The sequence below is a fragment of the Myiozetetes cayanensis genome, unplaced genomic scaffold, assembly GCF_022539395.1.
Source record: "Myiozetetes cayanensis isolate MyiCay16 unplaced genomic scaffold, myiCay2020 scf1, whole genome shotgun sequence".
NCBI lineage: Eukaryota > Metazoa > Chordata > Aves > Passeriformes > Tyrannidae > Myiozetetes > Myiozetetes cayanensis.
In genome coordinates this window covers 104,242,530-104,314,618 of record NW_026086604.1, presented here as the reverse complement: position 1 = coordinate 104,314,618, position 72,089 = coordinate 104,242,530, and the positions used below count along the sequence as shown (strand labels likewise).

Here is a 72,089-nt window from a genome sequence, read left to right as displayed (position 1 = left end):
AAGAGTAAGAACCTCCAGGAAGTGTATCTTGCCAGAATTCAAGTTGGATGGACATGAAGCAGGAGTCTGAAGAGAAGAATTAGGCCTGCAACAGTCCTCCAGAAGGCCTGTGTAAGTATAAGAAGGGGCAAGAGGAAGTTACTATTAATTTTGGTAACACCAGCTAACACCCTCCAGGTTGCAAATGTTTCCCACTTACCTCAAACTGGAATTGCTCTGCATCCATATATGACCTAATCTGGGTTCCACAGCTCCAGACCTCTGCTTCAGTGCATGTGTCAGCCCCATGTTTCTTTTTTGACCCGAAGTGTGGGCCAATGCCTTGCCTCCCACGCAATTCCAAACCCTCTATGGAACTCAGCATTGCTCTTATTTGCTGTCATGAACACATCGGTACTTCCCTGGTGAAAAGGGAAAATGCTATTACTCCTTTTGGTTTGGTGAGGGACTTTCATGTAGGTTTTTTTGGGGGTGCGAAGGCGTAGTTTGTTTGGTTGGGGGTGTTTTTGGTTTTAGTTGGTTGGTTTTTTATCCAGGAAGGGAGTAAATTCAAAGAGATGTTGTCAAAATTGCCAAACAGTTTTGCTAACTGACAGTACCCTATTCCAGACAGCCATGACCCAAGCCATTAACGGATGGTAACATTGCACATTTCAGTGGTAATCCCATTTAACTGCAGCTGTCATCCCCCCTGCAAGGCTGGTTCCTGGTCTCTCACTGAAGAGTGATGCACTGGGGAACGCAAGTTTAGTGCTGCCCCCTTCACAGGTCTGAGGAGCCCACAGGTCAACAGGGCAGGAAAGTTTTCCTTGCTAGCACAAAAGCAATATTTTTTAAGCATCAAAAGGAACCACTGACCTGCCCTGGTATTTCTGAATACCTCAAACACCAACTATAGCTATTCATTACTACCAGCAGCAGGCACATGATTGGGAATCAGTACTCTGGCACACCGAGCTGTATCAGCAACAAACCCTCTGCAAGCAGAGACCACAGAAACATTAACTCTTTTGCTTGCTGGCTCTCTAGGATGGCAAGGGCCAAAAAAATCAGAATTTAAAACACAGTTATTTTCTAGCCAATCCCTAGTGTGACCCCCATTTAGGTCAGCCATATTCTTCAAGTTACTTACAAAATGGACTAGATAAACCTCTGTCTTCTAAAGTTTCATGTAATCTACTGACACACACAGAGTGTAACATCTCCATTCCTGCTCCTCCTCCCCCTGAAGTTTTGTCTTGTGGATCTGATCACCAAGGCTGCAGTAATGCTGCATGAGCCACAGTACAACCACAGATCTGGGACACAGACTAGGTTTCATGAGATCGAGAATACAGGACAGATTACTTAAGAAACAAGGATTGGGGCTGATGTGGTAAAACTAAAATCATCAACATAAATGCTAGTAGCATGCATGACAGTGTGTTTACAGCCAACATACAAATGCTTCACGGCTGGCATCAAACACTGGGTATCGTGGCACTCTGAAAAATAATACTTTCTCATCCAGCTTGAACTAAGAAAAGCTCTGGTTCAGCTGAAGCTCAGTTCACCTCCCAGTGGTGCTGGAGCTGTCTGCTCTGCATCAGATTTCCAGCTACAATCTCCTCAGAACTGCAGATTCTGAAGAATTTTGATTGGAAAATGTCAAAGCAAAACACTGGGGGGAAAAAAAAAGAAAATATAAGAAAGAAATATTTGACTTTCAAATGTTAATCTTCTCTCTGTTTTGAAATGGCAATCAAAAATGTCATATTTAAAGTTTCCCCTTTCAGAAGAAAACCTGAATAAATAGTCAAAGCTAACATTTTCTGACAAAGGAAAAATATTTCAGCTAGCCTGAGAAAGATGGGGTTTTGCAGGGCCAAAATATTTCAAAGCTCTTTCCTCTTTAGCTGGAAAATGAGACCTCCTTCCTCAGCTGTGGCCAGCCTGAAAGCACTTGGCAAACACAAATTGATTCATCCTCTTGCTAGTGGGGGAAGAGGGGCAAAAGCTCTCAAATGACACACCTACAATGAATTAGGATGTCTGTTGATAGAACTACAGAGTTAAGTTGTGGCTTCAATCCTATAATGTGCCTGCCTGGGCACACGTTCCCTTGTGCACGATGCCAGCCTGTGAACACTGGCTGTGCCCAGGAGCTGTACCCACCCCTTAGCATCCTCACCCTCTCCCTAGCACACTCCTCCAAGGCAGAGCAGAGCTGCAGCAGTGAGAGCAAAATATTCCAGAGGCCGCCTGCCATAAAACGTGCATTAAAATCTCATTCTGGCAAATCTGCTCATTTTGCGATTTGGTCATCCTGACTACACACCCCAATGGCTTTTCTTTAACCTCCTCTTCTAAAAGGGAAAGGAAAAAAAAGAACAATGCCCAAGAAAAATCTTTATTTTATGAAGCTATCCAAACTTTTCATTATCTTTCTTTTTCAGGGAAAACTAATAATGGCAAACCACAGAAAGATACACTACATGGTCTTGTCCTCTCCGATGTTACTGAGAGGAGAGGAACATGAAACTAAATAAAGATGTTTACTGACAGACTAATAAACAAATGGGCCCATTTTGATGTAACCTTGATGAATGGAGCATCCAGGTGTTTTCAATAATGGCAATAAGCACTACAACTCAAAGTATTTCTGATTCAAGTATAATGCATTATTAGGCCATTAGAGGCTGAGTATAGAGGGCCATTTGTGCTCAGCCCTATCAATAATGTTCCTTCCCAGCCTACATTTAGGCCAGGGGAATTAGTCATACGGATATTCTATTTAATAAAAACCTAAAGAAGACGCATCAAGAATCGCATTACATTTTAACAGGGTTACAGTAGTCCAGGAGGACCACAAGTTTAATTTTCATAAGAGCATTCATTCCTCAATTATGTCAAACATGAAAATGTAAATGGCAAATTTAATGCTAACAATATCCCTCAAAGCACATTGGCAGGTAGCAACCATTATGTTGAGTGAATGCTGGCTGCATAACAAGCAGCCCCAAACTAGACAGCAGGGGATTAAAATTGCCAAGCTGAGCTCCACTGATTACAGTTGCACGCTGCCGAAAACACCCTTTGTAATATGCATGTAGACTAAGGGCGGATTCTTTCCTCCCGAAGAATTTGCTGACTGTGCAAGGATCGCTACTAATATTGGCCGAAGGTGGGAACCACAAGATGTGATAGGACTACCGTTTGGGTCCTTCCAAGCAAGCGCAGTGAGCCAAATTCATCCCCAGATGCAATTCCACAGAAGTGGAGAGAGTTGTATGCATGGACACTCTTTGCTGGCTACCTCCTCGGACTGACAGGAATGGCTAAATGGGGAGGAGAAAGAGCAGCTGGGAGGTTGGATGCTCACATCTTGTTTCAGGGACACAATCTGCAGCTTCACCAAATGATGCAAAGTGAAAAAGCAATCAAAATATTCTGCCACCGAGCCATAGTATAATACTCCAAGGTACCTCTGTAATATCTGCAGGAGGCCTGTTGCTTTCACAGCTATCCACACCACGCAGAAATACAAATGAAGGGGATTACGTCATGAGTTACATTCAGCACCTTCTGAATACGGCTTGGCTTCATTGCTGTGCCCTGAGAAACCTGGGACTCCAGCCCCGTTTCCATGTAAAATAATAGCACTGGGAGTCAGACGTGTAGTGCACACAGCACAGATTCCCAGCCAGAGCCCGGAAAGGAAGATGTGTTTCTCAAAGCACTGCACTGTTAACTGGTACCACTGAATAGATGCGGCCAATGCACTTTGGTGACATTCACAGTTCAAAGGAGTGAGTTGCATCAGGCTCTGCAAAGAGAGCTGTGCCAGCTGAGCTCTCTCCAGTTTACATCTCCACTCACTGAGTTGAAAGTATAACTACCTCAATTCCCAAATAGTTTCTTCAGTACAAAGCAGATTCATCTCTCCTACTGAGGTCTCTAGAAGTATGTTTGTGCATTAATGTCACCCTCTACTTAAGTTTTTGTGTGTCCTCTTCCTTACATAAGGGCACATAGATAGGTGTGTGCGTGCAACAGGCATTTAATGAAAATACTGGTGGATACTTTCTCATACCCATTTAATGCTTCCTCATTGCATAGCAAGGAAGATTTTTTTTTGTTTGTTTGCTAAGCAAAACAATTCTATTAACATCTATTCCACTTTTTGAGATAGGAAATGTTACTTGCTCAGTTCCTCTACTTGAGATCTCCAAACCTACTCACAGAGCGAAGTTCCTAAGCCAAAATCTTGGCATTAGGTATTTTTGGAACATGAAGGGATGAAAACACTTTCCCTAGTCAGATTTTGCAAGTCCTCTGTTTTTTCCACAATTCCAAGCCTAGCACTTGGAAATATACACACTTTACCAACCAGGTTGTTGCACACAGGGACCAGCACTAACCCCTACTACACACAATAAGTTTCTAACACCAAGCTGTCTCACAAGAGAATTATTTCTAATGCTTATGCTGCAGCACAGGAGAGAAATTTGGAGTAAGCAAGCTACCAGAAGGATTTTACTGTTGGTAGATTTATCCTTTTCACAAGTCAGCAATAACAAGGAATGAGCCATAACAGCATAAGCAAGATTTCAGACATGTCAAAATACACACGCTCGTCTGATTTAACCTCCTTATCTCTTGGATGCCTTCCTGCTAAAACGAGGAATGATTCTGCATCTTGGCCAATAAAAATGGCAATGTTTTGCTTTGGATTATACCAGACAACTTCCAACACACTTGCTGAGCTAGCACAAACACCTTCAGCATTCAGAATATTCTGAATTGCAGAATGAGAGACCAGGGAGTAGACACAAAAGGGAAAAAAAAAAACCAAAACCAAACCATAGTTGAGGAAGTTACTTAGTGAATGGAAGAATTTTAGAAGCAGTTCTTGTTTGACAATCCAGTCATAAGAAGATAAATTGTTTTGTATGGATGTTTTGGAAGGAGCTAATATTAAGTTTTGGGAGGCTTCCTCAAATTTCTGGAGTCACAGAGAAATCCACTGTCTTTATTTTTTCTTGGCATAACTGAATATTTCAAGGGAGCTCAGTTTTCCAATGCCACAGAAGAGTTTGAGTTTTCTTTAACAGCAGCCACACTTTACAAAGCACACACACTCCAGACCCAGCAGATGTGTTTTCATGATGATTGGTTCTTGTTATTTCTCTGTGCCCCGGATCCTTTCCTCCAAGGATCACTGCAGGAACCAGTCCAGAACAAATGTTACAGCGTGAGACCCTCTCCAGCCAAAGGCTGTTGTGTCAGCACCAGAAAAGACTCAGCTTTCATCAGCCCAAAGTGGGGATCAATTCTCACTTCAGCTCTGAATTTCAGCAAAAAATCCCATGGTGGCTTCATGAAACCCCAAAGCAACCAAGTTCTCCAGTACTGGAAGGACCTGTTTGCAAACATCCTGAACCAGCACCACTAAACACAGGGATTCCTGGTAGGTTAACACACCTCAGCCTTGAGTCCCAAATGCAAGCACCCACCTCTGAGCTGTTTTCTCACAATAGAAATCCATTCGGAGGCAGACTTATGTTTTTCTCGGGTGGGTTATTTTAAGCCTATGTCAGATGCTGTCAGTCACCAGACTAAGAGAACTGCTCGGACTCCTGGCTTCACTCTCGCTGTCCCACGAGGAACTTCACAGGCAGCCCACAGTCGTATTGGCATATGGCTATCACCACTCCGCTCCCCAGACGTCTTAAAATAATAAACTGGTAATTGAACGGCGAGTTCAGTGCTGCTGTTTGCAGAGAGCCGTGACCGCTGAATGATTACGACAGTGGGCAGCGCTATGGAGGTGTTGAAAGAGTCTATTAGTCTGCTTAGTCTAAGGCAGTATGGAGTGTTGATGCAAGCTCTCTGCAAACAAATACCCAGCACAGGCAACACAAAAAGAGCAGCAACTGGGGGAAGGCTGTTTCCTCTGTGAGGGTTGTTGTCAGAGAAGTGTCATACTTGAATGTGTGAGATACGCGCAGAACAAGGTAACCAGGGCTGGAAATGCAGGCAGGGAAGGAGTTGTCCTTGCACTCTATTCGTAACTCTTGTGATTGGGGCAAGGCAAGGCAAGAGGAAGATGGTCATTGTTTACTGGTAAGGAGTCACCCCTATCCTGTAACATGATGTGCCTCTGAAACATTCCCTGGGACTTAAAATGAGGCCTTAGATACCCAAGGGCACTCGATGTGCTCAGGAAAAGACAATGGTCACCATATTCAAAAGATGACATTACAATGACACTCCCCCACTAACACCCCTTGGGGATGCCTGCTCAAGCCCCCTGCCTCAGCAGCCATGAGGCTCACAAAGCCATTCCTAGCCAGGGGAGCTGTAAATCCTAGCCCTGACAGCCATCCTTACTCCACCAGGGCTTGCAGCATTGAATGGTGTTTCCATGAACTGGTAGTTCATGGCCCACCCTCAGGACAACAGATGCCTTGAGCAGATTCTAGTGGGACCACAACACACAGTGGGAGGCAGAGGTACACAGTTCATAGCTCACCTTCTCAACAATCAACAGGGCTAAAAGAAGGTGTTATTCATTGATAGGATGTGTTAGATTTGGCCATGGATGTCTCCTGATTAATCATTACTTGGAAGGACCTTTGGGTTCCTTTGAACAGCCAGAACAGCTGCCTATTGTGTTGTAAACCTCCTGCCACAGAGAAACCCTTATAAATAACATTCATCCTTCCACAGATACCTAACTCTCAAGCAGTACTTTGTAAAAAACAGTGGAAACGTTGATAAAACTTTAAACTAACACTATGGGATGCTTTACCATATCTAACTTGGTGTCTTCAAGCACATTCTTTCACCTCTTAATTTTTCTCATCAGGAGGCTGATCTGACATCATTCAGAAGTTTGGAATTGACCTTGTTTGTGTTTATCAGCTCTTCTGTTACCGTGGCTCTAGAAAGGAGTTCAGGTCACCTTGCTCCCAGTTGTTTTGACATGAAAGCAACAAGACACCAAACATCACTTTGGAAAACAGAAGATTTAGAATAAAATGTTATAAATAAGAAAATTGCACACAAATGTCCCTGGGATCTAGAAGCAATGGATCCAATGGAATTACATCTGCCTCCTCAGGTTAAGATTTTAATTGGGAATCACAGGTAGTGAAAGAAAGGGGAAGTCTTGTGTTGTGAAACTTGGAGTCAAACTCTCTCTGTTTCAGTCAGGTGTCCCTCTATGCAGAGAAAGCTGTGTAACTCAAGTCCAGGCCAGATTTGACAAAATGACAGCGTATCACCCCTGGTTTTTCTCCTAGGCTTCTCAAGTGCCTTTCACAGCAGTCAGCAGAGAGGTGCCAATTTGCACCATATGAAAGCGTGGCCCTTGGCACAATGGAGAGCAAATAAAGGTCAGTGCTGCCCAGCGACTTTGGCAGGTAGGGAGCAATTGTAGCTTCCTCCTACTCCCAGAGTCAGCTGCACCATCAGGGAGAATGAACAATGAGCAGCCAGGGGGGTGACCTGGTGATTGTGGTGTCTGCCTGAGGCTGGAGCTGCCTGTAAGGATGTAGCATCACCTCTACACTTCTTTAGAGGACAAACCATCATGGGTGAAATCCAATTTCCCAGTGCAAGGTGCTTAGACATTGTTCCTGAGCACTGTATCCTCCTTTCCTTTTTTCCCCACCCTTGAGACTGGGGGAAAAGGATGTCTCAGCACAGCCTGATGCAGAAGCCCCTGCACAGTGGGTTCCAGGGACAGCAGGCATCTGTAATCCCTTTCTGCCCAAATGCAGCCAAGTCCCTGCCCTCAGGGGTCGTTTCTCCACAGCCAGCCGCCTCTACTGCCGTCAGCCTGTGTTATGGTCCGGCAGATCCGGCAGGCAGGATTAAATGCGTTGCCTTGTGATTAGGCCTGCTGAGGATGTCCAGTGGCATAAGCTCATCATATGACTGCATGCTGTGCACATTGGGGTAACCATGTGGAAGAGCTAATTACAAGGCAGGAAATTAGAGCACAAGCTTGGAGGAAGCAATCTTTCAGCACGCAGCAAAGCCAATCACAGACTTTAGCAACTGTACCTTAAGAAGGAGGACCCGGATCAAATATCTCTCTTCCCCTCTGTTTCCTCTAAGCTTCTGTTCTTGTTGTAGCACAGCTCAGTGGAAGTCTGAGCAACACTGGCCAAGAGAGATGGAGACCTGCCTTCATTAACGGTTCAGCAGGACACTTGCAGCACGTGGGCATATGGGCAATCTTACTGACTTCAACAGGATGGCTTGTATGCTTTTTATTAGGCGCATGAAGGAGAACCTTGATGAGTCAGATTCAGGAGGTTCATACTTTCTCCAAGATCAAAGGCAGCACAACAGCTCCTACAGCAGAACCCATATGGCTGCAGTTTATTTGCTTTACACTGACCACGTTTGAGTGGGATGGAGTACAGTCTGCAGGCCAAATTAAGCTCTCTTCTCCTTGTATTTCACTGTGATATTTTGCTTTTTGAGCATGTCAGCAGAACAAGTCGATTTTTGACAGTGCAGAGATTTGCAGATGAAGCTCTGGAATTGTTTGCAAGCTGCTGTTGCTCTAAAATACAGAAAAAGAAAACAACCTGCAGTACAGCTAAGTGAGATGTTAAGCAATAGAATAATGTTTTCACTGGCACCAAGACACCTCTGTGTCCTCCTTCCCCAAGATTTAGCAAGATAGAAGAACTAACTGCTAGACAGCTACTCCTTCTGACTTGAGAATCTGCATTTACTACTACTGTTTGCTTTGAAATCTCTACACCTGCAGGACAAAATAGTAAAATGTCTTCAAAATATTGCTCCCCCCCAACCCGGGCTCTTCCCCCCAATCCAAGTTATAACCAAAGCAAAGAGTGCAAGCCTCACCCTCCCTAGCTCATAGAGAAGCTCTAGAAATAACGTCACAGTCATGCTCTACTGTAGATGGCTGCAAATAATAAAATAATAAGAGCTTGCTTTTGGCCTGCTAATTTTGCTAACACTGCTCTAGGTCAAGGGGTGAAAACATGGTGAGCTGTCAGATCACATAGGGATCTTCATGGACCAGCTGTGACTTGAGGAGAGGATCAAAGAGCTCACAGCCTGCACCTACCGCTGAGCTGGGCAGCAAAAGACCTCTAGGAAAGGCTGAGTAGCAACTACAGCCAGTGCACAGGCAAGATCTGATATCCCAGGAGCCATACAAGACTTCTGAAAGCTGGGGGTGCCTCAAGGACAGAGTCAGTTCTTGGGAAATGATGCTTTGGTCTCCAGGTTCAGCCAGGTGGCTACCTTCAGACCGCTGGAGACTGAGGAGCTGGAGTCAGCAGAGGAGAGTAAAACAGCTAAAGACACAGATCCGCTCTATGGAGTGTGCCAGCAGCACTCACACAGAGAAGCACATGACTATGTACACACACATGTTTCAACCCTTAAATTCTTACACTTTTTGGTATAGGTTAAAAAAATAGACAGTATTTGTGTACAACTGACAACCCAGAACATTTATGAGACATAAATGATGGGTTTGCTCAGAAATGTGATTAATGAGGAAGAAATCCCATGTCGGCTTCTTGCCATCTCAGCAATTCCCAGTTTAAATTACCTTATTTAAGATCCAACAGCCTCTGCATCAAATTTTCTATAAAATGAAACTCAAATGCAGAAGCCAAACTGGTCTATTTCCAACGAATGTGCCATCTACTTGGCAACCAAAAAGGTTCAAATGCTTCAAACCAGACCCAAGATCACTGTCAGCTGAAGACAGCAGATGAATACTTTGAGAGCATGAACTGGAACAGAGTAAGGTCTTGTGTCAGTGCTTGCTTCCTCACTCCACCACCAGTGCCAGAAGCATTGTAGAATCCAGCTAATCCCTAAACATAACCAGAAATAAAAGCCACATGACATATTTTGGACAAAATATCAACAAGCATGAGGTTTGTCAAGTCAAGGGTGTTGCACCGGAATGACAGTTTTTCAGTGCTAATTCACTTTAACCTTTATCACCCTTGTTCACGCACAGATGAACCAAATAACCAGAACCAGGGAAAGTTTTCCACTAACACACCCATAAATGTATCTTTGCTCTGAAGCAATGGAAAACTTTTAAGTCACTTAGATGCCATGATGATGAGCACGGCATTAAAAAATGTAGATAGATAAGATAAGACAGGGGATTGTCTGGCAGGAGTCAGCAGCTGTAATTTGACATGATGATAATTTCCCTTGTGAATGCTGGGATAGGGCAAATGCGGCTCTCACATCTTCCATTAGCAGGGCAACAATTACAAAATATTCCTCTAAGAGAATCCTGTAAAAATTTAGCTGATGTCTAGAGCTACTGAGAGAGTCAAATTCTCCGCTTTTAAAGGGGAGACTAAAGAGTGAAAGGGACAGCGTTAAGTGTTGACAGCTCATCAGAGCTGAGACGCTAAGTGAAAGTGAGATCAGTGCTTGGATTAGGACACTGCGGTAAAAAAAACAGCGCTGAGGAAGAGACAAGATCATTAAGCACAAATTGTACAGAGAGGCAGAAGCAAAAATTAATTTTGCTTGTGTGTCAGCTCCCTTCTCTCTAGCTATGAGGACTCACAGGAAAGAAAAATCGTTGTAACTCATCACTTGAAACCAATTAACTGCCAGTCTCCTACATCAGAAGAACATTTTCCTGTAAGAAACTTGCAGCAAAACTAGTATATGGGAATAAAGCACAAGTGCAGGGAAAGTAAGGCAATGCTTTAAAACACATTTGAAAGAAACAACATTTTCCTGCTTGCATATCACATACATTCCTCAAAACATCCTTATACTGCCATGCAGAGTATGACTGCACTACCCCGAGATAAATTTCACCATTTAAAAATATACACATTTTTAAATGTTTGGAGTTTTTTAAATAATTCCAGAAGAGCCTGTTTTTCATGCCCAGGAGTCCCTTCAAGTTTAGTCAGCCATGAGCAATGGAGCAAATTTGTATAAAGTATAGAGACCTTATCAGGAATTGCTATCATTGTAATTAATGAACAATGCTATGAACATCACTGCAAATTTCTATGCCATCCTCCAGTTCGTGCATAAGCCTTTCTCCACATATTTCTGAAAACACAAACTTGGTTTTTTTCTACAATGTTTCTTTAATCACTGAAGGAACAGCACCTCTGCAGTGACTGCCAGGAACTGTGCAGGAATGCAATTCAGGCAAACAAAAAAGAGACACACTCATTCCTCAACATCAAAGGCTGAGTATAACGGAATAACTTTCCTAGAGCTCACACAGAACAAGAAATACATTTCCTTCTTGGCTTTTCTATGTAAATGCTGGGTAAGGCATTTTCTACAGAAAGTTTAAAAGAAGATACAGGATTGTAACAATATTTAAGTGCTATTGCTAGAGCTCAGGTGCACAGGGTTAACCAGGAGCTCTGTCCTCCGCATTTACATTACTGTAACACACGTGAACATGCACACATCACAAGCCCTGGCAGATTCTATAGCCATTAACCTTTTTTTCAGAGTTTTTCTCCTTTGCTTGGTTTTTGATTACAAGGAAGAGCCCTGGCTGCCTGCAGCAGAGAGCATTTGTGCTCAATTCTCTGGTGGCATCTTGACACAATGATGTTTTATAGGCTTCTACAGCCCCACCAAGCCACAGAAATGGAGAGTGGGGAAGTGCCTGTCATCCTGATGTTCTGGGAAGTGCCCGTGGGGCTTCAACCAAGCTTCACCCAGAATCTGCCCCCATCCCTCCATCTAAGGCAGCCACATGCATGGAGTTATATAGTAACAAGTGTGTTGAGCCAGAGGGTCTGTAAATAAAACTGCGACACAGAACTTGCCCTGGCTGGCATCCACATCCTAGTGCACAACGAGAGATGCTGTTTGAAGCTCCAAAATCATTTCTGCAAAATTAATAAAGGTATGAACCAGAAATCCTTCCATGACAAAACTGAGGCAGAGTTTACAGTGGAAGCAGAGCAGAATATGAGAAAGAGGCTAAACCCATTTTATTTATGTGTATGCATACATATATTTATATAAATATATATATGAGCATTTTACATTAGTAAGAGGTTTTACTACGGAGAAAAGAAATCCTATCTTAGTGGGGTAGAAAGGTCAAGGTATTTTAAATTAATTTTTCCACAATTTGTGTCTGACAAACTGATGCTGTCTAGGTAAGTACTGCTATCTTGGATGAGCTCAGGGCCAGCAAAACAAGGTGATAAGGAAGGGACATCATCTCAAAACCAATAAATCTTCTTCCCAGATGGCATTTTTATCTAAGAGTGCCAAAAGAAGCCAGACAGGAAATTTGTGGACCTATATCATGGTAAACTCATTAAGAGTAAGTGAGTTTCTGAAAGACTAAAAGCGAGTTAATCTGGTGCCTTTGATTAAAAAAGGACCTCAGCACTTCAGCTCCATCAGCCTAATGTTTACAATGTATAAAATAATTTAATCCACCAGAACATCAGTCCCATGAATATCTATGGAGAAGATAACACAACCAGCTTGCATTTCAAAAAGGTTCCCAAACGATGTGCTAAAACTGTTAAGTGCAGCAGCATATTGAGGCTTCCCTGGACAGACCCTCCTGACAGAGGAACCCTCCTCAGAGAATTTCCAAATAACTCCCGAGTTCAATTCTATGGCTAAACCACAAAATCATAGGGTGACAGGGGAGCATTAAAGCACAGGACCTTTTCTATAAAAGAGCCCAGTCCTTCTGCCATGTTTCAAGAGATGAGACCTGGACTGGAGGTTGCCTCACTTACAATACTGGACAATAACAACAGCAGGAATCCATGCAGGACAGAAGATCCCTGGAGCAGCCAGCTGTGTCCACAATGTCTGACTGTCAGAGGCTGGCAGGGAGGGAAAACATGCCCCCCTGTAACAAGGCACCTGCTTCTGCCTGGGGGCAGGTGTTAACAGTTTAGTCCTAGCTCTCTCTACCTGGGTTTTGCACCTGTGGAAACAGCATAATGAAATTCCCCTGCCTCCCAGGTGGGTCAACACAATAAGATACGCCAAGCACTCAACTGCTGTTGTAATAGAATCAACTAAACCCAGCTCTGAGCCTCCCTAGTCCCACAGACAGCTGCAGCCCAGGTCTGGCTGTAGAAAAGCAATGCTTTGGCTACATCACATCTATGCTCCAGATATCTGTTTGCAGCTAAGTCAGCTTTTGAAACAGCTTTAGCTTTGAAATTGATGACACTAGAGTACAGTCGTCACCCTGCTCTCATCCCACTGCTCAGCTGTGAGACTGTCCTCAGCTAAAACATCAGCTCTCTAGACAGGGCTAGTCAGACCACCGAGGATACAGAAGACCACACCACAGCCACAAGTGGTACCACTGAAACAGATCAGACACTAGGAACTCACTCTCTGATTCTCACAGAAAGATAACAAACAGTTCTTAAATTTACTGGTATTATCATTTGACAGGTTCAAACATTCATGGTAACCACCTTTCCAACTTGCAGTTCTGATTTTCCTTAGAAGTAGGAAAAGATAAGCAAATGTTTACTTTAAAATAAAAAATAAAAGCCTTTTCCTTATACTTTTGCAATTGTAGCCATGAAGTATTTGTACAAGAAGGAACATATTGTTGGCAGAGGAAGCATATTTTGTTCTTAAAACTAATATTTAACTAACGCTCAGAAATGCATTTATGTAATCTGTGCTCTCTTACACTGATGTATTAATAATGAAATTGTAGCTCTCCAAGAAAGTAATGAACATTAACAATGGAAGTGGAATCAGAATCCTATAATGCAAGAAATACTGCTTGGTCAGCTGGACACAGAAGGTGCATCAGTGATTTGAGTAAGAACATGAAAGGACCATAATGATAATGACCCACATTGCATTTGCATAGGTAATACCTTTCAGCCAGAGAGTGCTCTCTGGACTCTATAAACTGCTAGCCCAGGAGGTGCCAAGCTGTTGCAGGAGGATGATGAGCACCAGCAGCTTTTGAGAGACCTCTCTACTGAGTAATTGGGTAGGTTCTGTAAGGTTTGTCTTTCAGACATAGCAGCAAATCTTCCTCCCAAAAACCACTAGTCCTTTTGATTCCTGTGAAGCACCCTCATCATAAACAGGCTCATTCCTATTCCAGGTCCTAGCCATTGTCCTGGATGTTACTGCCTCTTAGATGCTGGCCCATTCAGGATGAACAGAGGTATTTTTTTTTACACAGAAGCTTGTTTTTGCATATTGCTCCCCCTGCACATTGATGGTGGGTACCAGAGGTCTCTCCACTGTCCCCCTGCTGCAGGGCAATCATAGGCTCAAGGGTTGCACTCCCACTGGAATATGCCATGGTATTTCTTCAGGCTCCTGGTCCCCTCCATTGCCCAGACTGAGAATTTTTCAGAGGATGCAGCAGCTCTGGCTTTTGGGATGTGCCTAGGTTTCCTTACCATAAAAAAAAAAGGGGAGGAGAAGGGATCTTTGCTGTACACAAGTCTGGCTGCAGCCACTATGTACTTCCAAGCATGGAAGTACTTGGTAGCCTAAAGATTGTAAGAGCAAAACATACGTTTTATAACAATTTAGACATAGATGCAGAAATCTGTATTTTTAAAAAACCCTATAAAGTCTTCTGCACCCAGCTGTAACGCTGCATGCTGTCTTATAGACAGGGGAGTGTCTGATAGAATAAGAAGCTGAAAGTGTTGTTAGCCAGCTAAAAGTAGGTTGGAATTTCATCCTTCCCTAGTTTGCCCAAAGGCAAGGTGGGCTCGTGAATAACCATAGTTTGAGAAACATCAATATTTCTATCAACTGCTACCAACCAAGAATTTGAACCACAAACCCCAAATATAGATATTCCTAATTTCCTGCTACAAGAGGTGAGTGGACTTCCTATGTCACAAATCAATAACCAGCAGAGGTACCTTTGAAATCAGTAGCGCTAAATGAATCTTCCCACGTTACACGTGGTGTCTTGACAACAGTTTTGTGGTAGTCTGGAGCTTACTGAAGGTTGGGTTATTCCCCTCCCCCTGCCCCAAACAGACTTCAATCTTCTTTGATTTTCTATGCATGAGTGGCTAGGCTGAATGAGCAGATCTGTTATCAGCTGCAAGGAGTCTGGGCTTACAGCTGTTGACTGATAAGTCCCTGCAAAACACCCACCCGGTGCACCAGGTCTTGCTTCCCTTTGCTTATCCCCCTCAGGGATCCCAGGCTGAGGTTTTGCTTGAAGGAGCCTCTACCCTGGAGCATGTTCCTCTCTGCCACTTTCCCTGCTCCTGTGTGACAGACCCAGGGTTCAAGCACTGGGCAGCAGTGCTGGATTTTGCCAGATGAAGACACAGAAGAGTTTTGTGTCCTACGGCAAAACCACCAAAATACAGTTTGCTGGCAGAAAATATCCATGATTTTGATTCTTGAGCCTTTTTTAGCAAGAACAGCGAATAAAGCAAACAAGAGCACAATTTACACTGCTAATATCTCTAGCAGAAGAGCGGTGTGTTTCAGACGTACAGCCCAGGACTTCTCTGAGACAACACGCCGCCGTGGTGGTTTGATTTCCAGGATTCGAAAGTCAGTATTTCCAAAACAAAGAGCAACAGAACAATTCTCTGGGAGAAAGTACAGTGGTAGGAAGCGTCTTGCTCACATGCACAAAACCAAACCATTTGTTTCGTGTCAGGGGAATAATTTTCAGCCGGGACCCTGGAGACGGCAAATTGAATTGTCTGTTCTGCATATACTAATGGGAACTCAATGTTAAGTCAAATAATGCCCCAAGACGAAGTGAGGCTGAAAAGCAAGTTGTTAGCACGGAGAGAAGCTGAGGGTGCTTTTCCATTTGAAACATGCTTTTGCATTTTCCCTCCAGACTTGAAGGATTAGGGTGATAAAGGGATAGGATTTCCTAGGAGTATTTTAGCTGACTAATGCATGGAAACGATGCAGATTGCTCGCATCCTGCTCGTGAATTAATCGCCAACACATCTTCTGTTTTTTTTATTTTATTTGCCTATGGATAGGAACTGTGCTGGTAAAGAAAATTACATCAATAATTTTCCCAGAACCGTATTTACCTATATAGCCTTTATACTCCATTTTTGACACAGAACAAAGAAGAATAAATCCTCAGATGGCTTTTGGCATACTTGAAAACTTGATATTTTAATGCAACCACTTTAACTACTTGTTAGTAGTCAAGGTGACAGTGAAAACTGAGGTTGCACACTATTTTTTTTTTATTGTACACTATACCTTATAGACAGATACCAAGTCTTAGAATGGCCATGTATATATTTCAAAGTATTTCTTTGTAAACAAGAAACAAAGGTGGTAAGCCTAAGGAATGATGATATTTTAGGCAAAGTTTAAATGACATATTAAAGAAAGAAAGTGTTCACCATACCAATAATTTTAACCTGGTCTTACTGAATCCAGTAAAACTTCCATAAGATTCAGGAAGAATGGAAGAACTCCCTTAGCTGTTTCCCTGCATAAATGTGATTGCCTTTGATCAGTGGATTAGAGCTGATGATTTGCACTTTGTTTCTTCTCCATTTCACATACCAGCTTGGAAGCACAAAAACACTGCTGCTGTACTGGAGACAGCAATTATTTTCTTCACAAGGAAAGAACCCACACTGACTGTCCAAAATGCAGAGGTGGTCAACCTTGTATAAACCTATCCTGCAACCAGCATAGGTGAAAATATTTTTTTTAAAATGCTGCCCCACAAGGAATCAGCTCTGTCATGTGCTGCCACAGAGATGAGGCAGGATGAGCAGGGACCCAGCATATGGTGGACATGAGCTTCCCAAGTTGCAGTCAGGTCTTCTCACCATCCAGTCTCTGTTGTGCTGCTCTGAAGAACACGCCTCGAGGAAAGCTTCCCATGCTAGTTTAGCAGCGTTTCTTGGACTGCTTTCACACCATAAATCCCCAACTTGCTTGCCAGGAGGAAGGCAACAGAAATCAGAGGAACAATGAAAGCCTCAGACCACCTACACTACAATCAGCAATGCCTGTATGATCCAGGGAAATGCACGCTTCCAAGACCCTGCGCAGGCATTGGTATCAGTGAGAAAGTTTTCTGATTTATAGTCTTCATTCCCATGCTGGAGCTTGGCCAATGGCCATTGTGTCCGAGACCTTTTCTTCTAGCCAGGTGTTCATTTCACAGCTCTCCTGCGCTCCAAGAGCTGTCTAGTGCAAAGCTGACTGTGCATTTTTTATTTCTTTATAGATAAGGCTTTCCACTCCGGCAATATTTACATCATAATCTTTTTGCTTTTCCATTTACGGCCCTGTGTTTTACTCTTCCATACCATCTGCAAGGCATTGACATCCAGAGCTTTGCACAGGAAAGGCTGCTCATGATCCATCTGTCTCTTGGGTGGCGTCCTGCTCCACTTGAGCTCAGTGGGGCCTTTGCGGGTAACATCAGCTAGAGACTAGCAGAGAGCCTCAGACTGCAAGTGTTTAACACACCATAGTCCAGAGTACAGCTTTTTTCAGTCCACTCTTCAGCCAGCGATGATTTTTTGTGAATAAAAAAAGCTTCTCTGCATAGCAGAGGCTGCTCCAGTTTCCACTATTGTATTCAGATTTGTGACAACTTTCTAGCTGCCCACCACCAATGCCAGAAGTAACATCCATTTTGGGGCGGTCACTGGACACCAGGTAACACGTACTTAAAGAGGGGGAAGAATATTTGATTTTTGTCTATCCTCTGACCATTGTCCCTCACTAAAACAACCACAGGTGGAAAATGCATACAATGGGCTACACACAAGCCAGAAGCAACATCACAGGTACCAGATGAGCACTGCTAGTGAATAAGATAATCGTTATATTCAACCTCATGATGTTATGGTTAGATACTATAAATAATGGACTTAAAAGCAGTTTCCCTTACCTTGCTCTAGTTCATACACCAAGCCTGTTTCCTTCTTGCCTTGACCATTGCTTAATCAATTCAATCTCTACAAAGTCATTTTTACATGTTTTGCACAGGCATACCACTGAGTATAAATGAAAACATATGGGTCTGGGAAGTCAAACCCCTCAGCTCTTAGGATATCTTTTCTTCATGCCTCAAATTCTCCAGCCCACTCTCCTAGTATCTCCTATCCATGAACCTTGCAGGTGCTGTGTAACAACAGCTGGACAGCCACCACAGGCATTTTTCACAACATCGGTCATCACTGTTCCTAAACTATTTCAAAGGGTATTGTTGATGAGGTTGCAAGTCCTTTTCAAGATGACCAAGAAATCCAATAGCCCCCTTTGTATCCTCCAGCCCTGAGGAACCTCTTTGGTAAGAGCCCAGCTACAGGGAGGTCTGCAGTCCTTGAGAGAGCCTTAAAAGGTTTAGTCTGAGAACGTTTTAGAAAGCAACAGCATTTCCAAAAGGAAGTGCAAGCACGTAGCTGGTTGGTCTTCTAGGGCCTTTGTGGCATCATTGCCCTAAAAAAAGAGAAGTCACAGATCACTCAGTATTTCTGTTCTGTGCAAACACTGACATTTTGAGTGGTTTTTTTCCTCCAGTGTGAAACCTTACTGCTTTGATTCACTATGTCAAAGGAAGAAATCACTTATTTTTTCATCAAATGAACATTTCAGTTTGATTTCTCCATAATGGAGTATCCTACCATGACTGCTGGAGCTCCCAGACCCCTTGGGAATCCTTGCAACTCCCCAGCTGTCCACACACAATCCCTTCAAATCAGAGGGAATGCATAGCAGTCCCCGCCCCAGGGTAGGCACACGACAAACAAGCCACCCCATCTCTTGGTGGGAACAGGGGTCTGAGGAGCATTTTTTCCATTCTAAAGAGTCCATCGTAGCTTTGATATAGCAAATAGTCCAGCCCAAAGGATAAAGGGGTGTGTGGCTTTCTGACCTCCCAGAGAGGTTTCAAGGGCAGAGAACAGAGGTGTTCATATCCTGCTGATTCAGAGCAACAGAAGGCAAGTTCTGGCACAGAATGTCTCTGCTTCACCTAAATAGAATCAATACTCAACGATTCATAATTTCAGAAAGTAATGCAAAATAGAATCTTAAAGCTGTTTGCCCAGGAGAACAAACTTTCTTCTTTGGGAGACACAGGCTGCATTTCTGGTTCAGTCCTCATCAAGGTGTAAAGGGACTCAGAAGGTATCTCTGCATTTCTCCCCTCGTTTCTCAAGGCTTTGCCTCAGCAACAGAAATTTGTTCCAGAGAGCTGCACCACAGCTACCACTTCTGAGGGGAGCCTTCAGCCAGGCTTGCGCCCCACTGGTCCTAACAAGGACACCCCACTGTTCTTTTCAGTAACAGATTGAATTGTGGGAAACTCTGGTGATACGCTGGGGCAAGGGGAATTTAGCCAAAGCCAAATTGCCCAGTAAACAGAGGCTGAAGTGAAACTGTCACCCACATATTATTCTAATCCTTGAGAAATTATGAGATTTTTCAGCAGGCCACTTCATGACACACTTAAGGCCAATTTGAAGTCTTATTTTTGACACCAGTGACAGGACAGAGAGATTAAGTACCAGTCTTCTGTTAGCAGAAGCAAAGACCATACATTCTATTTCCCAAACATAGCATTGAACTTTCCCCCTAAACCTCCATGGTTCAGTTAAATGGAATAAACAAACAAGGAACTTTTAGCTGACTAACTGGAAAATAGTTTTCCTGTTAATAAAAATATGCTGAGCAAGTACTGGGGAGATAGAGGGAGTCTTTCCAGAGCAAACTCTATGTATTTATTTCATCTTTTGTTTGACAGAGGCAGGCAATTTAGAAGAACCCCATGGCAGAGCAGCATACAACAGAGGAGCTTCGTCAGCCTGTCATTGATCTCAGATGTCTATCCTTGCACCTTTGTCATCAGTCACAATGACCACATCACAAGAGTAAACATCAGTAGACTTGGCTCAACCTTCATCCTGTCTTATGACCTGCTCCATGCTAACGTTTTTCTCCTGTGAATTCAATTACCTTGTTCTTTAGGCCAAGAAAGGTGCATTATTGCACGCTCAGAGTACCAAATTCACAGTGCCTACAAATCCAATGAAACTTTGCTAGAGGATGCCAACTGCTTTCAAGAGCCAAGAACTCATGCAGGAACACTTTCACTTCAAACAACAAAGAGATCAAGGTTATGCTAACCTAAATACAGGGGAATAAATGGTTTGGGACAGGGAGGAGGGGTTTTCTTGTACATGCCAGCAGGTCACATGCCCCCCAGCACACCGGCTGCAAGGCAGCGAAGACTGGTGCGGTCCAAGAAGGAGACCATGTTATCCTGACTCCTACGCTGAACACACACTTTGCAGACCCCAGAAAGTTTTGTATGTGCCTCGCACACGGAGGCATTTTGACACACTCTTTTCTATTGTTTTTACCATGTCCCACGAGTCTCACAAGCACTTGATATTTTACCGTGGATCCTGCTGAAATCAGCGTCTTCACACACATGCCATATGCAGGAAGGGACCCCTGCTACAACTCTGCCACGTAAAAAGCAAAGCTATTTAAAAGGCACAGGGGATAAAGCCTTGAGAACTTACTGGTCCTCATTCCAGCTTTAGAAAGAAGAAAGCTGCTTCAGATACCACTGAATTCTTGATGAACAAGCCTAACAGGCTGCAGGAAAACAACACTTCAGCAGGGCTTGATGCTTTAACTTAAATGCCTGGTACCTACTTGTAGGCATAAAACCAAAGAAGAATTTAGTACGTTCAAAAACAAAACCAGTTCTCTAGTTAAATCACAACAATATCAAAAACCTGGAAACAAACTTCAAAGGAAGGAAGGAAAATATGGCCCGGAAGTAAATACATTCTGTGAAAAGTACCACAAAATGCCAAGTTATATCTCACAAAGCACTAAACAGAAGTCTTTAAACCTTCAGACGCCAGCTTATCCAACACACTACCCTGCTCTTCTCAGATATGTGAGGATACTTAAGGAATGCAACCCAGATGTTTATGCTTTTTTCAAATTTAAGCCTTTCTGAAACAATAAACCAGAGAGATGGGTAGAGTTTTTCAGCCACCAGACACCAACCTGTTAATTACAAAGCACATAGGCTTGTCTGGCTGAGCTGGGAAAGGGGGAACAAGCATTTGTGCTAATGAATACTGAAATTAAAGGTTCAGAAGGTAGATTTGACAATATTTTTAGACAATGTTTAGACAAAATTTGACAAATTTTTAGACAATTTATAGACTTGACAATATTTTTAATTCTATGCTTGACTTTTAAATTGCATTGCAGTCCTCCACCTTCCCATCCAGAGAAGATCTTGTGCCCAAGTTAATTTTGAAAAGGTAACTTCTGGCAACTCCTGATTTGTGTGGTCCCCAGCAGAACCACAATATATACCAGCCATTGGGGCAAGCGTGTTGCCAGAGGGCTGCTGAGAAGGTGGTTAATCTGAAATTCATATTCCAACACATCGCCCGGATTTGACTTGTTTCCGGGCTCACAGATGTGGACATGCCAAAAAAAATAAAAAGCCAGTGAAAATAATTACTGTCATTATTTCTTGGCAACCACTTTTCAATGTATATAATTTTGGCACGTCTTTGTGTTTTACATGCCTGCAGATAGCTTTAAAGGTATTACTGGTGTTTGGACATGTGAAAGTAAACCAGATGCCTTGGTTTGGCACCAACTTCAGGGTTTTCTCCAAACTGCCCATTTCTAGTAAAGCTTGTTACCGAAAGGATGTTGGTGATCTAACTGTGACAAGCACAAGAGAAGTGGACTACACTCCAAAACATAGAAACCTCCTTAGGACAAGGTTCTCCAATGATTAAAGCCATCAGTTTACCTCAGCGATGCTTTTGATCCATTTCTGTCAGGACTGAACCATGGCCACAGGAACTGAGTACAGTCTCCCCCTTTTTCTTCATCTTTCAGAGGCTCCCAAGGGAAGCATGCTGGAGCCAACTCCCCTTGGAGTCCAGTCACTGCCTTCCCTCCCAGTGCACAGAGGAAGACACAGTATGCTTAAGTGTGTATGGACTGGGAGTCCATAACCCCCCTTTTTAGTCTTAAATTGACCTTACAGCTACTGAACACCACAGATACCCAAATTGCTGCTCTATCCCACAGTTTTCCTTCTCCCTTCCTGCCTTTCATCTGAGCCCTCTATTCCTTCAGAATTTTATTCCATTGCCTCTCTTGCTGGCCTTGGGAAGGGAAAGCCCTTATCCCACTAGACAGGTAATCCACAGCAAGGTAACTTATAATACAAAGTCCTAACACATGCAGTTACTGCATGGGTTTGAGGTTTTTTGTTGGGTTTCTAGTTTGTTTGTTTGTTTGTTTGCAAAGGCTAAAACCACACTATTATTTTCTTACTTGTAACAATCACAGTAATAAGAGCACAGCTTGGAAAATACTGAAGTACTGAACTGGTATTTCTAAAGCCTCTTGACTGTCCCATTTTGCACTAGAAAAGCTATCTTCTTGGCACTGTCCTAGACAGCCCAAAGACATAGTATGTGTTGCATCACATGCTAATAGCCAGAAGAGCAACATTTATACTACTTTATATGAATGAGACATGAAGAAAAATAAAGTGTCTTATGGATAAGTCAACAAGCTATTCATCTAACTGGGCCTTAATTTATTTGATCTATAATAACAAAATATTTCCTCCTTTATAATTTCATTCTTTAAATTCACCAGATGACAGGAGAATATTCTAAGCAGAAATTCTGTACTAGAAACCACATTCCAGTGGTATTGAGAAATCACTTTCTTGTGGTGGAACTAGAAGCCTGTTCTTGGAGATGCAAGGATTTCTTTCTCTCTGCAATAGTTTTCCGTGTGGTTGAGATGCAGTGTACGCTACAGAACAGACCTTATTTTGGATGCCGACGAACTTCATGGGTACTAAATCTTTTTTCTTAAGCAATTAAGTTTCTGGTTTTAATCTTTCATTCTCTTGATAGAAGTGGTTTCCTGGATCAGGCTGAAAGCCAGAAAATAATCTGCAAAACAAAGGTTCCCCCCAGCTCTAAACTACATTTAATATTTCTCTTTCACTGCAATCATCCCTGCTGATTTCTTTTCAAATCTTTTTTTCTTTCTTCATATAATGTAAGAGATGAACTCTCACAGCTGGGAAAGAGTTTCAAGACATGCTGTTTTAAGAGACCTGAAGTATCCATGCACACCAGATATTGCCTTTTCTATTATTCATTAAGGCAAAGTGCTAAAGCTGGAAGAGATATGCACAGCCCTCAGTGCCTTGCAGTTGACTTAAAAATCTCAATTACAGACACCACCAGTCTAGAAGTTCATGTCCATCACTACTTCCCCTGTCTAGCTGTTCTTTTCATATCCAGGGAGATAAACCCACTGAATGCTAGCAGATCAGTTTATCCCATCTGTCTGTAAATGAAAGATTTTAAAAACAAAGATTTTAAAAAAACACAACAACTCAAAAACCTCCAAAAACCAACCAACCAACCAACCAAACAAAAGGTAATAGTATCTTTATTAACTAAAGAGTCTTGAAACCTTTTATTTAAGCAGTTAAATGAACTGGAAAGTATTTCTTTAGTAAGACATCATTGCTTCCTATTAACCCTACACTCTATCTGTTGGCATGGCTTCCTGTAATGTGGCTACAGGGCAGAGACAAGCATTACCAGTGGTCTTGCCCTTTCCCTTTCCCTCTTCCATTAAGAGCTGTCTGACAGGACCGTATTTCAAAGTAACACAGAAGACTGGATTGGATTGAGACACTCATAAAACTGGGAACCTGAAACCTTCTGCCAGACAGTTTGCATGTCAAACAGTACCTTCTGCATCAGCACGGGCATCTCCACCTATCAACATGTAAAAGACTTGTGCTTTCTGATTACGGGTATTGACTCTTAGCTGGATAACTTCAGAGACAGTAATGAGACTTAATGCAGGTCTTCAGAGCACTCAAGCTCTCTACTGAAAGCTGAAAAGGAATATTACACATACACACCAACATAAAATGCATTATATATTCCAATGATGTCTTGCACAAAACAAATGCTTCTTTCTTAATTAAAAGAGTTCTCTCTTCACTACTGTTCCAGAAATGTCTAGGACATTATTGGAGTTGGCATTTGGAAACAAGTTATCATTGAAAACACCACTTGTGAGATACAACTGCTCTCAGGAAGCATGGCAGATCTCTCTTTTCAAGACTTCAGTCTGTAGCTTCTACCCCTTAATGCAGTTACAGATTGGGGTTTTTTTCAGGTCTGATCAAGTGAGCTGCCAAGCTGTATTTTTTCCTTCTGCCTCCATTGTACAAAAAAACCTAGCATGATTTGTGGGTATTCAGAACTGAAGTTTGATCCTGCAGACCTTCAAGGTCTTGTTTGAGCCTTTAACCCTGGGGATGATGAAGTAAAATGTCCAGGATTGTTCAGTCCATATAAACTACCTACAATTCCACTTTATGGCCCCCTATGTAACTACACAAAACACGAGTCCATATTCCAATCAGTATAATACAAGAACAAGATCAACTGTCCTGCACCCTTTGTGGACTAACAAAAATCCTATAAGACATTTCAAAACAGTTGTAGGCAAAAGTCTACCTCTCTTGGTGCCCTTTCTAGACTCTCCAGAACCAGGTGCTGTGTCAATGTCTTTCTCTTCCGAGCATCAGTTTATGCAAAACATTTTCTTGAATGAAAACAACCAGGAAGATGCTGGAGTTATTTCCTAAATCAGAGCCAGGGAATATCCCACTGTACTCATTTAAAGTCTGTGAAGGTGTCTATTAGCAGGATTGACTGGATAGACTATTGAAGGTGGTAGCAGAATTAGTTCATTAGGCTTAATTTATTAGGAGAACAGCCTACTGACTTCAAAAAACTCAGCCACTGACAGAAGACAACTGTCATATTGGTTTAATGATTTCAGGAAAATAAATAGCCATCTTGAGTTCTCTAGAATCTGAAAAACTGAGCAAGCACTTGTAGGCATCGAGCAGCCAAACCCTTCATCCAAGACACACAACACCTTTCACATTGCTGTGCTCTTACAAACAGGCGCCAGAGGCACGATGTAATACCAGAGTTATCAATTTGCTTGACACAAAAGGCACTGAGAGGACAGTGAGAACTGCAGACTGTGAGTGTTTTAAGGGAAGCATGGCTCCAAAGAGGTCAAAAAAGTAATTGGGGCATAATACAATTGTGTGAGATGATATTAAAGCCTACAGTTATTCATTTTATTACATTTTGCTGTAAGCCACTGAACCAGCGATCTATCTAGGTTGAAGTTTATTTGGTTAAGTTTAGAAATACACAGAAAATGAACATTTCAGAGCTACCTTTGCCTTTCTTACCTAGGGCAGAGTTCAAGACACTATAGGCTAGATTTCAAAGCTATTGAGCCTGCAGGAAGCAGAAGACACCCTGAAAACCCAAGGCAGAGCTACTCCAGTGTTAAATGCTGGCTTAAACATAGGCTCTTCCTACAGGTCCCTAAAAGGATTGCTGTGCTTTTACAAAAACAGATGCTCTCTCAGGGAACTGCTGTAGTGTGCCCCTGCAAGGTTCAAGCCTGAAATGTGCCCACACTACACTTGGCAGGGGTCTGCATTAACTCCTGTAGAGGACATTCATGAAATTCAGACAGTCCCAATCTAGGTTTCTAACACCTCCAACTGCTGACACTGACACGTTTAATGGCTAGCACATGTGATCCATTTCACTACTAACTACTAGTACAGCCTCTCCTTGCAGCAAAATAAAGAGGAAAGTGATGGAAAGAGCCAGGGTTAACTAAATTAGCTAGAACAAGTTAGAAGGCATTTTATTTAAGGGTTGGTGCTCCTGGTGCTTGGCCACACTAAATATTCAATATACTTGTGGAAGCCAAAGCAAGACATGCAATTTGACTCCAACTCACTGATCTTTCCAAAAGCTTAACTTCTGCTTAACCCAAGCTTCTATTTTCAAACAGGTGTCCACCAGGTATTCATTTACTGTTGCACATCAGAACCATCTGCACCTCCTGGATTCATATGTTCAGAAGGAAGAGTTGGATTAGGTGTGGGTTGTTTCAACTGAATGTGCCTTTGAGCATTGCATTCAGTACAGGTTGTTTGAAGCTAATACAGTGCCTTGACTTTATGGATTGGTTATGGCTTGAACTTCAAAGCAAAAGAGGAGCTAACAATAACTTACTTCCCCATGGGTTAAACACACAGCTATTGCTTCATATGGCAGGAAATTCATCTTGGCAAGTATCTGCCCACATCATGAGAAAGGGCATCAGCTAGACACTGCCCAGAACAGCTTATGGTCTACCACGATACCTGTCTTCACCTCAGCTTTCAGGAGAGCAGAACCACAACCATCCTGCCTGCATAAACTTGGCAGTGGGACAGTTTCTGCTCTAATTTATCCAAGTCTCATTTCCTGCTGTACAGAAGGTGAAAGACAGAGTTAATGCCAGAATTAGACCATCCTTACTCTGTTCTGAAGCAACACACTTCCCATCTCACAGTGAGTGCCAGCTGTAGGTGGCACAAAACAAGTGACAATTCCCAAGCACCTCAACAGCCTGTTCTGCTTTAACTGCAAGGGCCTGATAACCAGTAACTCTAACTCTGCAAACAGACACTGCTTGGGGCAATCAACACACCGGTACATTTACTTCCACCAAGACAGTGAGAAGTTACTCTCCAGCTGAGGCAGTCAACACTCCAGCATACTTGCAATGGTTGCCTAATTTGTTCTGCTAATTTGTTGTTCTGTATGAGAGCATTACTACTTGTTATGGCAAAGCCCTAACAAAATACTTTGCTTTTAGTTCAGTGCTTTCCCCAGATAAATTTGCAAGTGTTATTTCATTTATGGCTGTCTTGATTGTAGTTGCACTTGTGTATCTTGTCACTCCACAAGGATTTGGCTTCAAGAAGGGACAATTCTCCAAAATACTAAACAAGATATCTGGTTAGACTGATAAACCTTCTAGAAGCCCTAATGACACCGAACCCACAAGTTCTGATGGAGAGCATCTCACATCGACCACAAAACTCAGTGGGGCACAGACAAACTCACGGGTGGTGTTCAGCCACCTATGTGGACAAAGAGCCAGCCCTATGCCAGTATAACACTGGGCTCTGCTGCACTCTGCCTACCATTGACATTACACTGATTTGCTCAGGAAATGCTTGTTTCAGGTGATGTCATTGCAAGGAAAGAAACTAGTGGACAAAGTAGGCCAAGACAGTGATTAAAGAGCAAAAGTTTTTCCATGATCATTTTTTTCCTCTCCTCAGCCAGAACATAAAGCTAAATCTTATTTCCATAGAGGTCTACATTTTATTCCCCTCACAATCCCTCTTATCCTCTAAAACCCACATACATGCCATTAGGCAATAAGCTTAAGGATATCAAACAGCAGGCAATTAATGTTAACAACTGACTCAGTTTTCCTTTTCTTTCAGCAGTAGTTTGTGGTCTTCTTGAGCCGACTTTAGAAGAGAAATAGAAGAAATCGAATACATACCAACCAGCAAAAAATAATACACCCCTAAAAGGGAAAAACAAACAGAGCTGGATGTGACTGTGGAACCTATACTCAACACGTCCCCAGTGCTTTGCCATTCACAGGCACTTTCACTCACTGCCAACAAATAGGATGGTAGTAGTCATTTGCAGCTTTCACATGTTTCTTCTGTTTACTCTTGACTACGTACATTTTTCTTACAAGTCATTATGATGTCGAATGCCAGGACTTTGGCACTGAGTGGTGGTTCAGTATTCCAGACCTCAAGAACCATGTTCAAGTCAGAGCAGCTTTTATAAGGCAGCGCAAGATTATTTTCTTCTTTAAGGGTACCATCTAGAGTTTGGAAGCGGTTATGCTGTCCACTGGTTAACAAGATAGTCTAAAATTGTTACCAAAGAGTGGAAAGTAGTGATTAGAAGTTATTTGCCATGATTAGACCCAGCAAATCGTCAGTGATCTACATTCTAATAAGACAGTGATAATTCTGACATAGTCTGAACAATTAAAAATCTCTACTGACTATACAGCTCTGTCTTCTAACACAATGGACAAGATGTAATAGCAACGTGTTCAACAAAACCAGTGAAAATCACTGCTGGAATTTCAGGAAGGCATTATGCATTGTAATGAAAATATTTTGTCACATTTACCAATCATCCTATTGCTTTTATTGACACAGAGCCAGTTATTGGGAAGTATCCTGTTCATCTGAGGAAGATACATTTCCACCCCCAAAGGCTTTGCCTGTAACACAAGTAATCATAAATTGTTGGTGCTTCAAATAAAGGGTATAAAGATGCAGAAATTAGTACTTTGTAGCTGGCACAGATGCGACAGTGAATAGAAAATAAGTGCTAAAGAACATGCTTAGCAAACCTGCAGGCATAGAGATCCCCATACACACAGAGGTAAACCCAGCGTCTCTAATGTCCTCTCTCATCACTCAAGAGGGAGATGAGAAAACTTCACTCAAAATATTTGCTACAACAACAAGAAGGGCGGTCACCTTCTGCTCCTGATGGGTGGTGATTTACAAGCCCAGAGTGGCGGTTCTGTTACCACACACAGAGACAGGCTCCGTGTTTAGACTTGTGCCAGGCTGAGCTCCAGAACCCCAAGAGGACTCTCAGTTCCCTGCACAATGGGAGGTCAAAACCCAAATCAAATAGAGGCTGTTCCTGGCAAGATAGCACTGAACTGCATGGGGGAAATCGATTAAAAAGAATAATCATCAAGTGGGTGCACAGTGTTTTCAAACCAGCAATTTAAACATGTTGTTCTTTGAACTTGGAAGTCAACCTGAAACAAAAGTACGTGCCAGGCAACACTCTGCAAACAAGCTAGGATTCATAAGTTACGCAGACCCTGTCACCAGGACCATCAAAACTGATGTTCTGGGAATAAGAGCTAGGCAAACCCCACTCTACTTGTGCAAGGGTTTGAAGACAACAAGCAACAAATATATAGGCAACTCACCTGAACCCTGCACAGAAGTGCACCACCAGCAAAGCATTTATGCTTGTGTTTCAGGGAAGGAAGTACTGTATACACACAACTATTGAAATAAAACACCAAGTCTCTGGAAAAGACTATTTCTAAGGCAAAACCTTTTCTCTCAGAGATTAGTCCTTGATTCTCCTTTCTCCCCAGGAGAGAAGTCAGCCAACTGTTTGGTGTGAAAACAAATTCTCCCAGTGTGGCCACAAGCTGAGCTAACACAAGAAACATTTCCTCTTGCCCAGCTTCTGCAGATGATGGGACTTGGTCCCAGGGCATTGTATTTAGTTTCAGTCTAGAGCTGCATATCAGCCTGAGGCTGGGAATCCCACCCTCGCCCTGGTATGAAGGAAACAGTGTTGAGAGGAAAGCATTTGCCTCCAAGAGGGAGGATTATTTTTAAGGACTAAACATTTAGCTGTCCAGGGTACAAACCATGCAAAGGAATTTAGGCAGAAGTATGTACTCAACTAGGAGAGTAACACACAGCTTCTCTCAGTATATTGTAATGGTTTTGTTAACTACGTTAGAAGAGGAGCAGCAATCTGGGGGTGTTCCAAAAAGCAGCAGCTCATATTTTAACAGAGTAATTCAGATCTGATGAAGTGTATATGCATTTATTTACCTTTGTCTTGATACATAACTCAAATTCATCTAGGCAATTATCCTTCTGGGCAGCAGTTCTGTAGTGGAACAACAAAGAAGAGTGCAGGCATGCACACACACACAAATTCATGCTAAATTTATAAATCAGTCACCAAATTATGGCTAGATATGAGCCATATTCAAAGAGGTCTGGTTTAATTCTATTGATTCAAAACCAAAGCTAGGATGCCATACTTCAGTGTCCAGATAAGACTGCTCACATGGAACATGTGGTACCTCCATGGCACTGCTATGCAAAAACACATTCATCCTTGGGACTGTACAGGTGTGGACAGCCAGACCCTCTCACTCACTGCATGATCACCCTCACAAAGAGCATCCTATTGACTATTTTTGCATGTGCCCCAATTACTAGGGAAGGAGAGAAAAAAACCCAGAACAAACCAAAACAAATAAAACCCACTCCCAAACACCCAATTCTCCTTTACACAGCTTTTTCACTTTAGAAGCAAAGTACACAATCAGTTTGATGATTTACACTAAGCTTGCAAGACTTTCTGGGAACTTAAAATCACCACGGCCCAGATGATATAAATCCAAGGCTTGGACAGTGCTGGGTGCCAAATGGGATACTCAGGAATGCCTGACTGTGTTATGTGCACACCACAGTCACCACCGTGACCGCAGTTTGGTGCAGAGGTATTCCAACACAAAATTCAGCTGAGTAACAGGATTTCAGCATTTGGTCTTTGCTGAGCTCTGACCTAAAACTCTGCTGGTTCCTGGATAGGCAGCTTACAGTTCAAGTACAGCTGCCATGTACTTCAAATACAGCAGCTGTTACAGTCTAAGAATAATACAGATGGGTCTCAACTTCAAATTTCTATGAAGCTTTGAAGTTCACTTTTGAGATCCAACTGCGAAAAGAATTGGCTCCAAGAAGGAGGATTATTTCTGAGGACGAAACCTTTAGTTGCTAAGAGTATAAAATGTATAGTAAGCTAGACAGATCTACGTGCTGAACTAGGAGAACAACATCAGGAAGCAACATAGGTACCCATCTGTACAGTAAAGCATTAGAACCTCTACTGAGGAAGTCTACAGTCAAATTATTTGAGAGTTGGGCAACAAACCAGCCCTTCCCATGTGTTAATTGAGCTAAACAAGCAGAAAAAAATAATTAAGGGCTGGAAAAAAAGTAATGAGAGCTTGTACTTTCATTAAATCTAGCCACTTAATTTTTTTGTGCACACTCTCCTACAATTAGCTAAGATTTCCGCTCCCAGTATCCTGGGACATGCGGTGGGAAAAATGGGACAAATCAATTCACACCTCTAAAATTATGCTACTGTACTCAGCACCCACAAACAGAGACTCACTGGACCAAATCATGGGGCCCTGTTAGCGCTGTGATTTGCAGGCAAAAATCTTCATTGCTCATTCTCCTGGCACCAGGTAGGAGCCTAGAGCTTTCAGAAGTTTATTATTCCTGTTCCACAGTACACAGTGTTTCATTGATGTATTTAAACAACCTCCAGTTTAAAAAAAAAATCCAGACACATGCTTATCACTGCCAGGGTATGATGTCAAAATAACACCAGCCAGCTCTGGGGGAAGGAAGGAGGGAACCACTCAACCAGTCCAGCACAGGCAATGAAACTCACAGGAGAGGAGGGCAGCCAAAGCAGAGCTCACTAAAGACATTTTTTAGCAGTCTACTGAACCAGAATGAATGACCTCCAGGCCAGCTTTGTAAGCTCTCCTTTTCCAAGTCTGAACACCTGAAATATTTGCTAGCTACTCAAGGCATTAAGATGGAATGGGAGATAGACATCCAGATGCCTTCAAGAAGTCACAGCAAGTGACTTCAGGTTTAGGATTGCTGACATTTCTTTTTTCCTTTAGCTTTGCATTTCCTTTCTCAACGTCAAAGTTGTTTAGTTGCACATTATTCTTCTCTCTTTCTCTTCACTGAAACTTTTGCTCCCCTCTCTCCTTTCAGTCTCCATGAAGGCCAATAAGTTTTTCACTTACCTTTTAGCAACAGATCACTTGCCTTGTAGTCGTACCAGTCCACCCAGAACAAAGGAACAACATCCACTGAAAGATGCATCTAGCTCTCTCCACTTATCCTTTCCTACACAGCACTCCTGCATCTTACTGCCCATTCAGGAAGCTTCAATACTCTCAAAACTTGTATTTACCAACACAGTTCTCAAGGAAAGGATCTTCCTAGCCACTCACCACTTACACTAATTCAGATCAAACTGACCCAACAACCCGTTGCAGACATAACAATGCTAACCCTTCTCCTGCCAGCCACACTAGGCTCACAGCCTTTTTCTGGGCTCCTGCTGGGCCTGTGCTAATTCACAGCAGCTGTAGCTTGGAACCAGCTTTCTCCCAGCCAATGCTGTTTCAAGTCAGCTCATCCTGAGATAACAGAGCTTAGTAGATTATATTAGTTTTTCTGACTAATGTTTCTTCTTCTGAGAAAAAACACGGGGTGTCATCCTTATAAGGGCTTTTCCCTGATTACTAGGGAAAAAAGACCAAAAGTCCTGCAGCATGGGGACCCTTAAGGGAATCCAAGCAAGCACTAATTTCTGCCCTAGGATTATGTGTTTTTCCTCCTTACGGCCCTGTGGAAAGAACTACTGTTTCTCCTTCCAAAGAACTGAGATAAAAGACCCCAAGCCCTCTCATCTTCCTAAAAGAAAGGGTTGATTTCTTAAACAAATACTCAAAGGTAAGGACATATCGAAGTCCAACTCCAAATCAGAAAAATGTTAGGTAAAAAGGAGAAAAAGGAGGTATTCATTCTCACTGAAGCTGACAGGATCTAGGTGTGCAAGTTTCTCTGAAGTGGACTAATAGGCTGACTGAGCCCCAGACACACAAACCCTTGCATGCCTGGTGATAGAGTTTGGATCTGTGCTTGTAAAGCAACACATTCTTGTACTGCCCTGATACATCAAGGCTGTTGTGCAGCTGACAACACAGTGCGCTAATGAACTGAAGAGGGGCTTTGAAATTTGCTTGGGTACAAACCGGGCCAGAGCTAAAGGACATCATCAGAAGTTTTGCTTAGCAAGGATCAGGATGACTAAGATTTAATAATGGATGATTAGAAAAGCATTGCTGCATTTCAACAGTTTGAATAGTGCCACTACAGTCCCAGGGAGAGCAACTCAAGTTTGTGTGACCCAGCACCGAAGGAAAACTATTTTCATGAGTTAAGGATTAACCAGTCAACTTTTATGCACAATATTAAGCTTTCCATTTACCATGGTGGATAATAAATGTTAGATGAAATTCTCTTTGCTAGGATTACTCTATTGAGAAGTTACTTTTCACCTTTATTTTTAAAACGATTGTGTTTATTCAAAGTCACTCATGGGAAAAATGAATGGTTCGTCAAACGCATATTACTTAGCTGCAAAAATAATAAGGAACTTTTTAAAAAGAGAGAAATGAGAGTACCAAATTGACTTGAATTTATTTGACTTGAATTTTCTCCTCATATGGGAAGGCAAATTAATATTTACATACTGTAAAGTCAAGTGTCTAGCCACCAAAATAATGTCATCAAAAAGTCATCAGCAGAAAAAGTCTTATTATTTGAATAGATTTTTTTTCCTTCTGTGGTTCTTTCTTCTTGAAGTCTAAATAAACACTTGAGCTGCAGCCACATTTCATCTATTGGAAGTTTGGGGAGGTTGTGAGCTCCAGTGTTAAAAGAGAAAAAGTTTTCCTCTTGGTAAGCAGTAAGAGCAGGGCCCTGAGGAATAGAGGGAGAGGCTTCACAGCCCAAAACAATCACCCATTCAGATTGTGGGAAGACATTTCCACTTCTCCCCAGCTGCAGCCAGAGGAAAGTAAGTCATCTTAAGCACACTGCCAGAGATGTCCACTCTTCCTTACGTGATATATACACTGTAAAACACAAGATACCAGTGTCCAAGGGAACACCACTGGAAGTCCTAGAGCTGAGACATCTCAAACTCTTCACTGGAAATCAATTAACCACTAGTAAAATATGTTTGCCTACACAGGCTTTAGGCAGCCATGTTGTTCTGGAAAAGGTGTACAGCATTCTCCATCTCTTTACAGTGCAGCAGCAATTAGAGGCACTCCAAAATTCAGACAGATAGGCCTCTAGCCCTTCTTGGAAGCAACTGCACACCTGGCTTCAAAGGAGCAGTGAGCACCAACAGAAAGATACAGGGGAACCAGGAGGAGTGCAGGGCTGTGACTTCCCAGCCTGGCTGGGCTGCAGCTCCAATAGGATGCCCAAGACATCACCTGGAAGATGCTGCTGGCAAGCCACAGCTTCGCTGAAACAACAAAAATTGACACTTTTTCTTCTGATTCAAGACCAACCTAAGTGGTACCACCCATGCCAGCCAAAACCTTGCTGTGACCCAGCTTAGGTTTCAGGTGAATCAGAACTTGGGAGATTGAATCTGTTGTGGATTTTTATGTAAGATGACATTTGGGGATTGTAGAACAAATGGCATTTTTCTTACTGAAACGTCTTAATTAGTAAATTTCAATAGGAGTTTTCCCTCCTAGTGTCAGCTAGATATAAATGTTGTGAAACAAACCCTTCCAGACATCAAAGCAAGAGTGATTGTCTCTGGGTTTCAGGCCGAGCCTGAAACTGGATCCAGACCACTACTTGCAGACATACTTCTTAATTTTTAAGAGCCATTGCCCAATGTGTTTTCCCAAGGCCTCAAGCCTTGGTCCATATGAGCTTCATCCCCCACATTCCTCCCAGTGGCCAGTCCATTGTTTGTGAGCATCCCAGTAAAGCTGCTGTAAATAATTTACACAACCCTCAGTCAACCAAGGCTGAGATGGTACCACCAGGGCCACATGAACATCTCAAGTTATAGCTGGGTTACTTCGCACATGATGTGAAATGAAAAATAAAGCCCTGAGCATTCCAGTCATACCAAGTGTGCTCCCGACAGCACTTTTAAACAAATCTCCACTGTTCAAGGGACAGAGCAGAACTGGAGTCTGTCTGCTTCGATTTAAATCTGTCCCTGAATGATGTCCATGAGTTAACAGGGAGAATTACAAGGGAAGGAACAAATAAACATTACAAAAAGAAAAAGAAAACCAGACTTTTTAAACACTCAGACGCCTGCATAGTTCCCAGGCTAAGCATCCATGTGTCAAAGAAAAAAAGCCCAATCTCCTCAACAGTGTACAAGCTCTAGCAGCTCTGAGGCTGCTTAACCTATCTGTGAATCAGGTATGGATTTACAGGGGTTGGGGGAGGGGGAGAGGAGAATAATCCCTGCCTCATTCCCATGACCTGTGCCTTGCTGAGCATGTGGTCTGGGGCCATGTGACAGGGCTGTCTGTGGGCACACCACCCACCCCACACAGGCTGCTGTGCAGGTTGTCCTCTCCAGAGAGGTGAGAAACCATCCAGGAAAGTGCTTCTGTCTGTCAGCAGGGGCAATATACCTGGTGGTATGGTCAAGTGCAAAGAGCTTTAGCTACTGAACATGAAGAGGTCTGGCTGCTACTGATTTTCAGGACCATTTTTTTGCCTTTGCTTTCTACTGCAGCAAGGGAAAGACTTACTAAACTTTATCTTGTGTGTACCTCAGCCAAAGCCATTCTTGTTTTAGGGTCATGGTCCCATGAACCTCCATTTGTGTCACCACTCATGCTGCTGCAGGACAAACAGAAAGTCCGTGTAGCCCCTCTGTCCACCAGGTGAGATGTTAGGAGCCCAGGTTTGGAGCCACCAGTCACAGGCTGGTGTTAATGTACAGTGCTGAAACACAGCAAGTCCCCTACAACTGACAGTAGGTCACTTAAATGGTATCTAACTCATCCCACAGAAAGCCATCTAGAGTCCCATTTGGCCCAGATCTTGTATTTATGTGGTTCAAATTTATGCCCACATTTAACGTAGGAATGTTAGAGACTGAGTGTAATTTGTGTTTGTACTTCTAATAGCTATCTAGAAAATATTAGACAAAACCAATAAAAGGAAAAGCTTTCCCCTGTCTCTCTCCTGAAACTCCGCTTCAGCTTAACCCAATTTTCCAAGTCACTTAGAGGCCTTTAAATAAAATGAAATCCTAACGATGTCGCTGCCATGAATAATTAATTGTACCAGTACAATCTCTCAAACAAAATCCATTCTCATTAGATTAGAGGTCTTCTCAAGACACACGAGTTCATTATGGCATTTTTACATCCTTCTTGTCTCTTACGTTTCTTTATCTTTCCTATCTATGTCTTTTCTCATTTGTGTCTGAGACCCAGGACTCCCATCACCTCGGTAGCCTCCAAAACAACATGCCAATGCCCAAGGAAGAGAGCTCCTATACCACCAGGCAGGAGTGGTGGTGGCTCGAGTGCAAGAGCCCTGCCTGTAGCTTATGGGCAGCCAGATGGGGTGGGTAGTTCCCTAGTGACTCCTGTTTCCAGAGCCAAGGGCTCCTTTTGAAAGGAGTCTGCTAAAAGCTCTAAACCTTGAACAATTTAAGTGTTTAAGTTTTGCGTAAAACCTTTGTTAAAGCCATTCTTGGTGCTCTAAGTTATAGGAGGCAAAAGAGTATTACCATTCTGATATTAATAAGCAGGCATCCATTTTTTCTACCCAGCTTTATTGTCAAATTTATTAAGTATAACAGATGAGTGAAGGATAGAAGGTCATAACCACTGCACGTAGGCATTGATTTGGCTATCAACGTTTTGGTAGGCAAAACTTCCAGGACACTCAGAGCTGCATTTATCCAAAGAAACTAATTTAAATTATAATAGGAATCATTAACAGTATCCTTCATAACAGCCTCTGTCACAAGGAATAAAACTTCTGATACTACATGACTCAATTTAAACTGCTGGCATCCAAGATGTTTTTTCTTACACTTCTTGACAGTCCAGGCTCATCCAGTGGAATTTTCTGCTTTTGACAGTGGCAATAGTATAAGGAATGAGAGCTCCCTGAAGTCTCTAAAGCAATTATTATTATTATTCTTTTGGAAGAGGCATAAAAGTCAAGTTTATAATACTGAGTGTCTTCAGGAAATTAATTTTTCACACAGGCAAGCATTATTTCCAGTGCTGAGGACAGATTACAAGTCTGATACCTACACTTCATCTCTTACATGTGCCCTATGACTTCCATGGGACATAGAATCATAGAATGGTTTTGGATGGAAGGGACCTCAAAGACCATCTAGTTCCAACCTCCCTGCCATGGACTGGGACACTTCCACTAGGCCAGGTTAATCATCTACATATCTACATTATTGCCCTGCCACTTTGGATGCTTCCTCACAAACTTCTAACCCTGAAGAAATATGCTGGTAAGAGGGTGCTGGATCAGAGAAAGGGGAACTCTGCCCTGTCATCAGATTCCTCAAGCACCGCCTTACCTGTGGTCTTCATCCCTACCACTCTTCTTGGAGATTATATCCATCCCTCCCTAGGCCAGTTTTGCCCTTTACACTAAAGAGCTACTCTTCCCAACAGAGTTTATCTCCTTGATGTGTTCACAAGGCAACATTCATCATTTCTCATTTTTCACCTTCATAGATGATTTAAATTCTCCTGGTCATCCAAGTGTCTCTTCCCTTCATACCACTCCACTTCGGAAATTATCTGTGGTGAACATGGAACTGTACTGTGTGGGGTCTCACTTTGGTGAGAGTGGAACTGTACACAGCATTTTACACTAACACCCTGAACAGTGCAGTTAATAATTCCTTCCCTTCTGCCAATTCCTCACTCAAGGTACATTAAGACATCAGGATTGTAGATATTTTTTTCCTGGTTACTTTGCACCTATGACTCCTTGTGAACATCTGATCATGCAACACACCCTACTGTACTCTTCCTTTGCTGTTTCCAAGGGTTCGCTCTCAGTTTGTAAGAGTAGTTCCTGTTAATAATCACTAATTTCTTCACCTAGCTCTTTGCATTGCTGTATTTCATCCCATTTTCATCAGTCCAGTCCTCACTGAAGCACATCACCATCCTCTGCATATTGCTGATGCCTCGTAACTTCATGTCAATATCGAGTTTCATGGGCACTCCAGAGCCTGGCCACAGACGTGCTCTGGCTAGGAAGGCTGTAACCACAACATACAACCTACCACTGGAAGAGCCCAAGGGGAAGGGGTGTTACCCCATTGCCATCTGACTGCCCATGTTAATCCATCCTTTAAAACACTGCTAGTTTTCTATGCAAGATCATTACTTGAGCTTTTCAATATGAATTCTTCTCCTCAGGGCTATGTTTAAAACATGTCTCCAGCCTTGTAATCCCCCTGTCAGCAAAGCTTCCCATTATCTCTTCTTTATCTAGCTTTTGTGTTCGTCCCTATCTTAACCATCTAAACTAATAAATTGTCACACAGGACCATAAAATCTGCTCTGCCAGACACAATGTTTCATGTTCCAGTTGTCTCTCCAGCACTTCCCTATAAAGCTTTTGTCCTCATGCAAAGTCGAGGGAACTTCTGTACTTTTTGATGTCAGCAGCTCCAAATCCCCTCTAACCCTGAGTCCTTGAGGTCATTAGTGCCCCTTGCTCCACTCGTTACTATTCGCAACGTTTGCTTTCCTGATACAAAACATCTTACTTTTCTTTAGCAATCCTTTGATTTAGAAGAACTATATGGGCATTCAGTCAATCCAAGAAGTTTGGTTTGATTTTGATAATCAGGTAAAAATGCTTGCTGCTGATCATGAATGAGCTTGCAGTACTGATGACTCGTATTAGACCAATGACTAGTGAAGAAATCTGCCAGTTACTGGACACAAGACTGTCTGGATCCTACTAATCCCAGCTACTGTTCTCCCTACCTGGATTTTCCAGATGAAATTTAATTACAGAAAGCCACCCATTTTCAAATCTAAGCCTGAATATCTGCTAGGAAGAATCACAATATTATACCAGTAGATTTACCTTTTACCATTCTTCCCATAAATATTTAATCCAAAGTGGGTCTGTTTGACTAGTGTTATCCCTTTTTTGCTGCTTTGTCATCCTGTGAAAAAAGAATTATCAACACCATTAACTTTATTAGTCTGTCCTGAATAGCACACCTCTTTGAATATCTGATTTTCTTTTATGATCTCTGTTCCCAAAGTGTATTTGCAATCCCACTGAGGTCCTTCGCCAGTAGCTCATATGACTCTACTGCAACATTAATTACATGTTTGTGATAACACCCTGCTGGCCTTGACACTACAAGGACTCCTCCCACAGGTTTGGCATGTAGCCACCCTCCTTCTTCAGACCACCTCCACCGTTATCTCAGGAGCCATCTTCTGTTCTGTTAATTTGCTTCTGGGGAAAAAAAAATTGAAGTACAGCATCTTCACACCATCTTTGTGGCTCTGGCTGCTGAGCTCCCCTGCTCTCTACTGGTTTGTCTTTTGAGGTCAGCTCCGTCACTGAAACACAGCAACCGACGGTTCACTTACTGCAATTTAAGGTGAAAAAAAAATCTCTCGTGGTCTAGGATCCGTAATTCCTCTTCTACACATAAAAAAATCCCACCTTTTTGCAGCAGATTCTGCTGGAGTATGTCCGTAGGCTCTACCGAACTGAGCTCCTTAGGTATACACGTAATTGCAGGTGAGTGCTTGCATGTCTATGTGAATATACAGAGTGAGTCAGTCTGTTATCCCTACAAGGAAGATCACTATAGCTATTAAATTACAAAGGTAAAAACATTAGTGCAGCCAATAAAATTAAAATCAAATTGATTTGAGATGATCATTATCCATGTTTGCAATTTTAATTTTTCCTCTTAAAAATGGAAAATTCTACACAGAAAGCACTGCAATAAACTCTAGAGTTTCCTATTAAACTTGGAAAATCAGAATAATTCACCCTTGATGTTCTTTGACCTAATTTTTTTATCTTTCAGCACTACAAGGGCTAGAGAATATGAAATGGTATTATCTGCACTGTGGATATCAAGGCAACAGGCTCTCCCTCAGCTTAAGGACAAAGCAAAACCTCCTTGTATCAACAAAGCTCTCTGAAACCTGTTTCAATGATGCTACTTGTGCTCTTAAATATTTGATTTGAAAACTTATTTGTATTTGCAATCCTACTATTGTTTGTGCTGTTGGGACACTGCAGACCCACAGTGATGGGCAATTATATTGCTTGAAGACCCTCCCCAAGAAACACAGAAATGGAGTTTAACATGATATCTTACGGGACATGCTTTCACAACTTCCATCTCAACTAGTGGCATTTCATACTGACAAATTCTTCACAACAGCCCCAGTACAATTTAAAACCATTGGCAAGCCCAGTTTTTGAGCTGACATGGAACTGACAGGAAAAGAGAGAATGGCAGAGGGAAAAGCAAATATTTTCCCAAGTACTTGTTCAGTGTTTTCATACATCATAAAAGCCAACTTCTGAACAGCAGCTCTTAATGCACAAAAGTCCAGAATCTTTGTCCACATTAAGAGAGAGGCTCCAAAAGGAGTATGAAGTACTGTGCTAGCCAAAGAGAAGTTGCCCTGGATACGTACAATGAATGCAAATAAAAGACAGCCATTGAATAATTCTTATTAAAAACATTAAATTCCTATTGTCTAATAACCTACGATTTCCTGTACAAGCTCTTTAGCTTGGTTGACAAAAAAAAATCCGGTATTATTTCCCTTCAACAAATACTAAACTTTTACCTCCTTCTTTAACAGACATCAGGCATCTCAGAATGTTTACAAACACATAGCAAAGAGCAAGAGACCTTCCCAACAGTTTTTCCTCACAACACATTCCCTGAGCTTCACCATCTGTTTTTCACCACTGCCCACTATGCTACACCAGTCTCACAGAAACAAAGCAATGCCAAAACAAGAAAAACTTTTAACTATATAGTTATCACACTAATCTGTCTCTCATTTTACACATGGAAGGTCCTTAAACTGCAATCACAGAAAGGGGAGCACAGTACAGAGAAAAATGTAAGGAAATTGGGATCACTGTAGACACACAATCCCAGGTAGAGAGAAACTGAAGGATATATAGTATTGTATATTTCATATACAAGTTAAATTATGTATGTCTGTAATAGCTCAGATAACTTTGGGGCCAGATCTTTGTACAGTGTAAACAGGCCCAGATCTACTCAGCTTATTTACTGGCTTCATATGATGCACAAACACCAGATGAAGAAGAGCGCCAGCAGCTTTAGGATTCTGCCTACGTTTTACTCTTATGTGTTTCCCTCAAAAGTCAAACCCAAGATGCTGTCTAAGTCAGTTTAGTGCCTTAAAAATATGGATTCCTAGTTCCTGAAAATGACTTTGGAACAATAGTTATGGTCTCATGAGACGGAATTTTTGACAGCAACATCCCCTTAAGATATTGCTGCTACTGAGTGGTGCTCTCATGCTCTGTCCCGCTGTCCCCCTCCATTGCACCAGCAGATCTGCTCCTGTGCCTGAGTGTGAATCAGATCAGAGAACTGATCCAGCCTTCACAAAGCCCACAAGAATGACAGCCTCTACATGCTACAACCCCTGCCTGGTGCCATGTAACACACTGGGTAATGTCACCCGTATTATGGTACTGGATCCTTGCAGATACTGTCCCCTCACTTAGTAAAGGGCCTCAAAAGCCCTCTGTCAGAGGCCATAGGAATTCCAGCCCTCGCCAGAGAAATGTAATCAGCAAAGCAGCATTAAGAAGGTATCAACTGTGCTCCACCAGCAGTGCCTGGGAAAAGTTCAGATGACTTAAGACAAATGTTGGCCCCAAGAATTAAAAAAAAAATACTTGCCCTGAAGTGGAAATGGATCCATACAACACAGCTATTTGCTAGGGAGACTCGTGATATCTTTTGCATTACAATTACTATGTAGGAAGATTAATTTAAGATGTATCAAGAACAAGTCAGGCAAAATCATCTTAATTAACAATGTTCGTGCTGTAACTTGCGTTACACCCCATACTTCTGGCCACAGGACAAAAAAAAAAAAAAAAAAAATTCTTCTAAATCAACAGCATTGGAAAACTAGCATACAACCCAATAAACTGATGATTTCACATTTCCCAGAGCCCACTCTGTGTCACATAATCTGGAGGCTGGTTTTTTTCAGCCAGATGAAGACAGCAGGGTGCCTGGCTTGTTACAGCACTGCTTCACCAAGCAGCAGCCTTACCACAAGCATCCGAATGTGAGAATCTAGTGGCTCGGGAACAGGCGAGCTACAGACACGGCTGTTTGGAGACAGCCTGGAACACGAAGCCCTCGAGCTAGAGAAGAGCTACAACAATAGGAGCAATTTAGCAGCTCGCTCACGAATACTTCATCCACTTAACTCAAGCGGGGCTCAGGGAACGAGCGAGCCTTCCAGCCAGGCGCAGCAACTCGCCCCTGCCGAGGGTACCGCGGGCGGCACTGGGTCAGGGCTGCTCTACCCACCCTTCCCTGGCAGCACCGGCCCTCTCCCGAAGGTGAACGCCACGCTTGCCGCTTGCAAGGAGACCTGGCAAAAGCGCAAATTGCACATCTTTCGAAACACAGAACGCCCCCTCGGCACGTTCGCTAACCGCAGCGACCTGCTGCTGCCGCCGCGGGAAGAAGCCCACAGCAGGCTTTCCCCTATATTCGCGGCGACCCCGGGGGCAGGCCGGCAGTGCCCGTGCCCCCCGCGGCCCCCACAGCGCTCACACGCTGGGCCGCAGCCGCCACACCGGCACTCCCGGCCCCAGTAGCGGCGGCGCTGTGCGGCGGCGCCACCTAGCGGCGCGCTGGGGCAGCGCCGCCGCCCGGCCCGGCCCTGCCCTCAGCACCCCGGGACAGGGGGAGGGGAGGGGAGGGGTGGCTCCTCCCGAATTACCCCCGTCACACGTGACGCGTTCTCTCTTCTTTGGCCTGTTACTCATTTCCTTAATTATGTCCCGTCGACAAATTAGAGCGTCAAGCGCTCACCCGGCTAGGCAAGCGGCTCGTTTGTTTTGACAGCAGCGCATTTTCACGTTGCTGCGGTTGTTTCATGACTACCTTGCAACCAAGCTAATAAACCGAACACTCGAAGAAAGCCCCCCCGAAACACAGATAACTAACACAAAGACCATAACTTGGCTTTCCTTTCCAACCAGCAGTTAAGGTCAGCACAGTCTTTCTAAACGTATAAAGAAAATATGTGGGCACACAAACACACACACAAGCCCCAGACTTTAAAACTGAACATGATTCACAACTCAATTTATGTCCATCTCATACTCTCCTCACATCTTGCTTCTCCCTCGCTGGATTTTTGCAAAGCTAGGGGAAAAAAAAAGTCAACAATCTTTGTGTTTTCTCCTGCTTACACACACCTTACTACCGCAAGAGTAAGCTGCACTTGCAGCTGCCCCGGTATAAGCTCCCTACTCCAAAAATGACCAGTAATTTTGCAGCTGCTAAAACTATGTGAGAATCCTAAAATCCTGTAAGCTCCCTTTTTAGGTAATGGAAAGCTCCTGCCAAAGGTATCCAGTGAAGACCTTCACTGAAGAACTTCATCCTCATGACGATGAATAAAACCAGTTAACATCACTTGGTATTTCATGAATAGTCTCAATTAAAATTTAAGAATGTAATCCTTCTTTCTCTTCTACTCCTCCCACAACTTTGAAAAATTTTAGGTCCAGCTTTATCACAAAAAACAGCACATAACAGCTATGTCATAAGGCCCACAGAGCAAAGCATTAAATAAAACTTTAAACAAATAATTTGACAGAATAACTGTACGTCTTCAACTTTACCATCCTAGGCCCTGATAACAATTCAAGCAGTGAAATCACATCAGTATCACTGATACAGATAAAGGAAAAAGAAAAAAAAAAAAGGATATTGTTACAGAGCAACATTTCCTCATATTGTTTAAACAAAGTATAAAGCTCTAGAGCAAGCACAAATTAATCTTGGTGAAGATAAAAACTGTCTTGGTAAAGAAGTGGAAATACTTCCTGTGTGCCTTGGGCATTCTCCCATTGGACACTGTGCTCACCTCTGCAAATTCTAAGGTCAGCCAGCCCTAGTCTTTTTATGGATAGTTCCTTCAGTCCTAGTATGTGCTGCTCTCCTCTCCAACCAGAGCTACTGGATACACTGTCCTGCAAATAAGTCTAAACTGCTAAGCATTTACAATAGTCACCCCGGCTTCTTTCAAAAGCAAGAGCTTGCATAGACAGCAGCAAGTGAATAAATCCAGCCAAGAGCAAGAAGCTGCCTCCCACGTGGCAGTAGCTGAACAGGTACTCCAGACTTGGCACTCATGCAGAGCCACTCCCATGCAGAATGGACAAATCTTTTTTTTTGTTTGGAGTGGGAATCATGATGAAACCTACATATTACCTTGTTAGTTGAACAAGCAGCAGCTTTGAAGCAAACAAAGACTGATGAAATAATAAGCCATTCCCAGTTTGCATAATCCCATCTATACTAACATTGCAATCTGAAAGAAGAGTACCTCACCCACAGGCAAAGTCATGCTGGTATTAACCCCCTTCACTTGAATGCCAGTAGCATCAAAGCTTTGGCACCAGAGTTTATGCAGGCCTCCAACCTTATTAACAAGGGCTGCAGTTGGGTCTCAAACTGCCCACTGAAACATACACAAAAATAGGTCAGAGTTCACAATCACTAGGGTAAATTCTGAACTGCTTCCATGCAATAGAAAGGCTGCTAAAAAGTTAATTACATTAGAAAACGTTTAGGATGCAAGCAGCATCTTAGGAACAAGCAGCAGAAACATGACTAATCATACCATGTGACAGAAGTATCAGTGGTTTTGCATGAGCAGTTATTATTACAAACCTCACGCACAGTGGTGGGGACTTTTTCCTTCAGCTGCAGCAATAGTAAGAAGGTAGTGGTATCTTAGAAACAAACTTTTCATGCAGTATCATGTAATAATTTCTCTGAGTCACTGGAATTAATGGGCAACAGGGAGCAACTGCAAAACCAATTGTGCCTGTCAAGGTCTCCAAAACAAACAGTAGCATGAAGAACAGACTGCAAGCTCACAACAGGAGAATACGGATCCCTTTGTCCACTGTTTTGTACCCAAGAATTCCCCAGTTTATGTTACACTTGTGTCCTAGTTTTGTCTGGGATAGAGTTCACTTTCTTTTTATTAGCTGGTACTAGGAAGTGCTGTGTTTTGGATTCAGTATGGGAACAACAGTGATGTCTTATGTGTTGCAGTGCAGTGCAGTGCAATTGCAAATAAAGGTGTCCTCAGTTTCCCATGAGCTGTCAGTCAGCAGGTGCACAAGAGGCTGGGAGGCAGTATGGCCAGGACAGCTGACCCAAACTGGCCAAAGGGACATTCCACAGCATAGAATGTCACACCCAGTACATAAAGGGGCGGGGGAGTTATCTGGAATTGTGCCAATTGCAGCTCAGGGACAGAGAGGGCATTCCTGAGCGAGTGGTGAGCAACTGCATTGTGCAACGCTTGTTTATCTTGGGTTTTCTCTCTCCCCTTTTCACTACAATTATTAGTATTATCATCTTATTTCACTTATTTCAATTACTAGACTTTTCTTATCTCAGCCCGTGAGTTTCAGGAGATTTTTTCCTGATTCTCCTCTCTATTACATGAGGGAAGGAAGAAAGGGGAAAGTCAACAAGCAGCTGCGTTGTACATGGTTGCCAGCTAGGGTTAAACCATGACAACCTGTTAAGCCAACAGTGGCCTTGCTAAACTCGATGTAAACTGCAGTTGAGAAGTCAAGGCTCGTGTATATGTGGATACACAGTGGCTGCAAAGTGTTTTTCAAAGCACAATATTAAGAAATCATGCAAAAGAGTCCCTGTGTCTTGCTCTTTTCATACACCTGCTCCATCAGCACTGCTGATTTCATCTGTCTCTTCGCAGTAAGAAGTATTATGGATGGAATATGCTTCACTTTTGGGTCTGTTTCTGTGAGTGTTTCTTGGTTAACACATCATGAAGCCACTGCACATGCTGGCATAGTCTTGCTACTAGATACATGGACTCCTCTAAATGTAGGTTATCTGTCATATCACGTCTTCCTGCAAGGTAAGGCAAAGAATTAATTTTAATCACTTTTTCTGTATTCAAAGTTGTAGAAGTGGGTGATGTACAGATACATGACAAAGTCAGTACTGGGGCACATCCTACAATGCCTTCCTCCTCATACCTTTTGTTCATGATACAGATTTGCTACAGTTCAGAATGTAGCTCTGCCTAGAACAATGTGCTACCTAATTGTGTTTTATACTATGGAACAGTTTCTACAAGGATACACTAAGAAAAAGCAACTGTTTTCTTAGGGTTTTTGTTTCTCTCCCATCAATTCTATATACAAATTGCTCAGAAACACATACAACAAAGACTTGATCTGACTAATTTTCATCAAGTTCTTTCCTTTTCTGAAAAGTGCACCTCTCTTACCTCAGTCTGTTTTTCAACGCTTGCTTTGTATTTATACATCATCACACCTTCTCTTATTTTTGCTCCTGCCAGTAGTTTTCCTCCACCTCCAATCCTTTGGTAATGCTTCATATCTCACTGTTACTTCTCACTCATCTCACATTGTTATTTCTCACTCATTTTCCTCAGTAACCATATTTTTGCTTTTCCTTGCTCATATCTCGATAAGCTGCGGAAACTGGGATGTTCGATGACCTTAAGATGGTCTCATCGAAGTCTAGCCTCTTCATCTCATTGCTCAAGCTCCGTGTTCCAGTTAAAACTCTTGGAACATCTCCCTCAACACCTAACCAACTGCCAGGATCTCCCATTTCACTATTTCAACCTTGTGAAACCTGTCAACACATTTATCCTTGTCTGAATAGGAACAAGCAGTGACACTTCTACACTTTTTAACCAAAATAGGGCTAACAGCATAAGAGCAGCTGTCTTAACCTAGTCTGCTAACAACACTGAGCTGCCACCAATTGCTTCCTGTAGCATGGAAAACAAACAGAAACCTAAACAATGACAATAAGAAGCAACAAATGGCTGTCAATAGCTAGATACTGGTAGGTCATAACAGCACAGCTTACAGATACACTAACACCAAGACGAAAAGTGTACTTTCAGTAAAAGTGGGAGAGAGAACACACAGGTCAAACAGACGGAACTTTTTCAAAGCATTCCAGAAATATGACATCCAAGACTGCCACCTGTGACATTCCTTTAAAAATCTAAGTTTTTGTAACAGCTCTTCAATATGAGTCCAGTTAGATCCATCTGCCAAACTAAAAAGGTAAGATTTCATGGACAAGGTCTACGCATTTTATGTTTATGTAGCAAAGAACATAAACTGAGAGTGGCTTTCGAAAAATAGGAGGAAAACATGATAATTAAACATGACTTACTCATCATTGCTGCCTATACAGCAAATGAAATAATTGATGCTTGTAAGACTTACATTTATATTTCTCGTCCTCTCACAGACTTGTAAATAAGACTTTTTTTACTCAAAAACATTCTCTTTAACTTAAACAGTTTAAAACCATTGTTCAAATTTGTTTATTTCCAACCGAGTCAACTTTCAGTAAGGCCTAAAAATCCTGACAGATGTTTCAGAGACCAAAATTTAAAATGTTTTCTTTAGGTTTAAAACTTTGCTGCATAGGTTCAGCAGTTTGACTGCAAAAAAATTAACCTCTATTTCTCTTCCAGAACTTTGCCCTGAAATTGGAAAGTTGGATAGGCTTTCCTTTGGCTGTAGTATAACAGAATCTTTGCAGCCATTTTTAGGTTAGATAGTACATGATAACTTCAGAGTTAGGAACAAACCCAAATAAACTGTTTTGACTACGATTAAAGTCTAAAGAAAGCAACCGAAAATCTGACATTGCTCTGTGCTACTATCTCGTGTACCATTCTCCTTTTCTCAGTTTTAACTGGGTTAATTAAGTTTAACAATACAGATAGTCTGTTGTTGAGATTATACCTGAAACTGTGTGGACCATGCTACAAACACATCACTTTAGTCAATGTTGGTAATGCCACCATGATGACTTTATTCCACTCTCAAATTTATCGTATCCTCATCCTTAATGATGCACTGCTTAGCCGTTTGCATTCAAAGATGCATATAAACATCCAAACGAGTTACCATAACAGTTTTTATTAAAAAAACTAATGTACATGTTTTACCCCAGAGCAGCTATATTGTCCTTAAAAAGTACTGTATGTATCAAACATTTAAGGTTTATCCCATCACTGTCAGTTGTCTTTGAAGAGCTGTCAAACACCTCCAGCTTTAATGAACTTCAGTATAGTCTCAAGAAAAAGCTTTTAGCATTTTAAATGAAGAGGTTTAGTAGTTTGTGGCATGAAGACAACATGCCATTAACAACTAATCCTTGTGTTTACAGCATTCTCTCAGGAATGGTGTAATTTTCAAATCCCATGTAAGAATTCACACCCTGCATAAAACTAGCACAAGATACATTATTCAGATAAACAGATAACACTTAGAAAGGTCTGTCAACATTCGTATTTTTAACAGCTCTTTAAAGAGGTAATGGTGCAGATTAAGTACAAGCTCTCTGCCTCAGTATAACATATATTTGAAATTAAAATAAAACATGGAAGACCAATATCTTTACATTTTATTCTTCAGAAAAAGAAGAATCTTAAAGAAAGCATTTAGTAGTCCACTTGTGCTTAAAATATTCAATGCATGAGAAAGCCAAAAGAAAAAAAATACACATTTTTGTACACCATGATCAAAAAGATAACATATAAATTTTCAGAAATTGCACTGTATTTAGAACACTCTCTAGAATCTGTTCCACTTCTGTGTATGGCTACTGAGGCTGCCTGACACAGTTCCTTTTCGACTTTAATTGCCAACCTGTGGAGGCCCTTCAGGGATGAGTGATGTGAAGAAGGTTGTGACAAAGGACCAAGCAGAAGCCATGAATCCAGGCTGCTGCTCTGTATTGCCATCTTCACCTGCATCTTCTCCACTGTCTTCATCAATCCCATCATCCATAAGTCGCTCCTTTAAAAACAGAAATTGAAGCAATTCAACTGCTTCTTTCCAGAATTCTGACACAAGGTAACCAGCAGTATCTTTCTACATTAAGTGACTTCTCTCAGAACAACCTCCTGAAGTAACCAGCAAGAAGAAAGTTTGTGATTGGAGTAGAGACAATCAGGAATTGTCAGAATTGAAAAATACAGAATTTAGGCAGCAGGCACAACCTGAGGTCAATGCTGAAAGCTTTCTGATTAATCAACTCTGTTTCATAAAAGTTGACTTTCTGTCCAGGCATTATATACTTTACAATATAATACATAGCAGTCTCAAAAGACATGTCTGCCCTTACTCACCATCTCTTCAAGATCAGGATTATTTGCATGTTGCCCATCACGGTTCACTTCTGCATTATTGGCTGCCTGTTGTTGGCCTCCCTCTTGCCTAAAGGGAAACCATCCAGCTTGGTGTCTATGTAAGAAAGCGGAACAGTTGAAAACCTCTCTTTTGAAAGTAACAAAAAGATCTTTCTGCTACAGCTAACTACTGCAGTAAATTCTTTAAGTACTCTCAAATGAATGAAGTTACATCTATTTTTCTGTAATTCTTACTTTTAGATCGAATAGCTATTCTTCAATGTCTAAATTAAGAAGGGTCTTGGGGTTCACAGCTTTAAGTTCCAGAAGAGGAGTAATATACCATGATTAGGTGATTAAATATGTATAATATTTTTTTGGGGCATCCTCCCCATCTTTAAGTACTTAAAGTTATATAAATTTTCAAAGGCAGCCTTAATTTTTCATAGCTTAAGTTTGATTTTCTGTGGAAAAAAGAATTTAAACTTCAGCTAAGCCTTGAACCACGTTGCCACTGTAAACTAAATAAGCCTTTACCATGTTTTCAAGTGTCTACATTCTGATTTTAACTATCTTATCTGTAAGAAAAACAGAACAGCCCTTGTGAGGATTGAGACTACAGCATAAGCAAAACTCTCAGTCAATGACATCAGTCCAAAATATCAAGCATTATTGTGGATTTCCACTTCTATTTACATCACTAAGGTACTTTCATATGCAAAAGGAAGTGATGATAACAGTACTGATATTTGTTAATAAAACAGAGCGTGCACTTAGGTCTTTATGACGTTGTAAAAATTTTTTTAAGTCCCCGCAATACTACCAAATCTAGTAACCACCATTATAGTATCACTGTTTTAACTCTGCCTAACAAAATTTACTGCATAGATCACATAAGTTATTTTTTGAAATTTACAAGAGCTTAGCTCTGCAGTTTCATATCCAAGAAGTTTATGCAAGTATATGCTTGACATATATGAACTTCTGTCCCCTCAGACCCACTTTCTAAATTTTCATCCCAAAATTCTACAACACTGACCTATTAATATCACCAACATTTAAGAGCACTGTGTCTCAGGTATAAGTGGCATCCAACTCACTGTAAAAGTGTTTTGAGAATTCTTTCTTTCTTCATATCAGTTTCTTAACTTGTTTGATTTTTTTTTCAACAGACACACCTTGTCACAAAGGAGCAGTGTCTAAACTTTTGCATTTGGGTAATTTTTAATGGATTATACCTTAGCACTGTACTCCACATTTCAGATCTGCAGCTATACTCAACTGTGGTACTCACAAATAAACCAGCAGCATGGCTCCCATTACCATGACAAATCGACTGAAAGAAGAATAGAAGTATACAATGCTCAGAAGAATTGCTGCTCTAGAGAAAGTGTACATCCAGTCCAGCCAGTCCCGATTGAAGTCCTCTTCATTCACTACTGGGCCACCCTGTGCATTCATCTGAATGTTTGGGTTTACAGGCCTGTTCTCCTGAACGGCTACGTTTGGCACTGCTGCGGGCTCATTTGCAGGAGCACGTTCCGAATTGACAGCCTGGGCAACTGCAGATCTTGCTGGCTCCGTGCTGGAAGTCACTTGGGCTGAAACAGCAGCTTGGCTAAAAATTTAAACATAAAACTGGTTTGTCAAAAAACACGCAACATAACTGTAAAGCCTATTCTTGTCTTCTTTTCTACACTAGTAAAAACAAAGTTTCACATCTAATACATGTCAAAACAAACTGCATTTTCCGTTAGATCTTTACTTAATAATACACTGATTCCAATCCATGGCTGGATTTCATACTTTGCTGGACAAAACTAAGTGTAAAACAACAGAGCCAGACACAATAAATGGACATTCTGATCCTGCAAACAACATTTAACACATTCTCTTCATTCATGTAACTCAGTGCTAAGATAATACAGACTTACTATTGCATGTAGTACTGACGTACATACATCTGTTGCCACCATATCATCTGTAAGGGACTGAATGAAGGATACATAGAAAATCCAGCAGGAACACCTTGGCCTGGAACCTGGTTGCCTATATTGCTAGAAAAGGATTCAAAGAAAAATATTCAGCTCTGAATTGCTACATCTATAAAACGCACTGCTATTAAAAAGCAAAGTAGCATTTTTCCTCTCATTTGTCCCCCTAAAATAATGCACTGAAATAACACCCAAACAACATGTAGTGAGATCATCTAACCCATCCCAAAAATGCACTGTATTTTCATAAAAGAAATTAATAAGCAAAGTTATTTCTACAGAAAGAGTCCTTATGTTATTGTACTTAGTCTGTCACTAGCTGAATCCCTAGGACAAAACCATGTTGAAAATTTTTCAAGAACTGTGTTAACTGCAGAAATTCTTCCCTACAATTCCTTTTAAGTTCAGGGGTCATCGTTAAAGGTGCTACAGGAGCTGTAAAGGGAAAACTCAGTATCTTCTACAGCTTTCTTTTACAAGCAATACCTGAAATATTACTGTGATCAAAGATGTGAACAAATGAACACAAGCAAAGACAACAAACTTATCTTTCAGATACAGCTATGAAGACTGCAACTAAGAGCACTTTAAAGGATTTATATCCCCCCCACTTCAATACTTGGAATGTGATTCTCCTCCCTATGGGCATTTACCTCTGGTTCACATGCAAAAGAGGTAAAATTCCTGTATGCAGGTTTTAGGTTTGGTTTTGTCTGCTTTTAGACTTCTTAAGCCTCTCTTACCTCCTAGAACATATAGCATGTTTTGGCAAGATTTCCAACTCTTTCCCAAAAGATTTTGATGTAGTGAACTGTAGTAAACCAGGACATCTTTCAGGACAGCATGAGAGTATAAAGCATGAAGAAAAGTTTATTCAGACTGCAGGCAGCAAAAGCTGAGACTGCTGTAATTGTACTGCAGACTACACCTGTTCCCTAAGTAAGGCACTCCCTGCAAAAATATCACCAAGAGAATTCATTAGTCTACCAGGCATTCAGATATATACGACATGCCCAGAAAGAAAGATGGGAGGAAGACATTAAAATCTTTTTTCCATGTTACACATGAATAAGCATTTCACTGTAATTCTGGACAAGAGCCTCCCATGCAACTCCATGACCTCTGCTAAAACTATTATGTTTGTATTTAGTTATAACCTGTTCTGACAATAGCTGGGGGGCAGGGGGAAGCAAGTAAAAGTACTTTCCTGATACAAAAACAAACTGAGGTAATCAGAGGCAATACTCTAGGTTTATTCAAAAAATTGAAAGGGTGAACTAGCAGCCCTGCTGATACTATTTACTTATGCATAATTAACATGTTGAAGCAGTTGAAGTTGACAAGCTACTACTGAAAAACATTAATCACGATTTACAGCTGCAAGCTTTAAGAATGTGTTTTTCTATCCCCAGAACTGGTAATCACTTTGAGAAATAAGATTCCTCCAAAATTCATAACACATTTGACTCTCAGAATGAGAAAACAATTCAAATATTCTGCATGGGTGTCATTAAGTACTGGGCTCAGACAAACCATTGAGCAGTGTCTCAATTTCAAGCAGGTAGAATATCAGTGTTAGTATCACTCCCAGCTCAGTCACCAGTAAGGAGTGCTACCCAATTTGCCTCAGTGAATTCTGAGGGAATTCACCCAGTTCCTTTCCTCATCAGATAAAGATTTTCAGGTTCTTCTTTGTAACTGCTATGTTGAGCTCAACAAAAGTTGAGATGCCTCAGGCTCATCCTCACAGATACATCTTTTAGAAATACTACTGGATTTGAGTCTCTCCTTTCTTCCAAACTCTTTTGAAAGTTGCTTTCTTGATGTCTTAAAGCTTAATAGTAGATTAAGTAACCAGTCAAAACATGACATTCAGTTATGTTATGTTCTTTCTTTCAAATTCAATTTTTGATGGGTTATGGAGTTTCCTTTTTTTTTTCCAATAGCTTTTCTAGGATACGTGTCTTTTTGAAAAGCAACACTTTTCCAACATCGAGCTCCTTTAACAAGCAAAAGTACACTGGCTTACAACAGGCTTCAGGCTTAGAACGACAACTAGCACAGCAGTATTTTGTTTGCTCATCAAAAATCAAAATGAAGCAGATGTTGTCAATTATAAAGCTATTACAGTTGCCAGGGTATTAAGTTAGCTTATGAAATTCAGAAACAATTCCAAACAGTGTAACATATTTCAGTGAGAAGAACCTCCCCAGAGGATGAAGCTCTTCTCAGCAAAGCAAGCCAGGTTGCCATTTAAAGAAAAAGGAAAGTGGCATGTACTTCTTCCTTATTTTTTTCAGAAGGAGGAGGAAAATGGTAGAAAGCAGAGTATTTCAGAAGAACGGCAGCAACAGCACAAGAGGAAAGAAGATCTGTAAGATCTGTACAGGCATTCAAAGACTGGACAAGAGAGCAGAGCAGACAATCAAACAACACATAAGCCAAAATGATTCAAATGAGTTCAAATGATAGAGATAGCTTCAGAAAATTCTGAAAAGACACATGCTCTTAGGATAGCTAGAAATCTCAGAATTATTTCTTTTAGTCTATGGAAGACACCCAAAATGAGCTAACCAGCACTGAATTTGAGTGTAAGGTCAGACTAATTAGCTACTGTCATCATGAAAATAGTGCTCACCATTAGTGGAAAATAAAACATTTTATTCAGACTCAAAAGCTCATTCTCCATCATCTGCATGATTGACAATAACTGGGTTTGTTTAATCTTGACCCACAGACATCTCATTTAGGGGTTCATCTCATATGAGCTTGGGATCTCAACTTCAAGTACTATTTCAATATACTCCTCTATGTTATTTGCTACTTAGAAAAAAATACAGAGAGCAAAGGTGACTGATGCAGCAAGGTATTTATGTGCTACAACATACTGCATGCTGTCAGTATGTAATTTTGTTATTTGCTTTCAAACATGACTGTGTACACAACATGAAAACGTTTCACTAGAGGGGCCACCCACACCTGACAGTTTCCCTGCCTTGATGTTTCTTGTCTGTTTACTGCTTCCAAGTGCTCTCCAATCTGAAATGCAAGCCCTTTCAGGACCGAGCCATCTGTTCTGTTTGTACTTGCACAGCACAGCTGGGGCCCTGATCCACAAGAGCAGACAATGCTGTGCCTGCTCTCCTCAGCTGAAGACTAACTTGGTAGATCCATAAACTACTTGCCCAGTCCCACCACAAGTTTAGATTTTTAGAAAACAGCATTTGCAAAAGCTTGAAAGCAAAATAAAGTTTTAAATTGTTTTCTCAGTACTATTTAAACAATCTGAGTTAAATGCTATTTTCCCAAAGGATATTCAGCTTACACGCTGAGGCTTTGTGCCAAGAACTGAAAAACCATCAAAACCATTATTGAATCACTTAGCATTCACGATATTTATTTGTAAAAATCAGTTCTCTAATGGAAGCACTGCAAAATGCTCAAAAAAACTGATCCTCACATACATTTTCAAACACCTGGAGACCCTTCCCCATCACTAGTGCCCATAGTTCATCATTCAGATAGAAATGAAGTGTTTGCTCATGAAAAAAAAAAACACAAAGCAATGCCAGTTTCAGCTGTGAATCTTCATTGTTCCTAACAAGTCTCAATCTGTGTATAAATTACATTAAAGCTAGATTTCTTTGCCCTAAATGATGTTAAAGAGAGCAGCTAAAAAAAAAAAGAGGGCATTTCTTACTTCTGGAATACAAGCAGCAATGCCCTAAAGCAAAACAAGATGCGTCTGAGAAGATTACTGAAGCATTAAGAAAAATGTTTTTCAAGAAGAAGGCAGACTACAGCAGGCACTGGGTACAGATTATTTGGAGTTGAGCAGAGCCTGTGCCCAGTAGTCCACAAATATCTACTCTAAGTTCTATCAGAATTCCATTAAAATACTTAAAAAAAAAAAAAAAAAGCCCAAGATTTTTTAAGGTTCATTTATTTTAGCATTTCTGTTAAGACTTGGAATGCACTCCTAAAAACCTTGAGTCACTTCCTCTTACTACAGTTCTGTTTGCACCACAGAATGCTTTTGGATCACCATCCGGATTCTTTGTGGACTTAAAAAAAAAAATTGAAACATGTGATTTAGTTGCACTACTAATGCACCTCAGCCACAAACAGGACCCTATTCTGGATAACCAAGCTAGAGACAGTCCAAATAAGACTGAAACCCCTGAAATACGTGCAGTGTTGATGTCAGGTTCTCAGCATCTCTTTCTGTCCACAGATCCACTCCTCTCAACTCACATTACGTGCCAGACATAGCAAGTCATTTTTAATTGACTTCTAAATTACTCCTTCTTTCAAACACAGCAATGTCTTCCAAACTGACTCATCCCACTGTATTTTAATTGAATTATTTCAGCCCAAAGACTGAACAATGGTTCTGCTGCCGTTTTGAAGTTCACAGCCTATCCAGATAACCATGCATGACAAAAACTCAAGTACCTCTATGTGAAAAGCTAATCAGAAAAACATTCAAACTTCTTACAGATCACGCATTTACACAACACATGATAAACTGGTTCCAGAATTAATATACACTACACCAAACAGCAGCCTTGACAGTCAACCTCTGGTCTCACCTAGGCTGGACATAAAGCCAGGTATGACCACTTCTGCGAAGATGCATGTGGTCAGAATAATGTAAGTGCCCCACCCACTACAAAGACTATTTCTTCCCAGCAGAAAGGACATTTCAGATAAGAAAATTAAAAAAAACTTGAAGGAATGCAGGATGAAAACTGGCAAGAGTAGTAAAGTCCAAGTTAACTCTAATTAGAGTATGCAAATTGAACTGAAGTTAAACTTCTAACAGTTCTTGACATCTGTTTTCTTTCCAGCAACACTTGTTACTGTTAGCAGGTTCATAGCTCAGTGTTGTTTTATTTCAACATTCAAGTAAGTTTCTAGAATCCTTACAGTAATGAGCGAACACCTTGTCAGGAAGAAAACTTGAAAGTGCTCCCTGAGGAAATGACAGCTATCATCTCAGAATGCACTATCCTCCTGTTTTCCCCTTGGAAGAAAATAATAACAACAACACGTTTAAGCAGCCGTAAAGGCCACATAAGTTAAAATTAGTAAAGCTGCTTTTTAAGCACAAAACAAATGACAGAATTTTGGTAGTTATGTAATAACTGATCTGATCGAGAAATGTACACAGATTACATTTCATTGGTATGCATGAAAATACTTAAACATTCCATTGTAGATACACAAGCACTTACATGTACCCAAAACACCCACATATCATGTCCACAGTGGAATCCAGTATGGAGAAGTGAAGAATTACATCTCTTATGTGTCAAAAACTAAGAACATCATATTCAAGTAAGAACTTAGTGTTGACTATTAGAATAAAGGACAGAGAAAACCAACCAGAAGCAATAATTTTATCAGTTACACTACTAACTACATCCACTGGATATATTAAAGCTGCACTTGTGTCCATGCAAAGTTGAGGGCAAAAAGCATGAAGAAAACATAAAAAAGCAGCCTGAAAGGGAACACCAAAGACACTTCTTTTTTGACTGACTTCTGGCTAAATCCACTTGTTTTCATATGAAAAAAATGTCTCTAATGTGACTTATGCTTCCCAAGATGAAATAGCCAAATCATTTTGCAGACTGAAAGAAACACAACTGCAACTGAACATTTGAAATACTTTAAAGGAGTATCAAAGAGCTGAGGATTGGTCCAGTCTCACTTACCCTTGCATTAAATAAGGGAACTGGAGGTTGGGTGTGGGATTGCTTTGTGCTTGTGGAAGATTACGATGCCTCACTCCATCTGCACTAGCGTTCAAAGACGTAGATGAAGCTTCTTGGTTTGCGGGTGAAGCAGCAGTTGATCCAGAACGGTCTAAATTCTTGAAAATAAAATAAAATTGAGGTTTTGGATCTTTTAGACACAGTTACAAGATTTACTACTGTCTTAAAAAACTATTGGCTTTAATGTTTTGTTGCAAGTTTTACAGAGAATATAAGCACCAGCAAGTCACCTGGGTTTTTTTAAGTTCTGACAAGCCTGAGTGCACATATTAAAAAAAAAAAAAAAAGTTTTCAGAAAGACTAAACACCTGATAGGTTCCAGAGAAAACCACAAGTTGTTGGGAATCGTAGTTTCAAAATGCTGAGGCAAACTAAAACTTAATTGGAAGAATATTTAGCAGCAACAAAAATTCTAGTGCCTACCATTAACAGCAGTACCTACAACCTCAGGATATGACTTACATTGAGAGACAACAGTGCCAGCAGTGCCTAAATACCGTTCCTCTATCCTTGTCTTCAGTTACCCCTTCTACTCTTCATCCTCTCCACTGTGCCAGCTGCCCAATCCAAATTGCTGTGCTCACTGCTGGAACAGGGCTGCCAGTGCTAATAGGGAAGCAGCCAGGAAACACTCAGGCTCCCAAAACACACCTAAAATTAGTGTGTCAGATCTTCAACACTTTGCAAGAATCAATACTTAACTCTGCAAGTAGGACAACAGCTGGCTCCTAAATTGTTTGTCACCATAACAGACTGCAATTTGGCCACTAAGATACATTATTTCAGTTTCAATAAGCCTCAAATCCTGTTGCTAAGAACTACTGTAATGTTTACTCAGTAGAAAATCCTCTTCAACTTTGACAACTCAGGAAGTGAGGAGGTGCAATTACTTAAGACATCCATATCACATTTGCCCTACAAAGGAAAACAAGAAAAGTTTACCACTAGACAGTGTGTGTGGGGAAGTAAAAACGAAAAACAAAGGAAAGGACAAAGGCCATTCAAGCTTTGGATTTAGGCTGTTTCCTTCAAAGAATTATGAACTTAACACTGTGCATACTTGCCTGCTTTTAGCAGACACTGATACAGTCATTCAAATACACTTCCAACTGATCTACACAGCAATGAAATAATCACACAGGTCCCATGTCCTGCTTGCAAACACATATAAATACAGCCTTTGAAAAGATGATTTAACCACTGTCCCCTCTCTACCATTACTTAAACACTGCTTGTGTTTCTGACTGTCACACAGCCGTCTGATACAGTACCCTATCAACAGCAGAATTAAGACAGACAGCTTATTACTGCAAGGGTATTTTCCATATGCTGACAATCAACACACCTCCGATGAAAAGTACTTGCAATGGTACTGTACACATCCCTTTCTGACTAACCTTCAAGGATTGCTCAGTTAACTGCCGACTCTGGAAAAAGTCAGGAATTACAGTAATGACTACCGAGTCATCAACAGAAACCTTAACTGCGCTTAAAACACAGTACAAGGAAAGATCATCATTATCATTTTTGGAGGGTGTGAAGAGGGCAAGGCCCAAACCACAGTCAACAAATGTGTTCTGTTAACAGCTTAACTAATAAAATTGTTAAGAACATTTTCTACTTCTCACTGTCTTACAGACACTGACTACCTCAAAGCTCATGCATAAGTACTGACCATTTCCTGTCAAATGGAAACAAATCCTGGCCAAGTTTCACCTGTATCTCACAACAAGGGCACTATTCTGACTGGTCTCTCTTCAGTGGTAAAAATTCTCACCAAAAAAATCTGAACTTAAGTTTTACTAAAATTCTGAATACACTGCACAAGTTCTGCCAAAGACACGGGGATACAGATAGAAAGGAAAATGTACATTTTAATATAGTGTTAAAATGAAAGAACAGCTTAGAAAAAGTAGTGCTTTATCATCTAATAAACATAATTGTATTACTATTTGAAAAAAAGACATATCTGTTCAAATAAAATGATGCACTTAAATAATCAAGTCTAATTGTACAAATTCATATGGCATGCTCTACTTTCACCACACTGTTTTACAGTCAAATATAAAAAGTTACAAGATAAATTAGCTGAAAGTTTCCTCAGCACAGAAGAAATTCATGTCTTGTGTATGACAAAAAACTCACTGAGCTACTGCTGGAGGTTGAAGCTCCGTGACCTTCTCTACTGGTGCTGGGTTTTGGAGAACTTGGGGGTGTCCGGGAAGTACATACCAGATGAACCATATGATATTCATCTTGCTAAAAATTAAAAAAATTGAAAAGCTAAAGCAACAATATTTCAGAAATTTACAAGCAAATACTGTCTTTAGAAATCCACTTTCAAAGTTGCATTTGCAAATACTAAAGAAACATTATACAAAACAGAGAGACCATACAGCAACACTTCAGCCTAGTACAAGAGAATCCTACTGTTTCACAGCTAATGTCTTCTTGGCAGCTGTCCACAACAATATATAGAACATTTTAACATCCCAGTTTTCCCTAGAACTGCAGTATAGCAGAACCAATGGAAGAACCCTGGGACACACATGAGGAAGTATATCATAAGCTTTAACTTGTATTTTGGAAAAATTTCAAATCTTTTACAGGGCTCAGTTTCCCCAAAGTTAAGAACACTTCCATTTGCTCTGAGATCTAATGAAGACAATTATTCAATAACGACATCAGGGTACATGAAAAATGTAGGTGCTGGAGTTCCACAAGCAAACCAAGCTAAGAAAAATGTACCAGCCACTGCCTTCACCTCACTCCTGTCTAAGCTTGGCTCAAGCCTAACCTGAAGACACCCAACTGAAAGTCCCCGTAGATATTCCACACTCGGGGAATGCTATTCAAAGTGCTAGACAGGGCTAGAGTATTCCTAAACATTGGAAAGTGAGGAAGCAAATGAGTGGCACCACTTGAAGCCATGTCAGCATGCCCATGCCAGTTCTGCATGAATATGCTCACCCCCCAACACGGATGCCATAACAACTTCCATCTGAAGCTATTTCACTGTACCAAATTAAAACACCCCCTTATATGGCCATAGCAACAGAACAGCTATGACTGCGTATTTAGATTGCACACTGCAGCTTTCTCAGTAACCAAATTTTTAACAAGAAAAGCAACAAAAACCACCTCTCTGTCCTCTTCTGAAATCAGCATGGTGCAGGCAAGCTGCTGTTTTTCATAGGATGACATTTAGAAATACTGTGTTTGGAGGAGGTTTTTAAAACCATTAAAAGAATGGTTAAAACAGCCATTTAGCCACTTTTAAAGTTTTAATCTCTAGGAATAAAGAAAATTAGAAAAGTGTTTTTATACACCACTGTGTGTTACTGCTGGCATAGCCGATGCACTCAGTCATTTAAACTCCTCCACATGTACTGGTTCCCAACCCCAAGCACAGCCTCACTACTACATAAAGTGTAATTTCTTACCAGTCCATGATAGTAAGCAAGGATCAGAAAGCACTGGTACGGGCGATCAGCGCTCTGACCACATCAAAAACCTTTAACCTAACTCGTCACCTTCTACCTAGATAAGAATTTATGCCCTGGGAAGTGTAAGGGAAGCCAGACATATCACTAGAAAGCTTACAGAGTACAGCTTTATTACATGTGACAGTTTATTGCAATATACTTCTATTCTTACATAATGTGTTGGACATCACTATGCTCAGAGACTGCCACAACTTCCAGCCTCGAGGTATTTTATATCAGTGAAACAACACTGGTCAGTATCAAACAGCAAGTATCACAAAGCTAAACGGAGAGATTTAGTAAATCCTCAGATAATATTAGGAATTCAGAGCTAATCCAGTAGGAAGAATATGGCAGAGAATAAGACTGAATTTGTGTAATCATACCGTTTTTCAAAAAGCTCTTAAAAGCCTGAGCACAAGAAACTCCTCTTCTTCCAACACAAATTTCTAACTTTGTGCTTAAGACTGGTGTGTTTTCAAATTCACTAAACCTCTTTAACTAAACCTAAGGCATACAAGTACTAAAATGCCTTTATAGTCAAGCATAGCCCCTGTATAGTGAGGAAATACATTAGTTACAAAATTTCTCCTCTAGCAAGTAAGGTTTGAAAGTATGTTTCCTAAAACCAGTCTGCTGTAAGCAGGCCAAGTGAATTTAAGGGATTCAGACTTATTTTGTCCTTAGGAAGCAAAACTGAGATTTGAGATAAGTTATATAAGCATTCCCTTGAGCTTTAAACTGGTACAGGACACATACTGGTTGGCAATAGTCCAGCTTCAGTTTTCCAGTAAAACTATACATAGAAAATTGCAACCATTTTTTGGTAAGAAGTTTAATCCCATTTAATAAATTCTATTTCAGAATAAAGTTTATAAAGTAAGAGCAGTGTTAGTCTGCTGAAGCAATACTCAAGATTCCTCTGCATATGTTTCTCCATCCTTCATACTGAAGTTCAGTTGCTCACTTTCAATAAAGCACCATTCTCCTTCAGAGATTTTCCTCCATGCTAAGTATTAAAATTAAGAACTTCACCAACTTAATGTAAGTCACTATTACTTGGCAGCATCATTCCAAACTATTTGAACCAGTCTGACAACCAAGTGCATGTATTCCAAGATCTCCTACATGAGATGTCATGCATATTTAGGATTGGGATTTAAATGTTGACTGAAGAATCAAAAATTAGATTAAATAGAATTATTTTTTTCCAATAAGAACCAACAGAATAAAAAAAGAAAGAAATTAAAATAGCAAGAACCAATGAAATTTCAAACATCAGCAGGAACGGTTAATAGCTGACAATCAAAAATAGTACAGACAGCTTTCCCAAGAAGCCATTCAGGAATTTAAAATTCTGGTATTGCATATTAAATATATTACATATTTATATTATTATATATTAATTTGCTTACACAAGTGCCATCTTTAAGGTAAGTTCTGAACTTAAGTCTGTTCAGGAAATTAAATTATGGCCCCAAATCAACAAAGTATGTTGAATTACTCCATTTATCTGACAGTGGTAACTGTTCAAAGAAGTCAAGGCCAGGATGGATGGAGCTCTGAGCAATCTGGTCTAGCAGAAGGTGCCCCTGCCCATGTTAGGGAGGTTGGAACTATATAATCTCTAAGGTCCCTTCCAACCCATGCCATTCCATGGTTCTGTGATATACAACATAACACTTGTTTGGGACTTACACAGCCTACTTGCTCTCCCACTAATCAGAAACATGCCTCAATCTACAAGAATCACAATCCTACTCAAAACAGATAATTGAAAATATATTTTCCAGAACATATCAACATTATACAGTTACATTTCTTGATACAACAATGAAAATTTGAAGCTAAACAACAAAAATCTAAATTCGTATTTTCAAAAAAATGGGGGTTGATCAAATATCATATAGTGTTGATATAAAGCTTACTTTTCTGAGAACATCTTTCAGCTGCAGATGATCAGGAAGCAGTCTGCCAGAATACACCAGTCTCTGATCCTTTGTAGACTAGGAGATGGGGACAAAGAAAGGAATTTAGCTTTTTGCTGCTGTACAGGTATACAGCTGCAGATAACATTTGCAGATGACAAAAGCCCCTAGCAGTCCAACCACCAAAATGAGTCTTAAAAACATTTCAGAGGCTTCACAAGTCCAAATTAATTCTGAAAAATAATTCTGCTCTTAAACACTCAGCAAGAGTGTCATAACAATTAACAACACTTAATGGCATATGCTGATCTAGAAAACTTTCAAGTACATTCAAAAATTCCTTTCTTTTAGTGATTTGTTCTTTACCCTGCTCCCATTCCCAGGCACTTTCTGAAAATATAGATGGAGAAGTGGTTGGGGCAAAGACAATAAAAAACACACCCCAAAAATAGTTAGTAGAATGATGAAAGAGCACAAATTTCAATCCTTTTCAACATGGACTTTCTCTTATTAATCCTGGCCTGCATTCTCATACCCTCAAAGAAAAAAATCATTATAAGAGAAAACAAGGAGGAAAGCATTAAAAAACATGAAGCAGCAAAAGCATTTTTTTAAGGTAGCCTTCCAACTTTGATAATCACTTTTTGCTATTCTTACAGTTTAAAATACCTTAGTATTGTAAAAATTTTTTTAAATGAGTGATATGCTATTCCATATGGTACTAACTTCATCTCTATTCTGTAGAACAGTTCAATGACAAAATGATTTTTAAAAGGGCACCTGTCTACAGTAAGATGTCCAGTACACTAAAGCAAGCAGCTTATCTGGTTAAACGAAACAAAGGGAAACCTCAACCCCGCTCAATTCAGTTCATGCTGTCAAAAAAAGTTGTTAACAGTCTTCACACTAGTGGGTCATTAAAATGCTGTAACTATGTGAATACGTAACTCCTTTTTTTTTTACCTTAAAAAAAAAAAAAAACCTCCCGAATATACATCAAGTTTGAAAGAATTTTAAAGGTAATCCAATCAGACCAGTTCAGTCTAACTACTGCTTGCACTCCAAATGAATTCAGTAGCATTCATCCCTTGAAAGACAGCACTAACATAAACAAATGCTAAATGTAGAAATCTAGCCTGAGATCAGTGGAACAGACATGCACTATCAGCATAAAATACTTGAAGAATTTCCCCACCATGCAAACAGCGTCTTACACCTCTCCTTCTATCCCAGCCTTCTGCTGCCCACTCGGCTGTCTTGCTAATAGGAAGACACAAATAACTAAGACCCGAATCTCTTGGAGCAGAAAAAGCATTCACAGAAGTTTTGACATTGTTCTTTTCTTGCAATAGCCCTCTACAGATTCCCAGTAACTTAGCAAAATATAGAAAGGTTGCAGAACTGTGTTTTTTTACCTAGAAAAAATGGTCATATCACTAGAACAAAACAGATATACTTAAAGCAAATAATTATAAAATTATTACTCAGCAAATCTGAGTAGCATTTGCTTTAACTTTTTTTCCCAAAGTCACACTAGCAACGCGTGATTAAATAAGTCTTTAAAGTGAGTTCATAATCTGCCATATATTGTACAGAACTGTTTATCACTTCTATTTAAGAACAATTTTCTATATTAGGTTGCATTTTTCTGCATTTTTAATTAGTGACATAAGACACTATTTTTACAGGTTTCACAAAGGGAACTAGTTATTTGCAGAAAACTGATAAAATACTGCAATAAATTCAACATCAGTGCTGTATTATTTCTATATACATTTAAAACATGAACAAAAAATGCCCAACTCTCATGCCAGACTAACTTCTTTTGAACTATACCTTTCTGATTGCTCCTTTCAAGCTGCTAACAGAATGCAAGCTTACTTGCATTTTGTATTTGGGAAAGGTCTTCTTAGAACAAAAACCACAATTTTCAGCACTCAAGACTAAAAAAACCTTTATTTTCCTGAAAATTACAAACTTGTTGCTTTAGAATGACCAGTGCAGCCACAAGAAAAATCTAAGAATCTTTGTTTCTAGGTCCTGAGACAGATTATCTGTGGATTAATTAGAACAGAAAAGCGCTTAAACCAAGCAAAACAGAACAACAAAAACAGTTCCAACTCTAAATCTTTAAATAATCATCCAACAAGACAGTAGAGCATTCTACACGGTCAAATTCAAATTCTTCTCTTCGGTACCTTATATATGAGCCCCCTTTAACCTCTTCTCATAAGGTATCTTCCCAAATACAAATACAAGTAACTTTTTAAATATGAATACTTCACAGAGGAGAAACTGCTAGATTAAAATGACCCCTCAAAGCCGACTACATAGCCTTCAGTGATGCATTTCAGCACCCTACAAAACCACAAAAGAAAAGGTTAAACATATGTTGAGTGCTGTTAATCATATTAAGCCAAAGACATTAATGGGGGAAGATGAGGCCTTAAAACCTCATACTCCTCCTCTATGTAAACTTAAACACCTATCTGAGCACTACAGGATTAGCACTTGCAATTCTCAGGGTGAAAGCCATCCTGGAATTCTGAAATGTGGGGGGAGGGAGGAGCATTTAAATGCAGATGGAAGAAGAGGTGATTAATGTAAAAACACAGCAATTCACATATATGCCAAAGTAAATGGAAAAGGCATTCAACCCATCCTATGACAGAGGAGGTTTCACTACCACACCTCCTGCTTCAAGGAACAGCATGCCCACTGCTAGCCCAAACACTGAACTGTGATGGAAAAACACTTAAGAATACATAATCAGGGTGGCCCCATTTGCAGAAGCAAGAATATGGCATGAGATAAAATTATACTAAAACCTAAAGTTTAAAGTGAGATGGGACACAGTTTGCAATTCAAAATCCAAAATGTATTTAAAACTAAGAATTACAGAGTCAGTGTTTTTTAATTCCATTTTTCCTTTCCAATGCTTAGTCCCAATTAGCTGTGCCCAGCACATTTCCAGCCACCAAAGCTAAGCTAAGGTAGCAGTGTCCTTTAGGAACACAGGCCATCCTTGAGCTACACTGCTTCAGCTACGTGTTATTTTGGTTCACTCAGTCTCTCTTCCATTCTTCCATAGGACATAAAAATCCAAACAACCACATCTGGTTAAAACTGAAGGCAAAGTTTATGCTAGATGACAGGTACTACAGGAAATGAGAAACAGCAGCTTTAAATTAGTTTATGGCTGTAATCGATGCAGCGGTTAATGCACTGAAGGTGCAATGATCTGCAGAGACACAGGGGTTGATTTTACAACCACCTTATGCTGCTTTACATAAACATTTCATTTAGGGGCATTATAACTGCAGTGAAAAACTGGTACAGTCAGGCAGCACAGGTATTGACAAATGTGAATCTTAGTGCAGACTCACAAACTAATTTAATACCACTATTGAAGCTATTTAGCTTAATAAATTACTTACTTTGCAAAGTATACCAACTTTAATAACAACTAAACCAATCTCAATCTGCCTATATTTGAAATTTTTATGTATTTAGGCAAGTCATTTACACAAATTAATCCAGAAAAATCACAAACAACACTGCCTCAAGGCCTAACTTTTCATTTGCCTATTTTAACCACCTCACTCTCTGAAGATAGACTCTTAATAAATTGTAAATTTAATTACAACACTTACAGTTACCATCAGTTTACTGACTAATTTACAGAGGCACATAACGAGAAGGAAGTTCAAGCCACACTGAAAACTTCAAATACAACATACAGCAGTGACAGAAACTGATTTCTATTTTACACCCTTAACTTCAAGAACAGCAAGACCTGCATAGAGTCCCTGTGTTCTGATGTACTCTGCTTAAAATAGCATTGTAATAGAAGTTATTTCCAGGACCTACCATATTCAGGGAACACAGAAATCTGATCAACAAGCTTTTGACACTGATCTAGTTTAAAAAGAAAAAAAAAAAAAAAGGGGTGGGGTGAGGGAGCTCCTAAAAGCACAAAGATTTAAAGGATTTTGAAAAAAGCAGTAGCACTCAACACCAGGAACATATCAAGTCAAAAATACACTTTTTGATATTACTATACGTAGGAGCCATCCTATCAAACACCCTTCTACTCTCTCATGATTATTACTTTGAAATAAAGATTCAAGATTCCATGAAATAAAGATCCTGTGTTCAGTTATTAGTTTAACTGCAAGTACAGCAAATCCAAAACAAGTTGCAACTACTGAAATAATTTTCACTAAAGAAACTCACCATACTTTAAACCCACAAAAATTCTGGGGATTCTGAACTAGTAACTTAATAATGAGGGCATGTTGAGGAATCTACTTTCAACAGAAGAAAGGTGTTTCAGAAACTGAAATTTAATATTACCCTAGTGTTCAAAGCCTACATGTAACACGAAATCCTCTTGTTCATTAAACAACCTCTTCCTTTCAGGAGCTCAATTTATCAAGATCATAGGATGAGTCAGAAAACCAATGTTAAAACACAAACACGTCACTAGAGGAGACTGTTGTGAGGAGGAAGCAGCAGCTATCAGCTGGAGTCATATATTTGTTTTTCACAGTAGATAGGCTTTCTCAGTAGAGAATTACTCACAACAATAACTATATCCACAAACTCTCAAAACTGCTTAAGAGATCTCAGTGTAGCAGTGACACTGCTCAAATTGTTGACTGCTCTTCTTCTTTCTCCAAAAGCAAAAACCCTCTTTGAAACACAAAACTACTCTTTTACCTTCCCCCGTCAAAAAAAAAAAAAAAAAGGCACAAAAGCAATTCTTCTGCTGAACTACGTGAATACTAATAATTTACAATATACATTAAACCTTTTCCTCATGTTTTTTACAGCAAGGTCTAGGCCCCACATGCTGCTGCAGTGTAGAGGCAAAGTCACTTTCTATAGTTTTCTGGAACAAATTTTTAAATACACCGTTCTGCATGTCTGCCATTCTAAACAGGTACAGTACTACCTATTATTACCTATGTAGGGTTTTCTTCATAGCCAAATTTTCACTGCCAAATTTAGAACTTAAAAGAATTCACAAATAAACCATATTATCCTCAGGAACGAAAAAAGCTATAGTACAAGTTTGTAGAACACCCGTGCACAGAATTTTCAGCACAACCTCACGAAAAACGGCTTTTCAAAGAGGGAAAGATAGGCAAATAAATTCAGAGGTTGCTCAGCTGCATGTTTCAAGTAATATCATAAACATTCACTCCGCACCTGAGTGAATTCACTAGATGGTGTTAACCTTAGGTATATCACTTATACTGTAATTACTTTAGGCAGAACTCTTATATTCACAATTAGCCTTGAATTCAGCTAACTCAGACAACTAAATCCCAGATCCCCAAAAAGCTATATGAAGCATTGGGAAGCATCTTATAGCGATGCCGCCTTTCAGGACGCTACACTGCGATCCTCTCACACCGTGTAAGAGAGCAGCCACTACTATATTGCCAACTTCCCTGAAAGCAGAGGGCCAGCCACTGCCTTCACGCAGGTCACTCTTCGGCAGCAGGACTCTTGTTTACGTATGTTGCAGGGTCCAAAAGAAGTCTTGCGCGACTGTCCCCAAGTTACCGCAGCCGCAGCCTTACGGACGAGGCGAGGGAAGAGGGCTGGCCAACAACTCACCGGCTTGCTGGGGTACACCTTGGACAGGTGAGTCTTGAGCTTGCCCACAGTCCACTCCAGAAAGCAGCTGATAGTCTGGTCGGTGTATTTCTGGTTGGGGGCCTTGATGATGAGGGTCACCGGGTGCTCCACGACGCTCTGGTCCATGCTGCCCGCGGCGGGGGCCGCCCTGGCCCCGCTCTCCTCCTCGCCGCGGACACGGAGCCGCTCGGACCTCTCGGAGGGGGGCTGCGGGCGGGCTCAGAGGCCGGGAGCGAACTTCCCGGGGGAGCCGCGGGAGCCCATCCCCGTGCCGGCGCTCCGGGAACCGCAGGGGACCGCACCCTCACCCCCCCCAACCCCGGCAGAGGGAAGGGCGAGGGGACAGCGCAGCGCCCGGAACGCGCCCGCCGGAGCCGAGCCCCTCCACCCGCGACGCCGCCCGGGCCTCCGGCCGCCGCCGTCCGCGTAAAATGGAGGCCGGAAGCGCCGCCGCCGCCGCGTCCCCCCGCCCTCCGCCGCTGCCTCAGACCGGCACCGGGGGGCGCCCGCGGGCCGGGCGAGGGTGAGGGAGCCGCAATGGCGGCGGGGGTGGGGTGGGGTGCTGTGGGTTGTGTTTGGTCGCCCGGTTTGCGGCCGCAGGCGGAGGGTCCCGGCACAAGGCGCGGGTGTCCAGCGGCTGCGCGGGTCGGTGCGTTCGTTCTCGAGTTCTCAAGAACTGGGAGCTTAGGGACTTCTTAGCAGCGGAATTAAAGCTTCGTTGCTCGTGTGCCTTGCGGGAACGCCTCTGGGTGTTCACCCCAAGTAGCCTTGTGAGGTCAGGAAACGCTATTTTATGGCCGGAATGGAGGCCCTAAAATCACACGGAATCACAAAATAACAGAATGGGTTTGGGTTGAAAAGAACCTTAAGGATCATCTGGTTCCAACCCCCATGCCAAGGGCAGGGACGCTTTCCGCTAGACCACATTGCACAGAGACCCATCCAGCCTGTCCTTGAACACTGCCAGAGGTGGGGCATCCACAACTTTCCTGGGCAACCTGTGCCAGTGTCTCACCACCCTCACGATGAAAAATTTCTTCCTAATACCTAACCTAAACCTGCCCTCTTTCAGTTTAAAGCCATTCCCCCTTGTCCTGTCACTGCATGTTCTCCATCTGTCTTGTAAGCTCCCTTCAGGTACTGGAAGGCCACAACTAGATCACCCTGAAGCCTTCTCCAGGCTGAAAAAACCCCAGTTCTTTTTGCCTTTCCTCATAGGAGAGGTGCTCCATCCCTCTAATCATCTTGGTGGTCTGGACTCTCTCCCATAGGTCCTTCCTTTGCTGAGGATGTGGCTGGATGCAGCACTCTGGTGGGGTCTCACCAGAGCGGAGTAGAGGGGCAGAATCACTCCCTCACCTGCTGGCCTTGTTGCTTTTGATGCATCCCAGGACACACTTGGCTTTCTGGCTGTGAGCACACATTTCTGGCTCATGTCCAGCTTCTCATCCACCAGCAGCACCAAGTCCTTCTTGGCAGGGCTGCTGCAGATCTGCTCATTCCCCAGCCTGCATTGATAACAAAGGTTGCCTCAACCCAGGTGCAGCACCTTGCACTTGGTCTTGTTAAACCTCATGAGATTCCCATAGGCCCACTTCTTGAGCTTGTCCAGGTCCCTCTGGATGGCATCTCGGCACCACTCAGCTTGGTTTCATCTGCAGACTTGCTGAGGGGCACTCAATCCCTTTGTCTGTGTCATTAATGGAGATATTAAACAACACTTGTCCCGATATGGACTGCTAGTGGTTCTCAAGAGCTCTGTCTAAAACCATAAAATAAGTTTCTGCATTTCCAGGTGAGCACTGCAAAAATTTAATCATCTTACATGATTTTTCAATGGCTGGGAAGAAAATACTTTAAAGGATGACCTTCGAAGTTGGTGAATAAAATGACAGTTAATAAGGGAAAAGTTCAGTGCATGAGACTTCTGCTAAAGATGTCTGCAATAGAAGTTGGCCTCATTAACTCAATAAAAACAAAAAAATGTTTATAAAAAATAAATAGTCTCTTGAGCAAACAACTGGTTCTTTCCTTATATTTCCTTCTGTCTTCAAATGCTATATGTAACTACATAAGGCATAAGAGTTTCAGGCAGGTCTGATTTTTCCAGTAGATAGTGTCCCTTTAATGGCCAAAGAATCAGATCTTTCATGAAGCTGGAGTGAGGCATGGAGAATTTTGCTAATAAAGACGGGACTGTAAGGAGCTCAAACTTCTGAAGGAAAAGATCAAAAAGGAGCCTGGAGCAATATCTTTAGCACCCAAGACCTAATTCTCCCTTTTAAATAAAACCTGAATATGGACAACAGCTAATTTGCAAAAACAGAGAGGTCTTAATTTTTATGTTTATTGATTTATAATTACTTTCCTCTACAACCACTCCTTTGCAAACCTTGTGTTTGAGATGGAGCATGAGACCTCTCTGCTCCTACAGCACCTGTTATCCTTGAGATGTCTTATCAAATTGTAAATGTGGACGGCTGATACTTGACAGCATCTTGAGCTGCAATATTTGATGTGCTCATACCAGTTTCCCAGACCTTCCCATGTTATAGAAGAACAATTGTTTGCACTTAAAATTCTAAACATGCTGTCACTTCCAGAGCATGTAACTTGGAATTCCTGGGAATTTCCAAGAATAGACTAGAATTTCCAAGCACTAGGCAAATATCTGTACATAAGGTGAGACACCAAAATGGATCAGCTAGCTGATCATGAGCACTTGGAAGGATTAATATGCAAACAGTACGTTTTAAATTTTGCATTCGGGATGGTTGCAGTTTTATTGCTTGACTATTTGGCAGTCTATACACCACATAAGATTTCTATAACACACACTTTAACTAGCATACAAAACCTCAGACTTGGGATGACAAATAAATCTCCTGAGTTCCAACCTGAGAACAATAAGATCTTTTCTGTGGTGGCATTTTAGAAGCTGCATGTTGTGCCAGTTCTGTAGGCAGATCCCTGCACTGTGCACAGGCCCTCGGGGGTCAGAATGACACTTAAACAATCTCATTTTAGGACTAAAACTTAGAACCTTGTAAAAATAGTTTGACATTAATTTATGTTCCAGAAAATCATAGAATGGTTTGGGTTGGAAGGGACCTTACAGATCATCTAGTTCCAACCCCCTGTCACGGGGGCACAAATGTTATATGAATATACATTGTGAAGTGTCATATCGCACCAAGAGTCCCTTTGATATTTTGACATGCAAGAAATTATCTCGTTATTCTTAATACCTGTCTGGCTTGACATACCTTGACACATCCACTGTAATCTTTGTATCATCTGTGACATCTCTGTAGTTCAGAAGAAAAATTATGGCAAATTATCTTTAAGAATGCCAAAAAAATAATTTTTTTTAATAAAGAAATTCATGCATTAAAATGTTATGAAAGATTGATTCCTGCTGTGCAGGGCCAGTTGGACTTCAATGATCCTTGTGGCTCCCTTACAACTCAAGATATTCTATGATTCTATGATTCTACTCTATGCTGATATCCATTTATTAAGTTGGAATAGATCAAAATCACAAGTTATTAGTAGTAAAATATCATCTCTGTTTCTCTATTAAATAATTAATTATTTTATTTATTTATCTTTGGAAAGGATAGTGACTGTACAGTCAAAAAACTCTGGAACATTTCTTTCTTTCATTCCTCTGCAGAAGCCAGCAGGAGACAGCTTAGGTGCTGTAACACGAAATAAAATCACAACAGCTACAAGCTGAGTTGCAACCAACAAATTCAACCTCTTCTGTTATTTATACTAATAGCTGGGGTCATGTGAAATGACTGACCTGTATGTGGGATGACAACCAGAAAAAACTTGAGAATCTGTATGCTCAGACACATCAGTTCTCTCCGAGACTTTTTAAAAACTGTGCCTTACCGTGAAACAATCACAAGGATTCCCACATTACTTCTTTAGAACAAGTGACTTTGAGAAAATCGGTATTTCACTCCTTGCCAAGATTTTTTCTTGTAAATCACAGAATTTACATTTCAATTAATGATTTGGAAAACTTGATGTATTTGGAAGAAAGAATGGGTTTGTGCTGTTTGTACTTCCTTCAGTTGTATACATGAAGCCAGAGAGGTTTATTCCTTAAGAAAACTAAGGGAAAGGTCATGTTCACATGGGTTTTCTCACTCTGGAAGTGTGTATCATCCCTTCAGTAACAGAAATATTGCTAATTCACAACAGTACTATAGGAATTTCCATAATAGATTTCCATTAGGAAAAACTTATTTGGAAGCCTTTTTGTTGCCATATTAACAGTATTGACAAGCAGGTTTGACAGTGTCTTTCAACAAGAAG

At 41.2% G+C, this 72,089-nt stretch overlaps 1 protein-coding gene across 4 annotated transcripts; it reads right to left on the bottom strand.

Moving 5' to 3' along the window:
• Positions 1–47,694: 47,694 nt before the first annotated feature.
• HERPUD2 (HERPUD family member 2) lies at positions 47,695–68,189 on the bottom strand. Of its 4 annotated transcripts, none has more exons than XM_050309144.1 (8): positions 67,740–68,189; positions 62,112–62,189; positions 58,844–58,957; positions 56,639–56,796; positions 50,859–50,981; positions 50,219–50,542; positions 48,925–49,039; positions 47,695–48,592 (listed from the first exon to the last, which is right to left on the bottom strand). In XM_050309144.1, the coding sequence occupies exons 1-8, from the start codon at positions 67,884–67,886 to the stop codon at positions 48,431–48,433; spliced, it is 1,221 nt and encodes a 406-aa protein (XP_050165101.1). In that variant the 5' UTR covers positions 67,887–68,189; the 3' UTR covers positions 47,695–48,430. The 4 variants fall into 4 exon arrangements, with proteins under 4 accessions (XP_050165101.1, XP_050165111.1, XP_050165122.1 ...); XM_050309154.1 differs by having other exon boundaries at positions 48,925–49,012; positions 67,740–68,146; XM_050309165.1 differs by lacking the exon at positions 62,112–62,189 and having other exon boundaries at positions 67,740–68,144.
• Between the last annotated feature and the right edge of the window lie 3,900 nt (positions 68,190–72,089).

Bases quoted from the DNA above. Each gene is read 5' to 3' on its own strand.
- HERPUD2 (XM_050309144.1), bottom strand. From the start codon at position 67,886: ATGGACCAGAGCGTCGTGGAGCACCCGGTGACCCTCATCATCAAGGCC. The intron at 50,982-56,638 runs GTAAGTGAGACT...ATCCTTTTCTAG, and splicing joins TTCCCTTATTTAATGCAAGG to CAATATAGGCAACCAGGTTC. The intron at 50,543-50,858 runs GTAAGTCTGTAT...TTAAATTTTTAG, and splicing joins CGTCAGTACTACATGCAATA to CCAAGCTGCTGTTTCAGCCC.